The following is a 72089-nucleotide window of genomic DNA, read 5'->3' on the forward strand; positions in this document are numbered from 1 at the left end:
GAAAAGGGAGATGACCCAAATAGATAAAATCATTAATGAAAATGGAGTTATTACAACCAATCCCTCAGAAATACAAACAATTATCAGGGAACACTATTAAAAATTATATGCCAACAAATGGGACAACCTGGAAGAAATGGACAAATTCCTAAACACCCACACACTTCCAAAACTCAATCAGGAGGAAATAGGAAGCTTGAACAGACCCATAATCAGTGAATAAATTGAATCAGTTATCAAAAATCTCCCAACAAATAAGAGTCCAGGACCAGATGGCTTCCCAGGGGAGTTCTACCAGACGTTTAAAGCAGAGATAATACCTATCCTTCTCAAGCTATTCCAAAAAATAGAAAGGGAAGGAAAACTTCTAGACTCACAGTATAACTTTGATTCCTAAACCAGACAGAGACCCAGTAAAAAAAGAGAACTACAGGCCAATATCCCTGATGAATATGGATGCAAAAATTCTCAGTAAGATACTAGCAAATCGAATTCAACAGCATATAAAAAGAATTCTTCACCATGATCAAGTGGAATTCATTCCTGGGCTGCAGGGCTGGTTCAACATTCATAAATGCATCAGCATGATACATCACCTTAATAAAAGAAAAGATAAGAACCATATGATCCTGTCAATCGATGCAGAAAAGGCATTTGACAAAATTTAGCACCCTTTCTTAATAAAAACACTTGAGAAAGTCGGGATAGAAGGAACATACTTGAACATCATAAACGCCATTTATGAAAAGCCCACAGCTAACATCATCCTCAATGGGGAAAAACTGAGAGCTTTTTCCCTGAGATCAGGAACACGACAGGGATGTCCACTCTCACCGCTGTTGTTTAACATAGTGTTGGAAGTTCTAGCATCAGCAATCAGACAACAAAAGGAAATCAAAGGCATCAAAATTGGCAAAGATGAAGTCAAGCTTTCACTTTTTGCAGATGACATGATATTACACATGGAAAATCCGATAGACTCCACCAAAAGTCTGCTAGAACTGATACATGAATTTAGCAAAGTCGCAGGATACAAAATCAATGTACACAAATCAGTTGCATTCTTATACACTAATAATGAAGCAACAGAAAGACAAATAAAGAAATTGATCCCATTCACAATTGCACCAAGAAGCATAAAATACCTACAGATAAATCTAACCAAAGATGTAAAAGATCTGTATGCTGAAAACTATAGAAAGCTTATGAAGGAAATTGAAGACGATATAAAGAAATGGAAAAACATTCCGTGCTCATGGATTGGAAGAATAAATATTGTCAAAATGTCAATACTACCCAAAGCTATCTACACATTCAATGCAATCCCAATCAAAATTGCACCAGCATTCTTCTCGAAACTAGAACAAGAATCTTAAAATTCATATGGAACCACAAAAGGCCCTGAATAGCCAACATAATTTTGAAGAAGACCAAAGCAGGAGGCATCACAATCCCAGACTTTAGCCTCTACTACAAAGCTGTAATCATCAAGACAGCATGGCATTGGCACAAAAACAGACACATAGACCAATGGAATAGAATAGAAACCCCAGAACTAGACCCACAAACATATGGCCAACTAATCTTTGACAAAGCAGGAAAGAATATCCAATGGAAAAAAGACAGTCTCTTTAACAAATGGTGCTGGGAGAACTGGACAGCAACATGCAGAAGATTGAAACTAGACCACTTTCTCACACCATTCACAAAAATAAACTCAAAATTGATAAAGGACCTGAATGTGAGACAGGAAACCATCAAAACCCTAGAGGAGAAAGCAGGAAAAGACCTCTCTGACCTCAGCCACAGCAATTTCTTACTTGACACATCCCCAAAGGCAAGGGAATTAAAAGCAAAAATGAACTGCTGGGACCTTATGAAGATAAAAAGCTCCTGCACAGCAAAGGAAACAACCAACACAACTAAAAGGCAACCAACGGAATGGGAAAAGATATTTGCAAATGACATATTGGACAAAGGGCTAGTATCCAAAATCTATAAAGAGCTCACCAAACTCCACACCTGAAAAACAAATAACCCAGTGAAGAAATGGGCAGAAACATGAATAGACACTTCTTTAAAGAAGACATCAGGATGGCCAACAGGCACATGAAAAGATGCTCAACGTCACTACTCATCAGGGAAATACAAATCAAAACCACACTCAGATATTACCTCACGTCAGTCAGAGTGGCCAAAATGAACAAATCAGGAGACTATAGATGCTGGAGAGGATGTGGAGAAACGGGAACCCTCTTGCACTGTTGGTGGGAATGCAAATTGGTGCAGCCACTTTGGAAACAGTGTGGATGTTCCTCAAAAAATTAAAAATAGACTTACCCTATGACCCAGGAGCAGCACTGCTAGGAATTTTCCCAAGGGATACAGGAGTACTGATGCATAGGGGCACTTGTACCCCAATGTTTATAGCAGCACTCTCAACAATAGCCAAATTATGGAAAGAACCTAAATGTCCATCAACTGATGAATGGATAAAGAAATTGTGGTTTATATACACAATGGACTACTACGTGGCAATGAGAAAGAATGAAATATGGCCCTTTGTAGCAACATGGATGGAACTGGATAGTGTGATGCTAAGTGAAATAAGCCATATAGAGAAAGACAGATACCGTATGTTTTCACTCTTATGTGGATCCTGAGAAACTTAACAGAAACCCATGGGGGAGGAAGGAAAAAAAAAAGAGGTTAGAGTGGGAGAGAGCCAAAGCATAAGAGACTCTTAAAAACTGAGAACAAACTGAGGGTTGATGAGGGGGTGAGAGGGAGGGGAGGGTGGGTGATGGGTATTGAGGAGGGCACCTTTTGGGATGAGCACTGGGTGTTGTATGGAAACCAATATGACAATAAACTTCACATATTGAAAAAAAAAAAAAGGATACCTCCCAACCCCTTAATTCACAACAAACTCAAATCATTTGTGTATCTTGTTGATTTTAGCTTCTTAGTGAAAAAGGAAGAAATGTCAGTCTAGTAAAAACAGCATTTGTTGGGGCACCTAGGTGGCTCAGTCAGTTGGGCATCCAACTCTTGATTTCAGCTCAGGTCATGATCTTGTGGTTCATGAGTTTGAGTCCTGCATCAGACCCTGCACTGATGCGTAGGGCCTGCTTGGGATTCTCTCTCTCTTCCTCTCTCTTTGCCCCTCCCCTGTTCATGCTGTCGGTATCTTTCTCAAAATAAATAAACTTTAAAAGATGCTATTGAAAAAAACAAACAGCACTTGTTTTGGAGATAAACTTGGATTCATATCTCAAGGCTGTCACTCATTCTTGAGCAGTGTGGCATGGAGCATATCACTTCACCAAGCAGACCTCAGTTTTTCATCTATAAGTTGGAGAAAATAAAGTCTTTTAGTACTACTGTATGAATCCCAGTATGCAAAGTGCATATTCTCATGCTGAGTGGACACTCAATAAAATTCATTCATAACCATTATTTCCACACTTACTTCCCTTAAACTTGTGTAGTATTTCACTGTCCCCATCCATCTGTTCATACACATCAACAAATGGTAAATCTTACAGAGTGCAGGTATGAACAGGTTTCTTTTCTGGTTTAATGGTTCCAAATTGCTTACTGAATTAAAGTCCAATTCCTCCCTATTTAAGAATCTTCAGGCTCTAGCTCTGTCCTTCCTCTCCATGCTTTTCCCTTAGTGTCCTAAACAAATACCAGGCAAACTGGACTTTTGTGGTTCTCAAATATACCACGTACTCTTTAACTCAAAGTCCTGCTCACATTATTCCTCCTTTATCAAACTGATATCCCTGGCTGGATATTTTATCCTTTGAGTACTTTATTGGTACTTCTCAGGGTACTCATATTTGGTATAGTATTTCATTATTTGTACATAACTCACCTCCCTTTGAAGAGAGAAACTAGGCTATTGTTCATGTACCTACTCACCACTTTGCTAAATGATCACACACACACACACACACACACACACACACACATTCATACACAGAGTTTTATTTTTTGAAAATGCCAATTAGACTTTTCCAGGAATTATTTTCACTTCCTCAACTTCTGATGAAGGGGTGGGAATAGAATGGGGAGAGCAAGGTGTATACAGAGTACTGATACAGGCATTGCTGACTGAACTTCCATTTGGATTTCTCACAGCAGCGGAAAAAAGGAAGGGGTGAAACAGTCATCCTAGAAATTGACCAGGTAAGACTTTAAGATCTGTTGATCAGTTGCAATCAACCTCTTGGGAAATCCTTTACCAATTTGCTAAGCTTGTCCATATTTATTTTCTTCCCCAGAGCTACTTTCCTAACCTTCCAGTCTCCTCTAAACCACAGAGTAAACAAAAGATTTTAAACCCACCATTGAAAACTTAGGAATATACACACATGTTGTTAGTTATTTTATCTATTAGTTCATATTTGAGAATCTTATTTAAAATGGAATTTCTTTTAACCAAATCCAAGACTAAATTTTTATAGGTCTAAAATTTTTATAGGCAGCACCTAGTATAGTGCTTTGGATATAGTACAAATTCAGTATGTAATGGTTGAAAGAAGAATGAATTTATAGTATACAACTGCAGAACTTAATGTTGGTTAACTGCAGTGGGAAGAATGAGAAAAGGTAGAGTCACAGTGAGTGTGACACGGGGGGCTCAGCTCTCATCAATACTAACTAAATAAATCCTTGGGTGCCTAGTGTATTTAAGGATTTAAGTATCCCCAACTGAGTGCCTTGAGGATAGAGATGATATGTTATTTTGTATTGCTTGGTAACATGCCAAGTCTTAAGATACTTTCTCAAGTGCAAGAGTATCCAGGAATCAGAAATATTAGAAGCTCCACTATTCAAGCAAATTACATATAGTTTGAATTCGTAAAATTTTCAACAAACTCTTCTCAATTTATATTTTATAAGATAAAACTGCTGGCATTAAAATCCAGTTCCAGACCCACTCTTCTATTAAATATTGCAAAAACACAGAATAGTAGAAATGGAAAGATCTTTAGAGATTATCCAGCCTATTTTTTTTAAATGTTTATTTTTGAGAGAGAGACAGAGCGTGAGCAGGTGAAGGTCAGAGAGAGAGGGAGACACAGAATCAGAAGCAGGCTCCAGGCTCTGAGCCCTCAGCACAGATCCCTACCTGGGGCTCAAACCCACCAACAGGGAGATCGTGACCTGAGCCGAGGTCCTCTGGCTTAACCAACTGAGCCACCCAGGCGGCCACAACCTATTTTTAATATCAGGAAAACTGAGGCCCACAAAGAGATCACATTAGCAGCAAAGCTCTCACTAAAAGACACGCAGAGTCCATGTCTCTCTCTGAATGTTTCTACACACACACACACACACACACACACACACTTTTTGCCTTTCTGAAAATACAGAGGTCTTAAAAAGCCAAGGCTTCTGTCAGGCCAGAGGTACTCATTTAAACGTAACAAGTTTTTATTTGGCCCACGGTGTTTAAAACAAAATAAAAGCAGGAATATAGGAGGATGGTGACAGGCAAATGCTCTCGCAGTTTTTGCACCCTGTGGCTCATGTCCTTTCTACAGTTACCTCTATGAAGAGATACTCTGATGTAGTAGAAAGATCACGGGACTTTGAGGACACATGGATCTGGGATGAAATCCCGACTCCACCACTTACTATGTGGCCTTGGTCGGGACACTTCTTTGAACTTTAGTTTCCTCATTAGTCAAATGGAGATAATTCAGTTTGATGGAAGGGTTTGAGAGGAAAGTATGTCTAGCACACAGCTGAAGATCGATAAATATTTGTTAAATAAATGAATAACACAGTCGATGCTCAGTAACAAATGATCATGCGTGATTGGAATCCCTATCTCCTGGGGGCTCCAGACTGAAGGCTCTTGGCCTCCCTGCAAGCTTACAGGCCTCAAGCCCGGCCCTGAGTCTGGCCATTTCTTCCCAGGCTCACTCGGCGCTCGGTCCAGGGCTCGCAGAGAATTTCCTGGTCCTAGTTCTCTGGCCACCTTAGTACTGAGGCGTCGGACCCGTGCTCCGCCTCCTCTCCCGTTCCCTCCCATCAGAGCCAGAGTCGGAAGAGGCGGACGCGGCTCCTCAAACCACAACTCCACTACGGCGGTGCTCCCCCTGCCGTTAGCGTCCAAAGGGATTAAGCATTTCGTTTTTCTCATCTTTTTTTTCTCTCTCGGTTTCTAGTTCTCAGTCTCCCCTCACGGGATCGAGTCCATTTCGTTTGGTGGTTAAAGACCACACGCAGCCTTCTCAAACCCTTCGGCTCAGGACAGTTTAGAAGGCCGCGTTGCCTGGGAAACTGAGAAGGGCGTTGGAAAACGGCCACCCTGCGTCGCGTTTGCGCAGGCGCTAGCGGCCTGGCTTCCATTATCGCGAGAATCGCTTCCCGGAAGTTCCACGTCAGTCAGTCGGCTGGCAGCAGGTCGGTGGGTCTCTCAGGGTCTGCGTCGCCGGTGGCAAGTGCGGGCTCCCGGGCTCTGACCAACGGAGCGATGGTAGGTCCAGACCCTGCAGGAGGGAGCGGGGCCTTTTCGTCTGAGGTCAGCCTTGAGCTGCTGGAGTGCGGGCTGCGGATGCGGCCGCCGCCTCAGGCCTTGCGGGGTCCTGGTTCGGTTTGAGTTCTTTGAGGGAGGCGGCGGCGGTGGGGCCCAGGAATCTGAGGTGGTTTGGAGACGCAGTGCCTGGGCTTTGACAAAACTACCTCATTCTGCCCTTAACACGGCGGCAGCTGACCGTACTCTCATGTTGGGCTTGTTCTTGCTATAATAACGTGTGCTGACCGCACTGACGATCTTAAACAGAAAAGCATTCCCTCTGAAATAGGTAAATAAAACGTATATGGAGTTCAAAGTGGAATTTCGAATGCTTTGGCATCCCACTTTAAGTTTCTAGGGGGCAAAGAAGGGTTAGGATGTTGCTTATAAAACTGGTGTGCTTTTCTGCATTTGCAAGGATAGTGGCTGGTAAGAATGGCAGTCAGGACAGGTAGCACTTTTTTATTGTCATTCTCACCCTCAAAAATACCCTAAAGTACTTTTGTCCAAGAGTGTTCTAATAAGAAGAAAAAAAGTACAATAGTGTGAGGATATGATTTCTGCAAAAAAGTAAGAAAGTCGGTATTCTGTATTTAAACATTATCCTGCACCTCCCCCCACTTTTTACTTGTTTTGGAGCATAGGTTCAGAGATTTTGGAGCTTGAAGAACTTTGGGATTAATAAATCCAAAATCTGTATATTGCGGTAAAAAAAAAAAAGTTTGTAAAAAGCTAATTGAGGCAGAGTTGGGATTACAGCAGAGGTTGAGTCCTTAGGGAAACTGGTGAAAGTTATGGATAATGGGTAGAGAAGCACACAGCGTTGCAAAAAATTCAGTGGGTTCACTAGAGACCACCTCTCCCCTATCCTTATCCATGAACTTCGTTGGGTCCCCAGGTTAAGGGTCCCTGAACAAGATCTCAGGTCTCTTAATGATCCTACTTCATATTGCCAATGATCCGCTCTGGTCTGGGATCTGCTGCGCTTTCAGTAATGGACATTTTCTAACGAAATATCCTTCATTCTTTAATACATTTAAAATGTTTTTAATGAGATACAAATACGAATGTATTTTTTCACTTGTTTACCATAGAGTGTTTACTATGTGCCCATGCAATTTGCTAATCATTTGCCTCCTAAGTCTTTCAACAGCTGGGAGAATGAGTTATAAGAAGTGTTTATGGAGCGGTTATGATAGGCCAGGCACTATTCTAACTGCTTAACACTGAATTTAATTCTCATAACACTAAGACGTAAATAAAAGTATTATCCCCGTTTTACTTAATGTCGAACCTGAGAGAAGTTCTAAGTAAACTTGCCCATTACTGCATATTTGAAATGAGTGGCAGAACTGAAATTTGGGTGCAGCATAATTCCCTAGACCTGGATTATACCATCTGTCCTTAAACCCCATATCCAAATGTAGAAGATGCTGTGGAGATAAAGACATGAGTAAAGCAATGACCCTGCCCTTAAGAAGAATCGACTCTATAAAGCAAAAAGAGATACATATACAAATGTTAAAGGTTAAAATTAACTTCTATAAGATCCCTTAGGAAAGGATAGTTCTGGCTAAGGTAATCCAAAAGATTTTATTGGTGGCAGCAGCATTTAAGATGAGTCCTAAATGGGGACGCCTGGGTGGCTCAGTCAGTTAAGCGTCCAACTTGGGCTCAGGTCATGATCTCACGGTCCGTGAGTTCGAGCCCCGCATCGGGCTCTGTGCTGACAGCTCAGAGCCTGGAGCCTGCTTCGGATTCTGTGTCTCCCCTTCTCATTACCTCTCTCCTGCTCACAGTCTGTCTGTCTGTCTCTCTCTCTCTCAAAAATAAACATTAAAAAAAAAAAAAAGAGTCCCAAATGCATCCAGTTTTTGGAAAATGGAGGCATTTAGAACGAAGGGTACAGTGTGAATATCTTACTCGTGTTTGTATCCTAGAGTGTCTAATACAGTGTCTCATTCAAAGTAGTCACTTAAATGTTGGGAGAAATGTAACAAGAGATTTCATATGTGCTTTTTAAACTGGGATTTGTGAATTAGGGATACTTGGAAGTATTCTAGGGTTGCTTAGTCCCCCGGCCCAACTTTCCATAGCATCACTTTTACTCAGTAATCATTAAACATCCATATGGTAAAATATATACAGTTTGTAAGTGATGGATTTCCTCATTTGCTAGAGGAAAAGTGTGAGATGTGCTGGCTTACGTGAAAGCCCCCACTGTGGTTCCTGGCACACAATAGACATTTCATGTTTGTTCACTCTGAAGAGACCAGCAAAAGGAGTTGAAATTTGTCCTGCAAATTAATGAGGCAAAATTGAGAAAAGGATGAAGTAAAAAGTCCTGCTTCCCTGAATGACCAAGAAGTGTCAGGATGGTGATTTGAAAGTGGAGAGTTTGAGATGGAGAGAAAGGCACACCAGTGGAAACATTTTTTGGTGATTGTAGAGAAGAGCCAAAGAACTCTGATCTTTTAAAGTAAAGAGATCTAGGTTATTGCTAAAAGTGGGAGAGGCGTGTATAGAAGTGATAACAGGGTTGGAGGTAGTAGATGAATAAAAGCCTTGTGAGGCGTTTGCTTTGTTTCAGAAAATTATCTCTGCTGAAAATATCTAGTGATCTTCATTTTGTGTTGAAAAGTAACCTTAAATTTCTGTTCCATTCATGATCATTCTGGAAGATTACAGAAATAAAGATTCCGCAGTAACTCAACTTGCCAAATAAACTTTTCGGTTGTGTTTAAAACCTGTCGAAGGGGAAACATTTTAAATCAGTCTTCCCCAATCTGCGTCCAAGAGAGAATTAAGACTAAATCCAAAGGTATCACTGTTTATAATGAATTAACTTTTTTTCTAGAATGGTAAGTATTCTTGGGAGAATTGAGAAAATACTTTATTCACATCATTTTCTTGTCTGTGGTGTAGATGAATCCAGGTTGAAAGAAGCTGTTTTAAACTATTAGCATTTTCTGACTCAAGAGTATTTTAATTTTTGTTTAAAATTGTTCTAATTAGAATTAGGTTCTTGTATTAGATTACTAAGTAATGCATCAGTTAGGTTCCTAATTAAGTACGTTAGGTTCCTATAACTTTAAATCCATTAAAATGTTATAAATATTCCCATTTGCCTCCAAAGGCCTTCATGGACATGGATATAACCCATATTGATCACACATCCCATTCATCCAGTATTTACTAATACTGTTGCCAAAATACTTTTGTCTGAAGAAATCAATTTTTTTATTGAGGTATAATGGAAATAATGTTATGTTAATTCCATGTGTACAATATAATGACTTAGCATATGTATATATTGTGAAATGGTCACAACAGTAAGTCTAGTTAACATCCATCGCTATACGTGGTTAGAGTAATTTTTTTTTGTGATAACTTTTAAGGTCTAAGCAACTTTCATATATACAACACAGTATTATTAACTAGTCACTGTGTTGTACATTATATCCCCAGGACTTAATTATTTTATTACTGGAAGTTTGTACCCTTTGACCTCCTCCATCCATTGTGCCCATCCCCACCCCTTGCTTCTGGCAACCACCGATCTGTTCTCTGAATGTATGAGCTTGAGCTGTTTAGTGTGTGTGTGTGTTTATTTATTTTTTTTAAGATTCTACATACAAGTGAGGTCATATAGTGTTTGTCTTTTTCCAACTTATTTGACTTAGCATAATACTATCAAGGTCCATCCATGTTGTCACAAACGGCAAGGTTTCATTCTTTTTTTATGGCTGAATAATATTCCTGTGTGTGTATACAATGGAATATTATATATAAATATATGTAATATGTATTATGTACATATATACAATGGAATATTATATGTATAGTATGCATATATTACATGTTTTCTTTATCCATTCATCCATCAGTGGACACTTATACATTGTTTTGATGTCATGGCTATTGTAAATAATGCTACAGTGAACATGGGGGTGTATATATCTTTCCAAGTTGGTGCTTTCCTTGTTCTTTGGATAAATACCCAGAAGTGGAATTGCTAGGTCATACATATGGTAGTTCTGTTTTTAATTCTGGCAGAGGTGGGGGGGTGGGGGGGGGAGCCTCCACACTGTTTTCCAATAGTGGCTTCACCAATTTACATTCTAGCCAACAGTGCACAAGGGTTCTCTTTTCTTCACATCCTCACTGACACTTGTTATTTCTTGTCGTTTTGATAATAGCCCTTCTAATGGGTGTAAGGTGCTATCTCATTATGGTTTTGACTTGTGATGATTAGTGACATTGAACATTTTTCATGTACCTATTGGTCATCTGTAGTCTTCTTTGGAAAAATGTCCATTCAGAACCTCTGCCTATTTTTAACTAGATGATTATTTTTATTATTTTTTATTTTTTTGTTCTTGAGTTGTATGGGTTCTTTACATATTTTGAATATTGATCCCTTATCTAGATATATGATTTGCAGGTATTTTCTCCCATTCAGTAGGTTGTCTTTTCATTGATGAAATGAAATGAAATGAAATTCATTGCTGATGTTTCCTTTGCTGTGCAGCGTTTTATTTGATGTAGACCCACTTGTTAATTTTTGCTTTTGTTGCCTTTATTTTTGGTGTCAGATCCAAAAAAATCATCAAGACCAGTGTCAAGGAGCTTGCTGCCTGTGTTTTCTTCTAGTTTTATGGCTTCAGGTTTTACATTCAAGTCTTTAATCCATTTTGAGTCAATTTTTGTAAAATTAACTATGGTGTAAGATAGTGGTCCAGTTTTATTCTTTTGCATATGGCTGTCCAGTTTGCCAAACATTTATTGAAGAGACCATCCTTTTCCCATTGTATATTCTTGGCTTCTTTTTGGCAGGCTAATTGACCATATATGCATGAATTTATTTCTGGGTTCTCTGTTCTGTTCCATTGATCTATGTGTTTTTATGCCAGTATCATACTGTTTTGATTGATATAGTTTAGGATTACTAAAACTTCATGAATAACACTTTAGAATATTTTCGAATAGGACACTCATGACATGGACACAACATTGTGATTTAGTGGATATGCTATGTATGCTTACTTAGATACTCTGTAAACCAAGGGTTCTCAAAATGTGATCTGCAGTCTCCTAGGAGTCCCCCATTCTTTTTCAGGAGGTTCACAAATTAAAACTGTTTCCCTTATAGTAAGACACTATTGGCCTTTTTCACTATGTTGATAATTTGCACTGTTGGTGTAAAAGTAATAGAAGATAAAACTGAACTGGTATAGTGTCACCAAATTGTACTGTTAGTATATTCTTCATTACCACAGAATTTTTTTTTTTTTTTGTAAGTTAAAAGTCAGTGTCCTTAATAAGGGGTGCCTGGGTGGCTCAGTTGGTTAAGTGTCTAACTCTTGATTTCAGCTCAGGCATGATCTCATGGTTCATGAGATCGAGCCCCACATCAGGTTTCAGTTTTCATATTGCAACTAACCTTTAAGAAACTACCACTTGTCAAGTTTTAACGTGTATGAAAGAAGAATATTCATAGCTGTTTGAAAAAAGTTATTTAAATATTTCTCTTTTTCCATCTACATATCTTCATGAGACTATTTTATATACATCAACCAGAACAACATATTGAAGGCCAAAGCGAATATGAGAAACCAACTTTCTCCTATTAAGATAGAATGTAAAGAGTTTTGCAAAAATGTGAAACACTACCACTCTTCTCACTAAATTTATTTGGAATATATAGTTGTTTTTCATAAAAATATGTTAAGTTAACATGTAATGACTTTATTTTTGTTATTTGAAAATGAATTAATAAGTATTTTTAAGTTGTTTCAATTTTAATATTTCACATGGTATCAATATATATAAACTTCATAAACAAAAGCTTTTTAGTAAATTTTTTTAGAGTGTACAAGATTCCCGAAGCCAACAAGTTTGACAACAACTACTGTAAATTAAAAATAACTTAAGTACTCATATGTTTTTATGAGTGAAGAAGTAGGTGCTTTAGACTTGAAACTGTGCCTACAGTTTAGCAAAGTAAAAACTGAATTGTTTTATAGGCCTATTAATGCGTGTTAATGTAGTGTTTCAGTTGAGATCTCAAATATGTTTTATTTGGCATAGCAATTTAATGTTTTAATGTTTTGTGGGTTTTTGATGTTTCTCCTTAGCCTCTACGACTTGATATAAAGAGAAAGCTAACTGCTCGATCAGATCGAGTTAAGAGTGTGGATTTGCATCCTACAGAGCCATGGATGTTGGCAAGTCTTTACAATGGCAGTGTGTGCGTGTGGAATCATGAAACACAGGTAGGAATTTTTAAGGACTTTTTAGAAATAGTGTGTTAGACAGTGATTATAATGAAAGAGAAGAAATAGAATCCACTAGCTATATGCAGACTGCTTTCTCAAATAGATTGATACAAAGTATTTTCAGTAAAGCAGAACTAACATTTATGGGGTAATAGCTTGTGGGATAAAACGTTTGGGTCTTGTCATACACAATATTTAAATGTTAAATTCTGACGTAGGTAGTATTAACTTTTCTTTGAAATTAAGGAAATTGCCACCAATATAAGGTCACTTGCTCTAGATAAAGTATTTAATAGTACTTAATTTTCTATTCACTGAATATTCTAATGTTCCTAAGAATGGGATTTTTAATTTTATTTATTTTTCCCAAGTACTCAATATAATTATTTGCAGATAACTTTCAATCTGCCATATGAATTATAGAGTATGTCAGAGAAGTATTTATAGTCAGCTTTTGATTACACATATTAAAATATGCATTATACGGATTGTCTGCCTTACATGCTTGTTTTGCTCTTTTTCGTCTGAGTAAATAATTAACCTTCAAATTGGTTTGTCTCGTTTTCCTTTTTGTTGACCATTCTTAATCTTTTTCCTTCAAAATACAGAACATATAGTCAGCAATATTCCATACACTTCTGTGTCTACTTATACAATAATTACCTTCAACATCCACGTTTAAGTTCTTAATACCCGACAAACCTCACATTGAATAATTTAAGATGGCAAAAATAGGCTTAGGAAATCAAGGCCAGGAATAAACGTAAAAACACCGTTAGAGTCTTATGTCACTAATGACACAGAATGACTGCACACTAAACCAAAACCCCATCAGTGACAATTTATACACATTAACACTTTGTTCTCTGCTTTATGCTACTGCTGATAACTTTGTTTGACACCTAGGAAGCGCTCAATAATTACTTTTTGAGCTAATGAATAATGAACATTCCATTTATCCCTATTTCACTGTATCAGGAATTCTCACCTCTGCAATTTCACATCTTCATCTTGTGAATCCATTTGTATTAATGGAGATAATATGCATGCTAATTGCTTTTTTTTTGATATACTCCTGCATTCACACGTTTAAAATCTTTGTGATTTTATGCTAAACAGATATGTTGGTGCCTCCCCGAGCCCTCACTGCGCTTCCTAATTCTTCCTGGGGATCCCTTGTCTCTGCTCCATTTAGCCATTTCTCAGCTGTCATTTCACTGTAGTATGTTTTAAATCCCAGGTGTACTTCCCTTACCCTTCTCTAGGTTTTCCTGTAACGTAACTCTGCTTTATCTTTACCCACTTTGCCTCATGTTTCTCTTTTGTGCCCTCCTGTGCCCTCTGGCAGGGCCGCTTGCTTCCACTTTCATAATTTACCTCATTGGTAACTTGTCTAATTTCCTTCTTTCCTTCAAGAATGGCGGTTCTGAGGTGGACAGGGATTATCCTAGTCTTATTTCCTACTGGTACTCCAAGTGCATATCTGACAGATTTATAGTAGATACTCAGTAAGTCTTTGTTGAATGGTTTGCCTCTTTTGGTTCTCCCTGCTTTTTCCCCTCTATCACCAACAGAAGCTACTTGGCACTCATGTATATTGAGAGCAAAATTCTTGAAAGAGGCAAAAAGTTTTTGGAAGTATATTCAAATGTACTTGAATTTCAAATACGTCTTTGAGGTGGTGAGTCCAATGATTAAAAAAATCAGTATGTTGGAATTTGAAGCCATCCTGCCAATTAAGTGGTGTGGGCAAGCCTTTTAACCATGTTAAGGCTCAGTTTAATTATCTAAAATGAAGATGATATTGTTGCCTTCCCTATATCACAGGAGTATCAAAAGGATTAAATCCAATTAGATAAAATTGTGTGTGAGACCTGTAAGGTACCATACAAGTATTAATCATTATTTTCCTGACTTACATTGAGTGTTTGTTGAGTGTATAGCCTTTCCTCCTGTTTAGACTGTTTAGGTTCTAGAATGTGGAGACCATCTCTTGTGTTATTTGTATCAGTCATAGCACTTAACATGGACCTGTACCATGACTGTTCTGCAGCTGCTTTATGTGTACGGCTCAGCAGATCCCTGGATTTATTGACTACTCATAAGCTTTCGTGGATTTGTCCGTCATCTTAGAGATTGCATGTTCTTTCTGCTCTCAGTGTCTTTATTGTAATCAACTGACAGTGGCTGTACAGGTTGGAGCTTCCCCATTTAATGTCTTTGTGTGAAGAATCTTTGAGGTCTGTCTCTATTCTTTTTTTTTTTTTTGTAACTTAGTTTTTGTTTGTTTGCTTGTTTTAGTATAGTTGACATACGATGTTACATTAGTTTCAGGTTTACTAGCTTCTGTTCTTTTTATTTAGTGCACATGGTTCATCAGTTAGTAAGATTGTACTTTTTTCCATTACTCTCTGGTACACAAAAAGATACTGCAAAATGATAGCTTGATTTTCAGAATTTTAAAAAATAAGGCATCAAAGTAGGAGGACAAAAAGATGCATTTATCCCTGTTCTTTCTAGGAGGGGTCTCCTAGTTATCTACTTTTATCCTGTGTATATTATTCCATTCTGAACAACTTGAAGAGATATCTAAATCACTGTGTAAAGCATAACTTCACTAAAGACAGGTAAACAGCATTTGTATGGAAACATATTGCTGAGATGTACAAAACAACTGCATCTTTTTTAGGAGTTTATTTTGTGAGTTGACGGGTTTAATTTTAAAAAGAAAACTAAGCAGGGGTGTTGGGTGGCTTAGTCGGTTAAGCTTCCGAATCTTGGTTTCTGCTCAGGTTATGATCTCACAGTTCGTGAGTTCAGGCCCTGCATCGGGCTCCATGCTGACAGTGCAGAACCTGCTTGGGATTCTCTCTCTCTGGCCCACCCCTGTTTGTGGTGTCTTTCTTTCTCTAAATAAATAAGTAAGCTTTAATAAATAAACAAACTAAGCCAATTCATTCAACAAATAGTTGTTATACACTGGTTGTTTGCCAGCCACTGATCTAAGCTCTGGAAATACAGTGGTGAAAAGATTCCTGCCCTCAGGGAGCTTAGTAGGAAAGATTGACATTAAACACATAATTATGAAGGTGCTGTGTTTTGAAAAGGGAGTGTAAGGATCTGTGGGTAGGTTTTCAGGAGGAGGAAAGGTAAGGCTGGGAGTAGCCAAAGGTGAGGCTAGAGAGAAAAGAAAGGGTAGGCTGGAGCACAGAGGATCTGGAATTTCATCTTGTGGACATTTGCTCTCTTTTATCCTTTGTAAGTATTTTAGTTTTGAAACTGTTAAAGAAGAGAAGATTGGTCTGTGTTTTTCATTTGATTGTTGAACTTTTGTATTTTAGCCTGAAAATATTTTTAAATTAGAAGTGATCTAAATAAATAGATGTTTTAAATATAACAATAGATTCTTCAGTTATTTTCTCATAACTCAAAGTGTATGTGTTTTCATTAATTTTAAAGACATTGGTGAAAACATTTGAAGTATGTGATCTTCCTGTTCGAGCTGCAAAGTTTGTTGCAAGAAAGAATTGGGTTGTGACAGGAGCGGTAAGTAATTCTGTGAATCTCTAATCCCTTCGGTTCAATTTCTGAACTGGTCAGTGATAATGTGCATGATTTAATTCTTGATTTTTTAATTAGTGTAATGTTTTGAAGCTTGGACTTTAATCCTTGAGCCTATAATCCACTTTTCTTGTGCAGTTGACTTCGTAACAGTAGTAATGACTTCTAGATTTTCATTTCCAGGATGATATGCAGATCAGAGTGTTCAATTACAACACTCTGGAGAGGGTTCATATGTTTGAAGCACACTCGGACTACATTCGCTGTATTGCTGTTCATCCAACCCAGCCTTTCATTCTCACTAGCAGCGGTAAGAAGTGACTTCTTTTGGTTACGTGCATCTCTTTGAGTCATTCATTTTCATTCAGCGAGACGTGCAATTCTTTCACTGCCATTACAAGTAGAGTTCTAATTCTAAGCAGCCTTTAAACTATTTAAATCCATTAGCGTGCTATCAATGCTGCTTGCTTTTGTATTTAATGAAATATCAACTCTGCTTAGGATTTGTATAGCACTTGTTCCAGTTCCTGTCAGGGAAGGCCTACAGGTCTAGATGATTAAACATCTGAACAGAAAGCTAATTTACATGCTGGTAAGTGAGTTTTTGCTGGATTGCCATATACCCTACTCAGGTTATACTTGGGCTACTTTGCTCGCTGGTATTCCATCTAAAACAGTGGACTCTTTGGAGGGCAATTAAGACAAGTTGCATTGAATTGGTAATGGTTCTTTGAAACATTTTTAAGTTAAAATTGAGAGAAGTAATTCAAAGCTTTTTTTAGCCATTCATATAAGAGGAATGCTTATTCCCTAGTCACCGACCTCGTTATTCAGTCATATTTAGATTCTAATCAAACTTCTGTTACTCTTTTGTCATTCTGTAAAGCCCACTGAGGCTTTCTTAAATTTTCTCATGAAACTTTTGTATTTGCCATTAGTAATTTCTGTATCTTATCTCCGCTCTTGTGTAGAGAGTTGAGTTTATTCTTAGGATAAATAAGGATTTTGAATAATGTATTCAGTTCTGATTCTTTAAGTCATGGAATGTATGATTTCTCTTAGATTTGCTGCCTTAAAAAGCACAAAGACTGCCTCTTAGTTCTGACTGAAAGAAATATAAATTGCAACTAACTTGAGACTTTCTTTTGGTCTAGATGACATGCTTATTAAGCTCTGGGACTGGGATAAAAAATGGTCCTGCTCACAAGTGTTTGAAGGACACACCCATTATGTTATGCAGATTGTGATTAATCCCAAAGATAACAACCAGTTTGCCAGTGCATCTTTGGACAGGACCATCAAGGTAGGGTGTCCACTATTTGTATCAGTTATGGTGGTAAAATACAGTTGTTTAGGTATTTTACTCCTGGCTGCCCAGAAAGTTATTCCTGATTATAAGTTTCTCTCAAAAGCTTGTATTGAAGTCAAAATAGGATCTCTCACTTTGATCCAGAAGGACATATTCTGTTTAGAAGAATATTGTAGCAACTTGGCGCTCTTTTTTTTTTTTAATATGAAATTTATTGTCAAATTGGTTTCCATACAACATCCAGTGCTCATCCCAACAGGTGCCCTCCTCAGTACCCATCACCCACCCACCCCCCATCAACCCTCAGTTTATTCTCAGTTTTTAAGAGTCTCTTATGGTTTGGCTCCCTCCCTCTCTAACTGCAACTTGGTGCTCTTAATGGAAGGAGTGTTTTTCCATATCAAAGCAGTATACTGAAAGACTTTTAAACCACCTAAACCACTGCAAACCCAGAATAAGAAAAATGCCAGAATCTTCTGTTCCCTCTCCTTTTAGTGTATTTCCTCTATTTCCTGTTTCCTTTTAGTGTATTCATTGTTGACCTCTGCTGATTGTTAATCTATTTTACATTTAAATTTCATCTGCCTCCATTCTCTTTTTCTTATTCCACTTCTCCATACTGCTGCCAATTATCTTTCTATAACATGGGTTTCATCTTTCAGTTCCCAGTCTGAGAGTAAAGTTCCAATACCTTAGTGTGGACTACAAGGGTTTCCAAGACTAGCCACAGCTAATATGATGAGACATCTCCTATAACCCTGGTCTATCCACCATTCTCTAGAGATGCCATGAATGTTCACATAACCATATTCAGCTATTACCTCTGCTTGTGACACTCTCTATTCTCCCTTTTGATTTTTTTTTTCCCCTCTAGAGAACTACTTATCTTTCAAGGCTTAGCACAATTATTTACTCTGAGAAGCTCTTTTCAGACACCCATTTCATCTCCAGACAGAGGCAGTCCTGCTCAGTCCCTTCCTTCCATTCCTTTTGTCTCCATTATGGCCTTCATTTTGAATGATAACTGATGTGTGTATGGAAATCTGTATCCCCCCGAAATGTTGATGTTTGGGGCAGGAACTATGTGTCACCTCCACTCCCTCAAACAGATACTCAGTAGCAAGCAACACAGTACCTTGCTTGTACTAGATGCTTAATACAAGATGCAAGAGTGCAGCCATACTCCTTTTTCCATTATGATTTTTAAAATGCCTCTACATGCATAGATTTCAAATTATATATTGCATTAACTTTTGCTTACATGTGTATACTTAGGTCTGTATAACATTTTTGTTAGTTTTCCTTTAACTTATAGACAATGATACATGTTATTTGTGTGATAATTATTAAATGATACCTCTCTGAATATCTTAGCATTTTGGCCGTTATTTTTTTCCTTTTGCTGGGTTGTCCTTGCTTTTGACATAAGTTGGAAACTTTGAATTGGTTTCAGACTTGCGTCACTAAATTAGGTATATCATGAAAACATAAATTGTCTTATCTTTGGCTCTAGTAAAGTGTGTTTGATCCAGTCAATGGTAAACATTTGTTTACACATCTTTACCCTCCCCTCCCATGTAGGAGGCACTCAGGAAATATTTGTAAAGGTAAAGCTCAATACTAGTGCTCTAGTAATGTTTGACTACTTTTACAACTTAAAATTTTTTAGTTAAGTGGTAATTTTCTTTTTAATAGACCTTCTTAAATTCACTTTCATGATCTTTATGTTAAAATTCTCATAAAATCATTTCTTACCCTTAAAGTATTACTCTTCACACTATAGCCTATGGACCATTGGGGTTTCTATTAAAAATCTAGATTTCTGGGGAATCTCTAGGGATAAAGAAAAATCTCTAGGGATGAAGCCTGGCAATTGGAATTTTCAGAGAATGCCATAGTTATTCTACCCCCTAGAAATTCAAGTAAAGTAAGAAACAACAGAAACAAATGGGTGAAAAAAATGTACATTCTTTAGTTTCCCTCCCCTGTGCTTTGGTGTTTTATATAACGTCAGAAGTGTGGTGGATCTGCCTTGTGAAATGCGAGTCACCATATTGAATGTCAGATGCTTTTGTTCTCTAAAGGTGTGGCAGCTGGGGTCTTCCTCCCCAAACTTCACTCTGGAGGGACATGAGAAAGGCGTGAATTGCATTGATTACTACAGTGGTGGCGACAAACCATACCTCATTTCAGGCGCAGATGACCGTCTTGTTAAAATATGGGACTATCAGGTACAGTTTTTTCATAACTTTACTTTGCCATATGTTAGACATGGATTTCGTTGTTTCTTACAGGACAGTTAAAACTTGGGTTATTGAACTCCATTCATAGCACAAAATAACTTCAGGCTTCAGTATTTACACCTAAACAGTGATCCCAGAGTTCTCCATAAAAATGAAAACAAATGCCTGTCAAGGTTTTAAAAATAAAATGCCATCATGTTTATTTTTCATTTAAAAGTAGAAATTAGAAATTTAAACATTTGATTAAAATGAATTATTACATTTCTGATATCCTCACTGGTAAACTTTTGTTTATAATTGGAAACTAGCAGATTAATAATATCATGACACAGCCATGCTATAGCCATTTTGCCACATAGACTTTGCAAACCTAGTTATGATTTCTTGTTACTATGCTTTTTATCTCTAAGAGACAGATTCAGTTTCTGTTTTTTGTTTCTCACATCAAAATGTCCATAAACAGTTAATAAAATGAAGCCTAGAAAATCAGTGTTACTTAGAACCTTATTCAGATTTGTGCTTAAGTACAGAAATAAAAATATGAAAGACATTACCTTAGGAATTTGGTGAGAAAATATTCAAATGAAAACCAGATCTTTTGAGGTGTGTGTGTTTTCTTCTTTAAATAGGATGGTTGCAATTACATTTCCCTGTACTATCAAAGAGTTAGAGAAAGTATGCACACAACAAGATAATTGTGTTTCAAAACTCTCTGTGTCAAATACTATTTAGATTGTCATTACTACTATCATTTATAATGTATGTGCACTGGAAAAATTAAAGATAAGTTACTTACTTTTCACACACAAAAAATGTTTTCTGTGTCTTGCTGTCTTTTGATTACAGAATAAAACTTGTGTGCAGACACTGGAGGGACATGCCCAAAATGTATCTTGTGCCAGTTTTCATCCTGAGTTGCCAATCATCATCACAGGTTCAGAAGACGGTAAGTTAGAAATGTATGTTTATTCCTGTGCTTTTAATTACAAAGTAGATATTTAAGCCAGGTAGTGCCCGGCATTGTAATTAGATTTGCTGTTTTTATTAGAATAGAATATTTGAGTTATAAAATGAAGGGACATTGTTATTGTCATCGTCGTCATCATCCTAATGTGTTTTGACTCTATTATTTAAATAAGAGGACACCCAGAAGTCCTAGCGAAAAACTGAAAAAGCCTGTCAATGCTTTGGAGTCTACAAACTTGGGGTGAGATTCAGGCACTGCCACTTCATGGATGTGTGGTTTGGGCAGATTATGAAATGGGAACAGACATATCCACCTCACAGGATTATAGTGAACATAAAAGATCATGTGTATCAAGCATCTGCAGGTACATAGTAGGCACTGTGCCCGGGAAATACATTATTTCACACGGAAAATCCTATTTCTTACCTGTAATTTTCTGTTTATTTGTTACTTGATAAAATCACCTACAGACTGTAGATCAAAACTTTACGCTGCCAGGAAGCTAATAAAAAGGACTTCGCTGTGGCTGGTTCATCTGACCTAATCCATCGTTAGATGTTCAAATTAAAAGGGAGTATTCACATTGTTCTTTTTAGGAACCGTGCGTATTTGGCATTCAAGCACGTATCGCCTTGAGAGCACATTAAATTATGGAATGGAGAGGGTGTGGTGCGTGGCCAGTTTAAGAGGGTCCAACAATGTCGCTCTGGGCTATGACGAAGGGAGCATCATTGTTAAGGTAATCTCTAATTATACTGTCTCTGAATAAATGAACATAGTGGAAGCAGTTTTCCTTGTATTTTTGTACAGTCATCTTCCAAGTCACCAGTTTTATTAAACTGGCTCTTCTTTCATTAAGCAAGCACAAGAGATTAAACACTGGAGGTTTAAAGTGAAAGGATGGAGGGGTGCCTGGGCGTATCAGTTGGTTGGGTGTCCGACTTCGGCCCAGGTCAGGATCTCGCAGTTTGTGGGTTGGAGCCCCGCGTCGGGCTCTGTGCTGACAGCTCAGAGCCTGGAGCCTGTTTCGGATTCTGTGTCTCCCTCTTTCTCTGCCCTTCCACTTCTCATGCTCTGTCTCTCTCTCTCTCTCTCTCTCTCTCTCTCTCTCTCAAAAATAAATAAACATTAAAAAAATTAAAAAAAAATAAAGTGAAAGGATGGAGCCCTCTGTTAAACAAAAATAGAAAGTGTTTATTTTGTGGTTTTGTTTTCTTTTTATTGCTACGAGCCATTTGTTAATTCTTCTAGCTTGGTCGGGAGGAACCTGCCATGTCCATGGATGCCAATGGAAAGATAATTTGGGCCAAGCATTCAGAAGTCCAGCAGGCCAACCTAAAAGCAATGGGAGATGCTGAAATTAAAGATGGAGAAAGACTGCCACTGGCAGTAAAGGATATGGGCAGTTGTGAAATATACCCTCAGACCATTCAGCACAATCCTAATGGGCGGTAAGTCAACCACAATCTCTCTCTGAGCTTCTGTGTTGTTAGATATGTGGGTTTGCAAATCCACAGTATATGCTGCTCTTCCTCTAGGGTGGGCATTCCTCATGAGCTTTTGCCCTGGCCTCACAATCCTCAGCATGGCCACAGGCAACCCTACCAGTTGATTAAGTTGGCATGCAAGGGGAAAGCATATTTGCCTTCCTGGCTTTGTCCCACCATGCAATTTTGAACAGTTAAATAGTTTTGTATTTACTCATTTTATTTTTATTTATTTATTTTTTTAATTTTTTTTTTTAACGTTTATTTATTTTTGAGACAGAGAGAGACAGAGCATGAACAGGGGAGGGTCACAGAGAGAGGGAGACACAGAATCTGAAACAGACTCCAGGCTCTGAGCTGTCGGCACAGAGCCCGACACGGGGCTCGAACCCACGGACCATGAGATCATGACCTGAGCCGAAGTCGGACGCTTAACCGACCGAGCCACCCAGGCGCCCCTGTATTTACTCATTTTAAATGTGTTGGGTTTGTGTCCTTGTGCTTCTCTGAGGGCAGGTAACATGTACTTAGGTGCTCTAAATACTTACTGACTTAAGAAGAAAAGCAGACTCTGAAGTTTGTGTCCGTTGAAACAATTTGGGTTGGGATGAGCACTGGGTGTTGTATGTAAGCCAATTTGACAATAAATTATATTAGAAAAAAAGAAACAATTTGGGGACTGGTAATAATTCTGCTTCTTAGCTATAATTTGAACCATCAGTTTCGTTTCTTAAGATTTAGAAAGCACCCAACGTCTTGTTAAGAGAGGAGTTTCAAGCATGAGTTTTAATTAAGCCTGTGGTTCTTTAAAAGTCACTTACAATAGATCTGGGCATCTTATAATTCTGTGCTGAGTATTGAAAAAGACAAATTATGTAAACCAGGTATGCTGCCTCATTCAGTAAATGGCATCCACAGTTATTTCTAATGTAATTTTCTTAGGAAGATTAAGAATGCATTATAAATATCACAAAGCTTTTTCTTCCTGTAAGTTTTGCATTTCAGCATTGGCAATCTGGTAGCAGCCAATACAGCCAATACAACTTTAAATAGAGTTGTTTTATATCTGTGGAGAAAATGTTACTCGACTGTGCAACATCCTGTTTTTACTGATTATTTAAATGTTAAAATACTCTATTTTGATAAACTTAACAGTCATTAAAAATGAGTATTTTTATTCATTTGAGTGATGTGCTTTAAAAATAAGATAGTCTTGCAACAAATAGTGCCTCCTAATGGTGTAAATGTAATGAGCAAAGTTCTAGACAACTTGGTGCTCAACAAGTATCCGTTGTATTATTAGAATCCTCCCCCTGTGCATCGGCAGCCATTCTTGTCTTCCTGCCTCAAGTCTCCTTTGCTTATAAGAGAAGGCCACTGCAGTAAGATTTTCAGCAAGTGCCCATGTTCATGATATGTTTTGGGATTTGTTGATAAAATATTTATGTCTAGCTCTGTATTTGAAGAAATGTATAACTTCAGAAGATATTAGATTCAATTATAAAAGTCAACTGAAGGGGCGACTGGGTGGCTCAGTCGGTTAAGCGGCTGACTTCAGCTCAGGTCATGATCTCCCAGTCCATGAGTTCGAGCCCCGCGTCAGGCTCTGTGCTGACAGCTCAGAGCCTGGAGCCTGTTTCAGATTCTGTGTCTCCCTCTCTCTGGCCCTCCCCCATTCATGCTCTGTCTCTCTCTGTCTCAAAAATAAATAAACGTTAAAAAAAAAATTTAAAAAAAGTCAACCGAAGTAGCATTTGTCATCAGAAATATTTTATTACGCAGAGGAATCAGTGTTTCATAACTTCCACGTGTCATTGATCCTACTCTCTCTCTCTGGCTTCCATAATTTCCAGGTTTGTCGTGGTGTGTGGTGATGGCGAGTACATCATCTATACAGCAATGGCCCTGAGAAACAAGAGCTTTGGATCTGCCCAGGAGTTTGCATGGGCCCATGATTCTTCAGAGTAAGTTTTGGCTTGTGCTGTCCGCTGGCCCTGACTGCAGATGGGTCATCTGTGTGCGGCTGTATGAATCATGTTCCCAGGGCTCGGTGTTGGCTGTGCTTCTCCCTTTCAAGAACAGTTCTCACCAGAGCTGTCTTTGCCCTTTCTGTGTTCAGTATGCAGCAGGTTCACTCAGACTGATCCACTAATCCCATTAAACTGGGGGCCCAGCACCCATTTCCTTGATGGAGCCTGCATTTGGGCCTGGTGCTTATGGGCTCAAGACGAGGTAGGCTTTCCCTATGAGCTGATGTCCTGAGCTGCTGCAGGATCCTGAGCTCGTTGGGAGAGACTACAGTGTGATGTCATCTTGATGCTAACTTCATTGAATCTTTTTTAAAACATATTTTCTGTGATGTTACCCACCCCCTATTTTTAAAACAAATTCTGTTTGAATTTAGAGTGTTCATAAAATATTCTTATTAAAAACAGGAAAAATCATTTAACTCTGAATTATCATATTAGATACTGGTTATTTATAATTTCTTATAATTATTCTAGATACTGGTTACTGAGTGGTTCTTTTTTGATTCCTTTTTGTGCTCATAATAAACACCAGGACTTCCCCCCAACCCCCCTACCTGACCACACAACTGACGTACATCTTCATAGTTATCTTAGTTTTGTTTCCTCCATATTTTTTTATTGCCCCTGCCCTCAACAGAGTAACCTGAGCCTCAGTGTTGCATGTAAGATGCATGTTTTTAAATTTTTTAACAAAAGATACACTGAGAGTAGGAATTTGTTTTGATCTTTTCATAAATTTCCTAAATACACTCATATATACACAGTTCCATTTCTAAATGTATTTTGTTATCATCCTAAACAAAATTATAGTTCATGAATTCTTACCTCTCTCACCATACCTCTCTGTTTTGATAGTTCACTTTCTTTTTTTAGCTTTATCCAGCTAAGGTCCTATTCAGCATCTTTCCTATCTTGATAGGAACACTCATCAGATCACTTCCTTAAATACTCTTGAATGTCCAGCAACAGCCACAGTCCCCCTTTTTCAAGACGCCTGAATATACACAGTGTTGTAAGTTGTTGCCAAATGTGGCTAACTTCTTGAGCCACTTAACAAAAGTTTTTATTTTTTAAGTTGCCTTTATTGAAGTATAATTTATACAGAATTAAATGTACTATTTTAAGTGAACATTTCAGTGACTTTAGGCAAATGTATACAATCTATAACCGCCAGCACAAAGACAGAGAACATTTCTACCATCCCCAGAAAATCCTCGTTTTCCCTTAATAGTTCCCTGGCCCCAGTCACTGATTTGCTTTTTCTCACCATGTGGATTAGATTTGTCTTTAGAGTTTCATATACATGAAACTCCAATATCCAGTCTATATGTCTGGCTTCTTCTGTTCACAGTATTTTTGGGATTCGTCCATGTTGTTGCATGAGTCAGTAATTGGTCGCCTTTTTTGCAGAGCAGTGTTCCATTGCATGAATGTACCACAGTTGGTTTAATCACTCATCTACTGAGGGATGTTGGGTCTTTCTCAGTTTTTAAAATAGCTTGTAAACCCTAATAATTTGTGTAACAGACAGTGTGAAACTCATAAGTCATTACTCAAGTATACCTGAAGATATTTCTGACATTCGATGGAAGTATGGTTTGGTATATAACATGCTGTGTTTGCCTTCCTTTTCCCCCCAGATATGCAATAAGAGAGAGCAACAGTGTTGTAAAGATATTTAAGAACTTTAAGGAAAAAAAATCCTTTAAACCAGATTTTGGAGCAGAAAGTGAGTGCTATTTATAAATGATAGATTTTTAGAAGCTTTGCAATGGCTCAGAAACATCTACCCAAAAATCTTTTGTCTTTTCAGGTATCTATGGAGGCTTCTTATTGGGAGTCAGATCTGTAAACGGCTTAGCTTTCTATGACTGGGACAATACAGAACTCATACGCAGAATTGAAATTCAGCCCAAACATGTGAGTTTTCCCTTCACTGTCACTTTTAGAATGTGTAACTTTGTGAGAAGCTCTGAGTCCCTGAGGCAAAGAAATGTCCTTGTACCCAGCTGTCCTGGTTCCATTGTGTTGGACACAGTGTCATTTACTTCAAGATTACTTAGAAAATCAGACTTGCAGTATTTGAATGAGGTGGTAGATGTTGGGTATTTTGAAAAGCAGGAAAACTTATACAAATGCCAAGTGCTATTCATATTTGAAATGGCGTTTGACAGAGTATGAAAAGCCTGCTTTGAAGACAAGAAGTCAGAGAGGTCTTGACTTGGAAAGATCCAGGATCAGATCAGAAAGCCTTTTCATAGTTTCCCTGATGCTGTTTAAACTTTAGGTAAATGTCTCCAGTGACAAAGTTTTCTACCTTATGGAACTACCTGCTTCTTTGACAGCTTTCATTGTCACAAAATTCTTTGGAGACAAATCCATCTCTCTTGGGTCCTGGTTCTATCTTTTATAGCATGCATTCTCAGTGAGCACTAGTACCCCAACGGCAAAAATTGCTTCTTGAGGATGAAGAAAATTTTATCTATAAAGCATAGATATTCACATGAATTTATATGTTATGCAAGTATATATATTATATGTGTGTATATACAGTATGCATATATATGTTATATAATTTTATATATAACACGTATTATATAATTGTATATGTATAATATATATAGTATCTATGGATTTAAAATTTTGTAGGTGAGGGTGATTAGGAGAAAAATGTCTAAAAACATTCCTGGGTGGGTGGATGTGGGTGATAATGGGAAAAAAAAAGGCTGAGAAACACTGTTCTAGAGCAATAGTGAATAGGCTGCTGCTCCTAAATTACATTATATCCACTGTTCACTGACAGTTTCCTTCCTGTCTCCCTTTAGTCTTTCCATTTCTAGACCAAATAGCCCAGCCCACCCTCTAAATGCATATACATACACATGTGTATGTATATATATGTGTGTTCGTGTATCTGTGTACGTATGTATATACCCACTATGCACTACATAAAATTGTTCAATGCGTACTTACTGTCCTAAGACGAATCTTGTAAGAAACAAAGTGTATGCAGTTTGTCATACCACTCGGAAATCCGAAACCATTTGTCTGTTCTGTTTGTCATGTTGTAGATTTTCTGGTCTGACTCTGGAGAGCTGGTCTGTATTGCCACCGAGGAGTCATTTTTTATCCTTAAGTATCTGTCGGAGAAAGTCTTGGCTGCACAGGAAACACATGAAGGAGTTACAGAAGATGGCATTGAAGATGCCTTTGAGGTGACTGCATCAGCACAACTTTACCTTCATTCTTAAATGATTTATATGCGTGTAACCTAACTTCACTGATTTTAACATTCTGTTAAGTTAGGTTTGAGGAAAGTAAACATTTAAGGAAGTCTGGTGAAATGTGAAGATGAAAGCCTTGGCTCAAAGATCAGAGTTTGAAAGTATATATGTTTAAAAGATATTTATTTGCACTTTGATTTTAGGGAATCTTCAGATGACTTTGATATCTTTCAGTAAGGAAATTAGGTGTTTATTGGTCTTAAGACATTTTACCCAGTGATTTAAATGAGCTCTCAAGTGGTAAAGATAAATCACCTATCGTGGAGATGTTCCTGGAAGATTTTATGAAATACTTCCTATTCCAGTTTCATGTATATAAGAAATTTAGATCAACAGCTTTGATGCAGCAGTGAGATTTTATATTATAAATACTCATCCAGGAATCTGTTTTTAAATGAAAAAAAAAGATAGAAATTCCAGGGAAGTATTTTCTTTCTTGAAGTAGGATTTTACTTTGCATTTCTTAATCTCCCTTATCACCGCCAATCATATTCAGTTTTTGTAACAGGATTTCTAATGCTGAATAAGGTAATAATAGACTCTTCTCTCTGCAGGTTCTTGGTGAGATTCAGGAAATTGTGAAAACAGGGCTGTGGGTAGGCGATTGCTTCATTTACACGAGTTCTGTGAACAGATTAAATTATTATGTTGGAGGAGAAATAGTCACCATTGCCCACTTGGATAGGTAACTGAGAATTGCTTTGCTTGTGTCTTAAGCATCCTAAATTTAAAATTACGCTTTTCTTTTCTTTCTTTTTTTTTTTTAAATGAAACTTATTGCTGGCCTGTAGCAGTGATGGGCCTGATTTTTCAGTGTTAGAGTTTTAATAGATGGGCTGTTGTTGATCAAAATTGCATCAAAGTGGAAAGATTTTGAGCAAGAGGTAGTGTGTGTGTGTGTGTGTGTGTGTGTGTGTGTGTGTGTGTGTGTGTATGTTTACCTACTAATTTGGGCCTACTCCTAAATTAGTTTCTGTTTCTATTACAGAACAATGTATCTTCTGGGCTATATTCCTAAGGACAACAGGCTTTATCTGGGGGATAAAGAACTGAACATCGTTAGCTACTCTCTCTTGGTTTCAGTGCTGGAATACCAGACAGCTGTCATGAGAAGGGATTTTAGCATGGCTGATAAAGTTCTTCCTACCATTCCAAAAGAACAGAGGACCAGAGTTGCACACTTTCTGGAAAAGCAGGTAAAAGGATTTTGTTTTGTCTTTTTGCTTGTTTTCTTTTGTGGGTTTTTTTCTTTAAACCAGTAATTTAAAAGAATGTTAATGTGGATTTGAAAATACTATTTCTTTATTGCCACGGATTTCCTTATGGCAGTGGAATTTCTCCTATAAACTTAAGTCACTTATTATATGCTTCCTTGTCCTTTCTTAATGCCCTTAGTACCTTCTTTAATTGTTGGAAATGATTATCAGTCTTCTCTTTCTGTAGACTTCTTTTCCATTCTATCAATATTTTCATTTCTGCCCTGCATTTTCTCTCTCTATCCTAGCAGGCTTTTCTTTTTCTTTTCTTTCTTTTTTTAATTGTAAAATATACATAACATAAAATTTAGCATTGGTGGTAGGTTTTTTTCTTAATGGAGTGTTTTTAAGTCAAAGTTGTGCACAAAGTATAAAGTTCTTCAAGGCTCAAGGAAAAAAAGCAGCACTTCCTTCCCTCTATCATATCTGCTTCCTAAAGGAAGTGCAAGTTTAATTATTTTGGTTGATTCTCTTGGAATTTATTTCTACATCTCTAGATAATGTATGCTGTTACTGAGCTTTAGGCATTTCTTGTGACTTAACACTCTGTAGAAGATGAGGGTTTACCTTTCTCTCTCCTGCTACTTATACAACATACATGCCATTTTTCTGTCCTCCTCCCACTATAGTTGGATGATTTTGATTACATCAGTTTTCAGTGTTTACATTTTTAGAGCTATGTAAACACTGCTCACAGCTGAACCATTTAGTATAGTGTAGCTTTCCCTTCCTGCAATTGTTTTCCCTGGAGTTGTCTTTTTTCCTTTGCTTATTTTTCTGTGTACTTAGAGTTAATTCTCACTAGATTCTGGTGGTTCTCCAGATTTCCTTGAAATCTCCTATCATCATGGATATCCCCTCACCATCAGGTTGGGCCTTCCTTTTGCCTCTCAGTTGGATCCATTGTTTCCTGTATCCCCTATCTTCTTTGCTGGTTTAATCCCTTATCTGGCTGGAGCATGTCCTTCAGTAGTTTTCTGAGAGAAGGATTATTATTGGAAGTAAAGTTTTTTGTGACCTTGATTATCCGAAACTGCCATTGTTCTCCTCTAAAACCTATTTGACTATTTAACTAGATACAGAATTCTAGGCTGGAGGCAATTCTCTCTCAAAATTTTGAAGGCATTTGTTCCATTGCCTTCTAGCTTCTAGTTATTATTGAAGTGTTACTGCTTTATATTACTGATCTTGGTACCTGATCTGTTTTTTCTTTCTGGAAGCTTTTTGGACCTTGTCCCTATTGTTCTGAAATATTATGATGGTGGGCCTTGGTAGAGGTCAATTATGAACAAATTCATTTTTTTGGGTATTAGACAAGCTTATTTAATTGGACACTCATTTCTGAGAGATTTTCTTGATTCATTTCTCTGATGATGTCCTTCCTTAGCTTTCTGTATTCTTTGTGGAACTGTTAGTGAAATGTTGGGCCACCTACACTAGTCTCATTTTGTTATTATTGTACTTTTAAAATCTTATTCTTGTGTATGGATAAAAGTTTATTTCTCTCAGGGTCTGAATGATAGGTTTTGTTGTTGTTTTGAGGTTTTCTTTTATTCCTTCATGGTATGCTTCCTTCAGGTTGCTGTTATTGGTTCATTTTGATCTGTGCCTTTCCTGTTAGAGATTTTCTTCACGCATCCGATGATCCTTGGGCCCTCATTTAAGAGGAGAGGTCTAAGAAGCAGATAAAAGGCCTGAATTTGTGAGAGGTCTTGTTCGATACAGACTTCACACTATGGATGTGGCTGGGCCATTTGATTAGGGATGCTCAAGGTCCATATGTTCATCTTGTGAATTTAATGAACACTGAACATTGCACCAGGTACTGTTCTAGCTGACATATAGCTCGCAGGTTGTTGATATTTTAGTAAGTGTTACCCCTTAGGCTGGTTAGGGTTTACAGCCCAAGGGGTAAGATTGAGCTTAAATCACCATCATTCTGGATGCAAAGTAGAAAACAGGTTGGTGTCTCAGCATCTGGTATTTCATTTAGTCTCAATCTCTATTCTCATAATTTCCTATTTTCCTCTTGAAAGATGTATAAGATATCCCTCAGACTGGAAACCCTCTAGTTTATCCTCTTCGAGGAATAAACTTGCTGTCTTCTGTGTGTGTCCAGAGGTTGGGGGAGGAGAGGAGTGGGGACCTGGGGTATCTTGTTTCTTACCTGCTTGCTACAGAGACTTTCAGGCAGTTTTGTTTATTTTAGCATTGCCTTCCATGAGATGCCACTGGGGATCCTGATGTGTGAATGAAGTTGTTTCTATGCTGTCCTCACTCCTGATTTAGGATTAGTTTTCTTTAGTGTTTTAACTGTTTAAATTCCTCTGCCAGTTTTCTAGCTTCCAAAATTTTGTTACAGAGGTCTCCTCTGTCTTTCTGTATCCTAAGGAATTTATGCCCTAGGGGCACCTGGGTGGCTCAGTTGGGTTGTTTCCAATTTTTAATTTCAGCTCAGGTCATGATCTCATGGTTCCTCAGATCAAGCCCCATGTAGGGCTCTGCACTGACAGCGCTGAGCCTGTTTGGGATTCTGTCTCTGCCCCTCTCCCACTCTCTCTCTAAATAAATACTTTTTAAAAAAGAATTTGTTTCATAAAAAAAGAATCCTTTTAGTGTCATTTCAGTGGGGATTTGGGGGAAAACAAAAGTTGATTTAGTCCACCTAATTTCATCTGCTTTGCTTATGTCTGATGAGTTCCATAGATCTTACATACTCTGTTCTTGGATTTTTATTATTTATACCAGTTGCTAGGAAAGAAAAGGAGTATGCAGATTATTCAGAATGCCTTGTTTACATTGTTCAGATGGATGAACGAGAGGAGGGACAGCTTGGATAGTCTGGGAAGTTAAAACATTTTAAACACAGTGATACAGCCATCTTGAAGATCCAGCCGGAACTTGGAAAGCTGCCCAGTTCCTCCCTCTTAACCCCCCTGTAACTGAGCATCGTTCCTCATTCCAGTGAAGTCTCTTCAAGTCTGAGCTTTGTCCAACACACCGCATCCATAGAGCTGAAAAACTTGCCCACAGTGTAGACTCCCATCAGTACTCTTAGAGGAGAAGCTAATTTGGTAATTATAGTAGTTGGTTTTAAAGCCTGTTTTTATGACACAGTGGAAAATGGAAGACAGTTTTAGATTTCCTGCCCTCTGGAACGCTGGCTGATAAATAAAGTGGATGTAAGACCAATAGTAAAGTCCTAGGTAAGGATACCTGATTGGCATTAGGACCTGGAAACAAATGTTTGCCAAATGACCTAGATTACGAAAAACTGAAAGGAAGACTTTTACATTTGACTTGCTTTTCTTTGAGGGACTGGACTAGATGACTCTAAGCCTAGCTTAGTGAGTAGATTATGAACAGCTAGGTCTACACCACTGTGCCTTTCTTTTTTTGAAATGGTTCTTGTTCAGTCAAGTTTCCAAAATCTTGTTCTTGACAGCTGTTTACTTTTGAATTTCTGATTTTACCAGTTTTACAGGAGTTTATCTAGCTAACATCAGTCAACTTTCACTGCTTAGAAAACAGCGTTGTGGGACTGAAATCTCTCTGCTGGGTTGGTTCTTACCAATTAATTTAATGACTCCTTAATTTTTCTGTCTTCTCATTAAAGAGTATTCTATTTCTTTTGTTTAGGCCGTGGGGTTTCTATGTCAGCAGGGTATTCTTAGTTCAAGACGGAGTGGATCAATGATGATTTGCTGTGTGTGCACTGTAAATCTACACAGTCTGCCCACACATTGTTACATCTATTCTCTGTTTAGGGCTTCAAGCAACAAGCTCTTACAGTATCCACAGATCCTGAGCATCGCTTTGAACTTGCTCTTCAGCTTGGAGAACTAAAAATTGCATACCAATTAGCAGTAGAAGCAGAGGTATGTACTAAGTCATGATTTTTCATAACTAATGCAAAAGTTAGTAGGTACTTAATGTGTGTTTAGTGTAAGTTCTCTTCATTAAAGTTTTCCGAAATGCACATTAGGGACACTCTTTGGTGACGTTAGTGCCTCTCTTTGATCTTTTAAAAAATGCATTTTGTTAGTCTTTAAATTAAATGGATTTTACTGCAGATATTCTTAGCATTCTGATTTAAGAAGTGTTTTGGGGGCACCTGGGTGGCTTAGTTGGTTGAGCGTCTGACTTCAGCTCAGGTCATGATCTTGTGGTTCCTCAGTTTGAGCCCCATGTCAGCACAGAGCCTGCTTACGATCCTATCTCCCCCCACCCCACCCCTTCTCTGCCCCTCCCCCACTTGTGCTCTCTCAAAAATAAACATTCAAAAAAAAAAAGAAGAAAAAATGTTTTCATAGCTTATAGGAGATCTGTTTTGCAAAAGATGTAAGATACTAGATATTATAGTCTGGGAACTCTAGGAGTGCAGACAAAGCACTAATTTGCCAGTATCCCAAATTAGTGAGAAAGTTGTTGGTTTTAAAGAAAGATTTTAATATTTTGACACAATTTAATGACATTTTAATGAACTGTTACATATCGAGGGGCCCCCAACCATGGTTTACATGTAGTATTTATTGGTAAATTCATTTCAAATGTGCTAAATAAATTTCAGCTATGTTAAGATAATCTAAATGTGTAGTATTTTGATTTCTGAGAAGCTACAAATGACAGATAATATTACTGTTAAATATTTAAGGATGTATGAAATAATTTTATTCTTTCAAAAAATGGTATGAAATCATTCATTAAAATAATTACAATCTAATTACCTTAAAATTCCAATTAGATAGTATTACTTTTAGTCTTACTGGGTAATTACAAAATAAAAATAACATGGGTTTGATGATTATTCATGCATCATTAAAATTGATTTGTGTTTGAATTTTGTATATGCGAATAACTTGTTTTCTCATTACACATTTTGTCACTACATTCTTATTTTGATTGATAGAACCAATTTAACAAGCACAGCTCAGTATATGTGTAAAATATCTCCCATTACCAGCACAATAATACTCAGGTTAACAGAAGAATATTGATGTTGAAAACTCAAATGTTTATTTCCATAGATGTGTTTACTTGGAAACTCTTTCTTACAGTCAGAGCAGAAGTGGAAACAACTTGCTGAACTTGCCATTAGTAAATGTCAGTTTGGCCTCGCCCAGGAGTGCCTGCACCATGCACAGGATTATGGGGGTCTGTTGCTCTTGGCCACTGCCTCTGGAAATGCTAGTATGGTGAATAAACTAGCAGAGGGTGCGGAGAGAGACGGCAAGAATAATGTGGCATTCATGAGCTACTTTTTACAGGGCAAGTAAGTATCAAATCAAGGTCTAAAAGGTGAGTGTAGTAATTTAAAGCACTGATTTCCGCACTCGCCAACTTTGAGGGTGGTTGAGAGAGGAACGAACCCTGGAAAGAGACAGATGGATGCCTGGCCTAGACCCTGGCTAGTAGGGGCAGTTGGAGCACAGTCCTACCTTGGTGGCACTGGCCTTCAGCAAGGGATGTTCTTACCAATTTGGTCGAAATGTCTGAGCAAAATGAGCTGTTCAAGGAGGTTTGGACTGAGAGAAACATGAAAGCCGTTTCTCAAAAGCCCTGCCTGAGCCATTTTATTTTCCCATGGCAGGAGGCTGTTGTGATGCTCCCATAGTACTCAAAAGGCAAATAATTTTGCCCAAATTGGGTAATTCTGACCTGTCCATGGCAAGAATAAAGGGGTTTAGGATGCCAGTTACTTCTAGATTTGAGTCCCAACTGTAAAGCATAAAAATGTCATATACTTCTGAAAGTTAGCAGTCAGTGCAGACCAGATCATCTCAACATTAGCTGACCATATTATGAAGTAAAACACGAAGTATTCATTAACCTTGCCCTGCATACATTTAAACCTCATGCTTCATTATAGAAACCTTGTGCACCCCAATGTGTATTTATAATGTGTTTGTAAATTTGCATATGTGTAGGAATAGGTCCATAATTCAAAAACCCAAAAATATCCTGAAAGTTTTTTATAACTTACTTGATAGCAAAACCTGACCTAAACTCCGAAATGCTATTATTAGTTGCTCTTATGCCACTTGTTTTTATCATATTTAGTATTCATGTGTTCCTGCAAAATATTGTTTATGACTTTTATTTGATGCTGAGGGTGGTAGGTAATGTGTGTGGTGTATGTACTGCTACCTTTCTAATATCCAAAAACCTGTGTTTTGTTTTTTTGAAAAACATACGACTTCTAAAACACATTATCCACTTTATCAAACTTTGAAAAAGAAACCAAATAGACACTAGGACATTGCCCTGCTGGACATCACTACATTGCTGTGCACAGCCCACACTCGAGACACCGCCCTCGATGTTCCCACTTGTGAAATCGAGTTTCTGCTCCCATATCCCCTGAAAGCTCTTAAAATGTGCTTGCTTATAAGCTGCCTTAGCTGGTCTTGAAAAGCCCCCTTAGGTTCTTCTTAGGAATTGTTAAAATAGGTTATTAGGAGATTGAAAATGGTCACCAACTGCCCTACCTCTCACACTCTTGGAGTCCATTGATTATGTAACACACTGGTGCTGACCAGTTAATGGCTCAGTGACAGAAATGAGGAGTATGTGTGGAAGCTGGGGAGGAAGTGCTGACTTTGCAACACTACATCTACACTTCGTTGTTTATTCTTGATAATTAGTGCCTCTCCTTTTTAATCTTTAGGCTTGATGCTTGCCTGGAACTCCTGATTAGAACTGGCCGACTGCCAGAAGCTGCCTTCCTGGCCCGGACTTACTTACCTAGTCAGGTTTCAAGGTACAGACTTTTAATTTTAGGAACAAATGGTTCAGATAAAAACTAGAGCATACTTAACTCACTTTCCCTTTGGTTTCATGATACCTACAACAGGGTGGTAAAACTCTGGAGAGAAAATCTTTCAAAAGTCAATCAGAAAGCAGCAGAATCCCTTGCTGATCCAACAGAGTACGAAAACCTTTTTCCTGGATTAAAAGAAGCCTTTGTTGTGGAAGAATGGGTGAAGGAAACACATGCTGATCTGTGGCCGGCCAAGCAGTACCCACTTGTCACGGTGAGTTGCCAGGGAGCCAGGCCTCATTTATAATTTATATACATTATTGGTGGATTGAGAGCTAATATCTGGGATTTAGGCCAAGTCCATAGATGAATTAGGACTTCAGATTACACTGCTTTATTCATCATTGCTTTATTCTGATAGCCAAATGAAGAAAGAAATGTTATGGAAGAGGCAAAAGGCTTTCAGCCCTCAAGATCTGCAGCTCAGCAGGTCAGTAGAATATCTTAATCAGATAATCTGGTTAAGATTTGTTCATTTTAAGTACCATGTCCCACTTCCTAATCCTGAACAGCCTTTCCTTGGGGGAAAATTACCTGAATAAATTCCTTCATCTTTCTATTCTCTCCACTTGGGCTTTCAGGAACTTAATGGGAAACCTGCTTCTCCTACTCCAGTTATTGTGACCTCCCACACAGCCAACAAAGAAGAAAAGGTAGGACATTATACCCAAACTTCCCATGGGAACCCCAGGCTCACTCCTCCCTCCTCATGAATGGCCACAGGATGTGCAGGCCTCTGCATTTCAATGACATAATCACTTTCAGAGCAGGGGCTTTGAAATGAGAAAATGCCCCTCTTGACTATTGCTTTGGTTCTCTTTTGATCAGGAATCCGATAACTTTTCAAAAAGTTACCTACCAATAACTCTTTTCTTTGCAGAGTTTACTCGAACTAGAAGTAGATCTGGATAATTTGGAATTAGAAGATATTGACACCACAGACATCAACCTGGATGAAGATATTTTGGATGACTAAGTGTAATGTTTCCCGTGAACCTTGCTACACAGGCCATTATTAAGGACAGGTGTTGACTGCCACCGTGACCACAGTTCTTTGGACTCTAAGAAACTCCTGAGATTTTTTTTATATGGAAAGGCTGTAGCCCACTGGGAGCACAGTGCTCTCCTCATTCTAGGAGTTTATGTGCCGCATCTAAATCACTGCTTCCTGTTAAGTAAAACAGATGTGGGCTTTGATTTTTTTTTTTCATACTGTCACTAGATCACATCTCATAAAATCTTTTGAATTAATGAAAATACTCAAAAGTTTCCTTTCTAAATAATGAAGATAAGCTTCTAGTTTTAGAAGGCTGAACCAAAACTACACCTCACCTAGGGATCAGCCCACATTCTCTTAACCCTTTTTTCTTGATCTCATCCTCCTAACCCTGCCCTAACTTTTTAATACTTGGATTATTATGTCCTGATTTTTGTCTAGTAGCTACCTGCTTCTAGAATCAGGATCTGAAACCCAGAAACCTCATTAAGCTGGGCTCTGTTTAAACTACCTAGTTGGTAATACAGAAAGAAGTACCTTTTTGTTGTTTTATACTGCACCATCCACTCTGGTGAGAGAAATTCATAACCAGGCACTCAGATATACTTCAGTTATCCCCCTGTGGCCTAGGAAAATGAGTGGAGTAACAAGATTTTCTTTGTATTTTTGTTAGAGGCACTGTTAAAAAACAATTTTATTGGTAACTCCCATCTGTAGTTTTCATTTTGACATTTTTAAACATTCAGCTCAACATTAACAGAAAGCTAGTTATAATTTAAGTAAAATGAAATTTATTTACAAAAATATTTTCAGGAAGCTGCAGAATGGCTAATGAATGCTTCTTGATAAGCTTGTAGTGTTAATTCTATATATGCTCCCTTCTGGGCTTCTGTTTTTGCAAAGACCTGTTTAAATTTAAAAAAAGAAACTCTTAAGCAATAGAACATGTACTATTTATAGTTTTCCATTTCTGCATTAGCAAAGTCCCAGTTTAAAAAGTCTTCCAAGTTTCACAATTTTTTTTTCTGATTATAAAATAAGCATACTACATGGACCAAAAAATAACATCCAATACAGTTCAAGCCACAGTAATTCTAAATACCAGAAGAATTCTAACATGGTTGCCATGTCTCTTAGCCTGTTTTCAGAAAAAAATTAAAACCTGACATTGTACCCCCTGCTAGGTCAAAATGAAAATCATTCAATTTCAAAAAAAATCACTTTATTTTCCCCAAAAGCATTTTGCTTTACCTGACCAATCACAGAAAACCAAAATTAGTACCATAGTTTCTCTCTACTCCTCCTAGGGGGTCCATCACTGGTCACTTTTATCCTTAGAACTGCTTTGCGGTGTGGGTAAAATAATGTTGGGAGAGAAGCCAGATCCACAAAACCATGTCTAATTCTGAGCATTAGAAGTGATGAAAATTATACAGTGACAGAGAACTCTGTGTAAGGCCATGGTTGGGAGAGGGAGGCAGCTCCAAAGTGCTAATGCAACTAAGACTTAGTAATAATACAGGCACCACCCTCTCCCCTTCTGGACAGGATTGTGACCGCCCTGAAGGACGGGAAGGTACACTGGGAACACGTGCTACCTGCTCCACACTGCCCTGCTCGTCACTTGATCCCCTCAAAGAACAAGGGGGCAGCTGCCCTAGTATCTGAACTACTTGGGACTTGAGCGTGCAGCTCCTCCATTCCCATCCCATCTGTTTCTGTTATCCAGGCTGAAGAAATATGGGGCTCTGGTCACTGTTTCAAGATCACAAATGTTTAGTTACTATTAAATATGACCCACTTTAGAATTCTTCCCATCTCAATTAGCACCACACAACAGCCGGGTGAAAAAAGTCCCTTTACCTTAATTAAATGTACTCCCTCAGCAGCCTGCTCCTTGGCCTCCTGAGCTGACGGGCCATCTGGATGGAGCATGTGATACAGCTGGACCAAGCTGGTGGCATCATCCAGTCTAGGGTGAAAGGAATTACTGCTGTCAGTGGGTTTTCTTCATTTGCTTCACGGTTCTATAAAAATGTGTGCCAACTTAAAACTAAATTACACTTCAAACTTTCCTCGGGCCAGACATTTTTTAAGCCTTCAGGTTTTATACTTTCAAAGGCATTTTCAGAATACGGGCCAATTTAGGCTTTACTTCTACTCTGAGGTAGGCAGGCCGGGAATCAGTACAGGGAGTGCCCAATTTATGAAAGTGAATATATTCTAAGTGTGACTATATTCCTTTTGGAAACGGAGCATTACTTCTCATAGAAACAGCATTCTTAATGGTAGATGGCCGCCAGGCCAGCCCACTTCACCAGCAGCTAATAATGTCCTGTTCCTCAAAGGGCAGGAATACTACCTTCCTCCCACATAAGCTGGAGGCTGGTGGTCAGGGGATGCTCAAAGCCACTTGCCTTTAAGTTCATTAGCAGTGAACTTATTGGCAGCTAACAAATTTTCATTAAGACTCTGAATTAGTGGGAAAATGCCTTTACAAGAGGCCTCCTAGGAGTCCAAGGAAAGACTCCCAGGCTACCTTTCTATTCATAAGAACCCACTAGTTAAAAATTAGCATCCTAGTGAAGCCAATCTGAAATTGTGCACCTGAGTCAGAAGGAACGTCAGGTTCTACTTTTGCAATCTAGAATTCAGTCTTCTGGTTTGTACTTACCTTTTTAGAAACCTATAGACAACTTCTATCAGCAAAAAAACCTCTTTAGCCTTCCCCAAACCAGTCACTGTCTTCTCACATAGTCAACACTTGCCCACCATTTGTTACCTCAAAGCTGAGGAGGTAACAACCTTTCTAAAATGCTTATGCTTTTGAGGTTATGCTGTGCACACTAGTGAGGTACTGGCTTCCAGTTGGGGGTAGAGGGATAAAGACAACCTAATTCAGTATTTCTCCCAGCCATCTCATTAATTTTCTCTGCTTTACATCCGAGCTGGTGGATAAAGAGTGGAGTGATCGTGAGAGTAAAGAATTTCTCAAGCCATGGTGACCTTAGAGAAATGCTCTAGGCTTATCCCAAGGCCCATCCACTCCAAGGCCATCCTCTGGGAGAAATGAGAAATCAGAGCTGTTCATATAGTAAAACTTTCCAGGGAAAAAAATTCAAACATGTTCATTACAAATGTATTGCTTGTTATAATCTAACAAAGTCCAATAAACATGGCAACAAAATTCCCCAAATAAAAAATAAAATTCCCTTTAGAGCTTAAGCATGTGGTCCTGTTAGGAGCTTAAATGGGTTTCTATATATATTTAGATTCCATTTAGGGCTTTATTACATTCATGCTAAAGTATAATGCCTGCATCTTATTAAACAAGTTAGCTTAACACCTAGCCATATTTGAAAATAAGAGGAAATAAGTTTCCATGTTCAAACAGATTTTAAAAGAATCTCAACCACAAACCAACAGTGGGACTTAAGTCTGAAATAAATATGAGCCGAATCCCAGTTCTGCCTTGTGTTTCATTCAGTGAGGATGTGCACCCTCTACTGTCTGGTCTGAGATTTGCAGCACGTTGTCCAGGTCATAAACCACACAGGAATGGTTTTACTTAATGTGGAGCAGGAAAGATTACTCAAAACTCCCTCCCAGTATACAAATAAACTGCTTCAAATGTAAAGCTTAAATACGGTAATGAGTATTACTATAATATATATTACTACATTTTGATAAAGAACTTTGACTTTCAGTTACATGTTAATTTTTTACGAAAATGTTACATGTCTTTAAAATAAAAAAATTTCAGAATGATTCCATCTTAAAAACCTTATAAGAAAATTTGTTCACAGGAGATGTCACTGCCAACCGGCCCCCTGCTTATGTGGGATGAGGTTATGTGTCTGCCCTCTGAACTGGGTTACAACACACTTGCTAGTAAAGTAGGCTGGCCTGAAGTCATCAACCATTAGGAATGCTGCTTCTATGAGAAATAGTGCTCTGGTTCCAAATATGGGCTGTATTTCTTAAAGAATGCCTGTGGCACCTTCTAGTTCCAAATGCTTTAGGAACTTTATGTGAAGGACTTAGATGAGATTACATGGAGGATACTCTGAGTCAAAGCTCCTCATAGTCTGAAGGTGGCAGTAATCCCTATAACCCTCTTGTAGCTCAGACTTTTGAGTCAGTCAAGGACTGCCTACTGACCTTACTACAACCATGCTGGTTTCTTTTCCTTGTCATCTTGGCATTTCTAATCCAACTGATAATCAAAAACAACAGTTTCATCACAAGCTGTAAAGTACAGTTTCAGCTAGAACCTGGGAGCACACCAGTTAAAATACATGCATGTTAAAATACAACAGATATTCCAGGGGCGCCTGGGTGGCTCAGTCGGTTAAGCATCTGACTTCAGCTCAGGTCACGATCTCACAGTTCGCAGGTTTGAGCCCTGCATCAGGCTCTGTGCTGACAGCTCAGAACCTGGAGCCTGCTTCAGAGTCTGTGTCTCCCTCTCTCTCTGTCCCTCCCCTGCTCGTGCTCTCAAAAACAAACATTAAAAAGAAAAATACAACAGATATTCCTTGTTTCATGCAACTTTGGAAAACTAATTTTTTCAACATCTTAAAAGTCTTGCAAAAGCAAGGGACATTAAAAACAGTATTTTCATAAATTAAATGATGACTTTTACTGAAAAGCTCCAGTCCCACCAGAAGACAAGCACCTGTCAGAGTTTATGTCTTTACATTTCCTATTTAATCCCTTTTTGAGTCTCTGGAAAGTTCACTGATCCCCAGGAACTCTGGTGAGGCCCAAGATAAGTCAGTATCCAAGGTATATAATACAGATGCACTACCACGTATCTTTCAAAGAATCTAGCCTTGTTTAAACAACACAAAAGCAGGGGCGCCTAGGGGGCTCAGTTGGTTAAGCGTCTGACTTTGACTCAGGTCATGATCTCATAGTCTGTGAGTTTGAGCCCCGTGTCAGACTCTGGGCTGACAGTCTGGAGCCTAGTGCCTGCTTTGGATTCTGTGTCTCCCCGCACCGCTCCCCCCCCCGCCCCCCTGCCCTGTGTCTCCCACTGTTGTGCTCTGTCTCTCAAAAATAAACATTAAAACAAAAACAAGAACAAAAACCACCAAAGCAAAGACTTGAGAAAACTGGGTTGTGCTGGAAGAACAAACCCATAAACAAATGAGGTAAATGAAAGGTATTTATTATTGGACAATACACTGTCATCAATGGGGAAAAATAGCTTAAATACAGATTTACTATAATAGTTGTGAGAATTTCTTTTACTTACTAAGATTGTACTTACAAATCTCTCTGAATCTGGTCAATCAGTAAACCATCAATCTTTTTCTTATTTACGAAATACCAAGCCATTCCACCGAAGTGTCTTGTTGAGCGTAAAAGGTCGTACTTTCCATGTTTATCTATATCTTCATAAGTCTGATGATGAATCTATCCACACAAAATGTAATTTTTCAGAAACATGCAAATAAAAAGTGAGGATTACTGGATGCACATTTACTAACATGAGCATTGCCCAAAAGGTATCAGTAAACCAGGTCTACTGATACCCGCCTCCACTATCATTAACCAATAGGTATGGTTTAGACTGGCCCTCCACTGTGGAAGTGTGTGTGGCAGCCGGGAACAAGTTTGCCACACATTTACAGTCAGATCAATTACTTTTCAGCAGCCAAGCACTACTCTCGAAGCACCTACTACATATACTGGAGACCACTAGAAATAATAGACCACCATTATCTTGGTCACTAGGGGAAAAGAAAAGAAATCAAGAATGTTTTTTCACTCCTCCCTTTTTCTCCTATCCCATCAACTGCTCCATTCTTACTAACTAATGTTCCTTCAGTTCTTCCAGATTCATCTTGCATATGATAAATAGGGCATTTCTGTGTTCAAAAGGCTTTCAAAGGCCTTCTGACTAAAGTCCAGATTCTTGAGTCTAGCCTCTGAGGTCAAGTACGGCCCCATTTACTTTTCTAGCTTCATCTTGAACACCTCCCATACACACTGCATGTACAAGCAAACCAGATGACTAGCCATTTGCAAGCACACTGTTTCCTACCTGTTTTTCACACTGTTCCCCCTCCCTGCCTGAAACACCTCTTCTCACTTAACTTCACCATGTTCCCTGCCCTTCTAGAACCCTGGTCAAGACCCCTATGAAGTCTTTCCTGAGAGCACTTTGTAATCTTCTCTTAGCACCTAACATCTTAAACCCAAGGTGATAATTATCTGCATACTTATCTAGCACCCTTCTCCACAGTCAATGCCAGACTGCAGCTCTGACAGAGCACACCCGATCTTAGTTCATGTCCTCGCCTATATTACCCACCACACTATCTCACACATGGAAGGCACTACGTGATTACTTACTGAAATGTAAGACACGCGACATTTTGGCAAATTTTAGCAAATGACTCTGTTCCTGTGTGATAAAATGAAAAGAGAACAGGCTTTGCCTATTCAAGTTTGGGTCCTAAACTACCACCTACTAACTGTGCAACTTCCAGCAAGGTACCCAACTCTCCAAACTTAAATTCTCTCATCTGTAAGGGCTGCTGTAAGGATAAAACATCTGGTATACTTCAGGTACTCCATAAATGTTCAGGTATTTCTCTTTCCCTTGAATAAATCTTACTCATAACCATACTTAAGTCCATACTTTAGAAACTATAAAATATACTCACTTTGATATATTCAGCAGAATCTGGCTCAAACTGGGCAACACAGAGATTGAGGACATCAACATGCCGGTCCTGGCTGTACATGGTCTAAAACCACACAGCACAGATGGAATTAGATGAGATAAACATGAAAGCTCAACACCCGTCCTGATGCCATGACAGATGTACTCATCCGCATCTGTGCCCAGTAAGAGGTAGGCAGAGATAATACAGGCTCCACAACTCACACCCACATTCAAATCCCAGCTAAGCCAATTGCAAGACTGATAACAGTGGTGGAGTCACCATTAGAAACACGTATCTGTCAGGAGTGCTGATTCGAAGGGGCACATGCACCCCAATGTCTGTAACAACACTATCAACAATAGCCAAATTATGGAAGAGCCCGAATGTCCACCGACTGATGAATGGATAAAGAAAACGTGGTATACATACAATGGAATATTACTCAGTGATCAGAAAGAATGAAGTCCTGCCATTTGCAACAATGTGGGTGGAACTTGAGTGCATTATGCTAAGTGAAATAAATCAGAGAAAGACAAGTACGTGATTTCAATTCACATGTGGAATTTAAGAAACAAAACAGATGAACATTAGGGAAGGGAAGCAAAAATAATATAAAAACAGAGAGGGAGACAAACCATAAGGGACTCTTACATACAGAGAACAAACTGAGGGTTGATGGAGGGATGATGGGTGGGAGGATATGCTAAAAAGGTGAGAGGCATTAGGAGAACACTTGCTGGGATGAGCACTGGGTGTTATATGTAAGTTGATGAATCACTAAATTCTATTCCTGAAACCAATACTACACTATATGTTAACGAACTTGGATTTAAATTAGAAAACACACACACACACACACACACACACACACACACACACACAAAACCCTGCGTATCTGTGCTTATCAAAGCAGAATGCTCTACAGCAGCAGAGCCAATGTTCAACCAAGAAACCATCACCACTGACTCTACGAAAGCACAGTCACCTTACCTTAAGATTTTCTTCCTTGAAAATTACTGGTGTCAAAACCCTACGACCTTCTTTTGGGAAATAAACTTGTATCATCCTGTCCCGTTCTTCCCAAGAGGCTTTCCGTAGCGTGCCACTTGGTTCTCTGACAACAATGAAACGCTCCTGAAATAGAAAACATAATCAAGAATGAGTTTCTGAAGACTTATTTTTAGTTCCAGTGTTCCATTAAGCACCATTATATGAATAATTTGCAATCAAAATATAAAATGCAACTGGGAGACATAAAATGCAATGGTCTATGATTTCAATGATAATGTTAAACCTCGAAGACTTGGCAAGATTTGATACTTCCTTCACTAATCACTGCTCTGCCTCTGACAATCAGAAATCTAAAATGAACGTATTTACTAAGTGCCAACCATGGTCCTAAAGTGAGCTCAATACATAAAACGATTCAACTAAAAAAAACTGATCAGAGATTCATCTAAATCCATTTCAGAGGAAAGAAGTACTATGAGACCTTTCAAACTGTTTCATTTCCCCATTCCAAAGTCTCACTGAAACAGACTTTATTTACTTTGTGATCTACTTCTAAAGTCCCTGGGATAAAAGGAACAAACCCAAGAATGTGGAGTCTTAATTCCTCACCTGTGTAATTCCTTATAGTGACAGGAGACATAAATGTGTCAGAGAGACTGTCTCCCTGCTTCCGGCCTCTTCACTTTTCCAACTACCAAATCCCAGGCCATGAGATGGCTTCCCTCTGAATTCCACCCACTGTGTGTGCCACTCAGTGGGCAATTTATCATGTGCAAGATTCCTGACACTGCTCAGATACTGTTAGAAAACTTAAAATGGGCAGGAGCTATGGATTATAATTCTTCACAATACCCGGTGACTTACAAAGAACTTTGCAGTTCGCAGATACTTGATATACATCTGATTAATGTTTAAATTAACTGACTTTCACCTTTTCAGAGATGTGAGAGTCTCTGAATGTGTTTTGAGGATAATAAAAACTTTCATCAAGTACTGCAAACAGAAAAAAATAGCAGATGCCTAAATAACACAATTATTTCTCAAAAGGACTAAGGTAATTTGAATTCTAAGTTCCTCTCTCAAGTTATAAAATGGTCCCATAAACAGCCTTCAAAGCACTGCAAACGTATAATAAAGCAGCCCAAAGCAAAAATTTTAATTAAAATGAAACTCTGAGATCCTTGTTCATCAGGTCAGGCATACAGGCAGTTGATGTACACAGATATGGACACTGCTCGAATCATGTCTTCTAACCATAATCATATATGATAAAAAGAGTAACATGGTGTGGCCTTTCCCCCAACCATAGCGTTACATAGTACTCTAGTGCATTTTTTGGGCTAAATTATAAATCGCTCTTGTTTCACTCTTAATTGAAAAGGCTCAAACACAGTTCCCTTTTGGAACTGGTCATCAAGGGAAGAGGAGCTAGAGAATAAAAACCACAATAGAAGAAGCAGTGGTATCTGAGAATTATCTGGGGAAACCTGTCACTCTTGCTGCAAATTCTGAAGAGCGAATATCCTTTGGGCAGTCTGGGTTTTTCTGGCATCCTCAAGAATTTACAGGAAAGAAAAACGTTTCAGCTTAGGAAGTCAGTCTAACTTGGGCAGAAAGAATCCCCTTCTGCCACTGCCTTGAAGATTTCTGCCTATTTGTGGCTTAGGGGTGGGTTTCTGTCTGTAAACCCCTCGTTCTGTCTCAGCACACCTTTCTCTGCAGTCAATCTGGAATATACTGTGTCCATAATCTGTAGGGAAATGGTAACATGATGATGTGGGACTGGTCTGCATTTCTCTTCTTCCTTATGCTGGGCTGGATCTTCCGGAAGGGTCTCACCCAGTCACAGGAGTTCTGGTTTGGAAGATTCAGAGACAGCTGGGTCACAGTGATGTCGACCCTCGTTCCTCAGGTCCAACCGCACATATTTCAAATAAAGATCATTTTGCAGTTAGATATATACTCACCCGGTGTGGTATGCTATACGATATATCAGTAAACACATATTTGGCTGTTTCCGTTCCTTCCAAAATTTTATCTTCAGCTAACACGTCATTTATTGGCGCTCGTTCTTCCAGAACCGGTGGCATTTTTAATCGTACTTTAGCTGCCTCAACTGCCTTTCTTGTAGCCTAATGAAATAACACATTTCTTAAGGAAAGCTACAACGTTACAGACAAGAAGGATCATCTGACAAAAGCAGATACTGATATAAAATGCCAAGGACTGCGAAGAGAAGAAGCTGTAGCCACGATCCAGTGAGTGAATAGGCCCCTGCACCCTGGCTTTTGCCTCTCCGCTGTGGCTGAGAGCACCACCTACAGACTCAACCCTCGACACAGCAAAAGATCCTCGGAGACCGAGCTGGGCCACAAAAGCTGCTTAAAATTAAAGAAAGGATTTCATTTATTGTGTACATACTATGTACCACATATTGTTTACATACTCTGAAAATATTTGGCTCATTTAATGCCCACAACTACCTTATGAGCTAGCTGACACTGTTATTCCATGGAAGAGAAAATAAAGGCACACAAATGTTAAGTAAATTGCTAAGAAGTTGCAACACTGGGACTTGAACCCTGGCAACTCAACTCCAAATCCCACGCTCTTAACCAGTGACCACAGTGCTCCATGCCACACAGTTAGCAATGATTACCTCTGAGAAGTTCAAAGGGGACCTTTTACTCATGTGATATACTATTGGATATCTGAATGTTTTGCTCTGACTGTAATGGGCAATAATGCTTCACATATTCACACATGAAAGCATTTTCCACAAAGCACTCAATACGCATGACTCCAGGAGGACCCTGGTAGCTTACAGTAGGATGTGCTTCAGCAGGATCTCATAATCCCACGAAAGCATCAGCTTCAAAGCAGCTCACAGCGGAGGCTTCTAAGGAAAGAAGCTGAAGCAGGCAGGACAAAGAAAAGACACTCGAGCAGGTTTGGGAGCAGAGGAGGAGCTCTGCTTGGACACGCAGGCCTGACCCATGTGCCCCCATCTGCCTAATTTCAGCCATGCTCCCTGCTCCTATCTCCCTGCCTGATCCCATTTCTCTTCTCAGTCTGTGCCTGGAACTCCCATCATGAGCATCTATTGGAAGAGCAGCTCTCAGCATCCAGGGGGCCTCTGGAAATCTAATTTAACCCTTGAAAGAAAAGTATCCTGCCCATATGTCTGCATTCACGTACTTCTTCCAACTGTGCCTGGGTCATCAGCTTATAGGTTGGTGGCTTCAGTTCTTGTACAGCTGGTTTAAAAATCTTCTGCAGATTCAAGCCTGTCATCTTGATGAGTATGTTTTGGACTTCCTCATCCATAAATGTAGGTTTCTTGATCTCTGAGCTACCAGATTCTGTTAAAATGGATTGTAGTAAATAAGAAGATGGTAAAAATGACAAGCCAACGAGACCTCAAAACAGAAAAGTTAACAATAGAAATGATGAACAAAATGTCTACCTCAGTATGCATAATGTTAATCCCTATGAAATCCATTCATCCATTCCTTGATAAAATTTACTGACCACTTACAATGATTAAGAATACTGGAAAAAGACACTCAATCTAGTGGAAAAGCAACATAAAAAACTAATTAATCTGGGGCACCTGGCTGGCTCAGTCAGTAGAGCATGCAACTCTTGATCTCGGAGTTGTGAGTTCGATCCCCATGTTGCATGTGGAGATTACTTTAAAGTAAAATTTTTAAACTAAGTAATGTAATAATGTTAATCATAATAACTTACAGAGTTGTCTCCTATACGTCAGGCATTACACATATTTTCAGGAATGTTTACAACAACCCACAAAACAGGTATTGATATCTCAATTTTATAAATGAGGACACTGGAGCCTCCTTAAAGACAACTAGCTATTAAGTGACAGAGTCAGGATTTAAACCAAAGTTTGTTTCTAGAGCCTAGATCAGCTCTAGTCTCTGAGGGTGGCCCCCAGTGCAAGTGCCATATACATACTCTTGGAGCAGAGAGGGACACGGCAGGGTCAAAGAAGGCTTCCCAAGGGCCTGAACAGCACAGAATAAAGGGAGAGAAATTCCAAGCTAAGGGGCTGCAACTAGGAAACACAGGCTTGGATTACAACGTGGGACTGAAAAGGCCAAGCGGGTGTCATGGAAGAGGCTTGGACAGGAGAGGAGACCAGATATCATCTCTGCCTTAAGCAGTTTGCCTATCCATTTGCCTAACTTCCCCTGTTCCATTTCCATTAGGAAAAAAAAAAGAAAGAAAAAAAAAAGAGAGGAAATAAGTACCATTCCTTCCCAGCCACCTCTTCCTCTGCTAGTCCTGTAAATGCTGATTCCCCTAAAAATCCTTCTCTTCTCCCTTCCTATATTCTCCCTGAATGATATCCTAGCAATATAACTTTAATTACTTCTTTTTTTTTTCAAGTTTTTTATATTTATTTTTGAGAGAGAGAGAGAGCATGAGTTGGGGAGAGGCAGAGAGAGAGGGAGACACAGAATCTGAAGCAGGCCCCAGGCTCTGAGCTGTCAGCACAGAGCCCGATGCGAGGCTCAAACTCACAGACCGTGAGATCATGACCTGAGCTGAAGTTAGATGCTCAACCAACTGAGCCACCCAGGCGCTCCAACTTTAATTACTTCTATATGCTGGTGACTCTAAAATCTGAATCTTCAGTTAAGATCATCCTCCAACCACCTAACCCATGGACATCTCACTTGCACTCCAGTACTGCCAAAGCAGAACCCATCAACTTTCTCCCGTCTTAAACCTGCTTTTCCTATTGCTCCTTATCTTAGCAGCATCCATAGGTCATGTGGGCCTGAAATCTCACAGTCATTCCTGACTTCTTTACTCTCCACATCTAGCCAAAGAGCAGTAGTAACAGCAACAGCAATAACAAATAACATTTGTTAGGTGCTTACTATATACCAGTACTTACTGAGCTAAAAATGTTACGTATTCAGCACATTTAATCTTCACAACCCCAGCAATACCATAATTATCCCCATTTTACAAAAAAAGCACACTAACACAGAACATACTGCCTGTTATACCTCATAAATCTCTCTAATCCTCCATTTCCCACTGCCACTACTCTGATCAAGGCCATCCTCATCTCTTGCCTTTGCTTCCTAACCAGTCTCCCTGACTCCAAGAATGACTCAGACTCCATTCTGACACCACTGTAGACCATTGTTCACAGAACAACCAGTGTAATCTCATAAAAACGCAGTCAAAACAACAGGAAAGATTAACGAAACTAAGAGCTGGTTATTTGAAAAGGTAGGAAAATTCACAAACCTTTAGCTACACTAAGCAAGGAAAAAAAAGAAAGGACCCAAATCAACAAAATTATAAATGAAAAAGGAGACACTACAACTCATACTACAGAAATACAAAGGATACTAAAAGGCTAATGTGAACAATTACATGGCAAAAAACTGGACAACCTAGAAGAAATGGAAAAATTCTTAAAAACATATGCCCCACCAAGACTGAGGAAGAAAGAGAAAATCTGAACACACCAATTACTACTAAGGAGGTTCAATCAGCAATAATAAATGTCCCAACAAAGAAAAGGCCAGTACCAGATGGCATCACAAGTGAATTTTACCAAACATTCAAAGAAGAATTACTGCCAATCCCTCTTAAACTCCTCCAAAAAACTGAATAGGAGGGAACACTCCCAAACTCATTTTACGAAGCCAGCACTATCCTGATACCAAAGCCAGACTCTACAGCAATACCACCCTGAACACACCCAATCTGGTCTGATATCAAAGCTAGAAAAGGACTCTACCAAAAACTACAGGCCAATATTCCTGATAACTATTGATGTAAAATTTCTCAATAAAATACTTGCAAACCAAATTCAGCAGCACATTAAAAAGATCATTCACCATGATTAAGTGGAATTTATCCCTGGGATGCAAGGATGGTTTGACATACACAAATCAATGCGACATCACGCTAACAGAATGACAGAAAAATCATATAATCGTTTCAACAGATGCAGAAAAAGCATTTGACAAATTTCAACATTGGTTCATGATAAAAGCTCTTAACAAATTAGGTAGGGAAGGAACATACCTTAACATAATAAAGGCTATATATATGCTAAACCCACAGTTACCATGAAAGACTGAAAGCCTTTCCTCTAAGTTCAGGAATAAGACAAGGATGTCTCCTATTCAACATAATGCTTCAAGTCCTAGACAATCAATTAGGCAAGAAAAAGAAAAGGTTCTCACAATTGGAAAAGAACAAGTAAAACTGTATCCAATTGCAGACAATAGGATTTTGTATGTAGAAAATCCTAAAAACTCCACCAAAAAAAAAAAAACCAAAAACTATTAGATCTAATCAGCAAATTCAGTAAAGTTGCAGGATACAAAATTAACATTTAAAAATCAGTAGCATTTCTATACTAACAGCAAGTTATGTGAAAAAGAAAGAAAGCAATCCCATCACAACAGTATCAAAAACAATAAAATACTTAGGAATAAATTTAGCCAAGGAGGCGAAAGATCTCTGTATTGAAAACTAAAACACAATGATGAAAGAAATCAAAGAGGAGGAATGCAGGGAAGATGGTGGACTGGCAGGATCCTGAGCTCACCTCACCCCAAGGATGCACAGAGGCAACAACTACATGTATGGCAACTAACCCTGAAAATGACCTGAAGCCTGGCAGAACAGATCTCCCACAGCTGGTTGTAGAAATAAGGCCACATCAAAAAGGGTAGGATGGGTGGAAACACAGTCAGTAATCAAACCCCTGGGTCAACTAACCAAAAACAAGAAGGATATCACAAGCACAGAGGAGCAAGAAGATCAGACTCCCAGACTGGACTCCTTCCCAGACCCACACTGGGAAAAGGAGTCCCCACAAGGTCTGGCTTTGAAAATGAGTGGTGCTGATTTTAAACTCTGAGACAGCCAGAGGTTAAAAAACCTGAGACCCAGCATGCTAAGTAACTCACTGCAGACACAGCACAAAAGCAGCAGTTGGAAAAGCACCTGGGGCATATGTGAAAGATATGTATGGACGAAGCTGAGGACGTGTGCCAGAAAGACAGGAATCTTCAGGAAACTTCCCTGGGAACAAAGTGATGGTGGTGCCATTTTTCTTGCCCTCCCCAAGCCTAGACGGCCAGACTCTTGACAGAGCCTGTTCTAACACACTCTTCATCTACCTTGCTACCAGCATGTGCCTTGCCTCAGTGTTGCCCCGTGGACCTGTCCCACCCAACCCACCTGCCTTGGTAGGCACCCCTCCAAAGCAATTCCTGCCAAGGGGAGTGGGGGAGATAGTCCCACACACCAGCATGTGTTCAATTCCTGCCAGCCAGGCCTCTTACTGCCTGCATGGGGAACAAACCCTGCCCCCTTCAGCTGTCGCAACGACTAACTGGAAACAACCAGGCTACCTACCAGCAAGCCCATGGCAGCCGCAGCCAGGCCTTTCAACAGGACAGTACACTGCCCACTGTGCCTGCAGCAAATGAAGCAGGACATGGAGCCCACTGAGCTAAAGGCCAGCCCAACCCATCAGGATGCCCACAGAAATTGTGGCCTAGCCACAAAATGAGGACACACACAGTCCACACAGGGGACACCCCTGGAGCATGTGGTCTGGTGACAAGAAGGGATTGTGCTACAGGGCACCACAGGACCTCTTCTACACAAGGACACTACTTTAGAGATCAGGAGACATATCTACCTGATATACAGAAACAGATACAGAGAGTGAGAAAAAAATGAGGAGACTGAAGAATATGTCCACAAGGAAAGAACAAGACAAAAATTACAGAAAAAGAACTAAACAAAATAGAGATAAGGAATATGCCTAATAAAAAGATCAAAGTAACAATTATAAAGATACTCAACTAGACTTGAGAGAGAGGAATAGATGAATTCACAACTTCAACAAAGAGATAGAAAATATAAAAAATAATCAATGAGAGTTGAAGAATACAATAACTGAAAGAACAAATACACGAGAGGGAATCAACAGCAGATTACAGAATGCAGAAAAATGGATCAGTGATCTGGAAGACAGTGTAATGGAAAACAACCAACCTAAATAGCAAAAAGAAAAAAATAACAAAAAGTAAGAATAGGTTAAAGGACCTCTATAACATCATGAAGCACAGTAACATAGTACTATAGGGATCTCAGAAGAAAAAGAGAGAAAGGGGCAGAAAACTTATTTAAAGAAGTAATCACTGAAAATCTCCCTAATCTGGGAACACATTCAGGTTCAGAAAACACAAAAATTCCCAAACATGATGAACCGAAAAAAGTCCACACCATGACATATAATTAAAATGACAGAACTTGCAATAAAGAGAGAATATTAAAAGCAGCAAGAGCAAACAATAACACACAAGGGAACTCCCATAATGCTATCACCTAATTTTTCAGCAAATAATCTGAAGGTCAGAAAGGAATGGCAGGACATATTCAAAGTGCTGAAAGGAAAAAATTTACAACCAAGAATGCTCTACCCAGCAAAATTATCTATCACTCAGAATTGGAGAGATCAAGAGTTACCCAGATGAACAAAAATTAAAGTTCATCACCACTAAATCATCTTTACAAGAAGTGTTAAAGAGAATCCTTTAAGTGGTTAAAAAAAAAAGACAATAACTACAATTCAGAAAATTGTGAAAGGAAAAAATTTCACTGGTAAGAGCAAACATATAGTAAAGTAGGACATTAATCACTTATAAAGCCACTATGGAAGTTAAAACACAAAAGCAGTAAAATCACCTATATCTACAAAAATTAAAAGAAATATTAGGGATATACAAAATAAAAAGATGTAAAATATGACATCATACATATATAAAACATGGAGGAAAAATGTAAAACATAGTACTTTCAGAATGTGTTCAAACTTAAGCAACCATCACCTTAATAATAGGGACTGCTATACATATATGATGTTATATATACACCCCTGGTAACCACAAATCAAGAACCTGTAATATACACACACAAAAAAAAAGGGGGGAAAAAGCGAAACATGACAGTAAAGAAAGCCACAAAACAACAAGAAAGCAAAAGAAGAAGGGAACAGAGAAGAGCTAAAAAAAAAAAAACCACCAGAAAACAATTACTAAAATGGCAATAAGTACAATACCTATCAATAATTACTTTACATGTAAATGGAGGTAAATGCTCCAAACAAAAGATACAGGGTGCAGATGGATTAAAAAAAAAAAAGACCCATCTATGCGCTGCCTACAAGAGACTCACTGCAGAACTCAAGATACACAGAGACTGAAAGTGAAATGATGGGAAAAGATATTCCATGCAAATGGAAGAAAAAAAAATAGTAATATTTACATCAGACAAAATAGACTTCAAAACTAAGACTGTAGCAAGAAACAAGGAATTACATAATGATAAAGGGATCACTCCAATAAGAAGATATAATAATTGTAAATATCTATGCACCCAACATTGAGGCACTTAAATACATAAAGTAAATATTAATAGACATACAGAGAGAAACTAAGAATAATAAAATAATAGCAAGGCACTTTAACACCACTTTTACATCAATGGATGGAACACCCAGTAAGAAAATCAGTAAGAAAACAATGTTCTTGAATGACACTTTAGACCAGATGAACTTAGCACATGTATACATAATATTCTATCCAAAAACAACAGAATACACATTATTTTCAAGAGCACATGGTACATTCTCCAGGTTAGATCACATGTTAAGACTACAAAACAAGTCTCAATAAATTTAAGACTGAATCATATCGTGCACCTTTCCCAACCATAACAGTATAAAACTAGAAATCAACTAAAAGAAAAAAAATGAAAAAAAAACAAAACAAAAAAACACGAACACATGGAGGCTAAGCAACATGCTCCTGAACAACCAATGGGTCAACAAAGAAATCAAAAAGAAAGATATGGAGACAAATGAAAATGGTAACACAACAGCCGCAAATCTTTGGAGCACAACAAAAGCAGTCCTAAGACGGGAATTTATAGGAATACAGTCCTACCAAAGAAACAAGAAAAATATCAAATAAACAATCTAACTTCTACCTGAAGGAAACTAGAAAAAGAACAAGGCCAACATTAGAAGGAATAAAATAAAAAAATTTAGAGCAGAAATAAATGAAACAGAATAAAAAATAGAAAAGACCACTGAAACCAAGAGCTGGTTCACTGAAAAGATAAGCAAAATTGATACACTTATAGCTAGACTCATCAAGAAAAATAAAAAGGACCCAAATCAGAATTAAAAGAGAAGTAACAACCAGCACCACAATACAAAGGATTATAAGAGACTACTACGAAAAATTATATGACAACCTAGTAGAAATGGGTAAGTTTCCAGAAGTATAACAATCTTCCAAAACTGAAGCAGGAAAAAATAGAAAATGTGAACAGACCCCTTACAAGTGATAAAGTTAAGCCACAATTTAAAAACAACAAAGTCCAGACCAGATGGATTCATAGGTGAATTCCACCCAACTTGTAAAGAAGAGTTAGTACCCATTCTCCTCAAACTATTCCAAAATAATAGGGGCACCTGGGTGGCTCAGTGGGTTAAGCATCCGACTTGATCTCAGCTCAGATCTTGATTTTAGGGTCATGAGTTCAAGCCCTACATTAGGCTCTACACTACATATATAACCTACTTTAAGGGAAAAAAAAAGTAGAAGAGGAAAGAAAGCTTCCAAATACATTCTGTGAGGTCAGCACTACCCTAATACCAAAACCAGAAAGAAAAGAAATACAACCACAGGCCAATATCCCTGGTGAACCCACATTTATGTCGTCAATTAATCTACCACAAAGGAGGCAAGAATATACAATTGAGAAAAAAACAGTCTCTTCCATAAATGATACTGGGAAAACTGGATATCTACATGCAAAAGAATGAAAGTTGAGTCACTTTCTTACACCATACACAAAAATAAACTAAAAATGGATTAAAGGCATAACTCCTATAAAAAAAAAAAAAAAAAGAAAGAGGGGCGCCTGGGTGGCTCAGTCGGTTGAGCGTCCGACTTCAGCTCAGGTCATGATCTCGTGGTTTGTGAGTTCCAGCCCCGCGTCAGGCTCCGTGCTGACAGTTCAGAGCCTGGAGCCTGCTTTGGATTCTGTGTCTACCTCTCTATCTCTCTGCCCCTCCCCCTGCTCATACTCTGTCTCTCTCTCTCTCTCTCTCTCTCTCTCTCAAAAATGAATAAACTTAAAAAAAATTAAAAAAAAAAAAAAAGAAAGGCAGTAATTCCTCTGACATCAGCCATGGCAACATTTGTCTAGATAGAACTCTTCAGGAAAGGGAAACAAAAGCAAACAAACTACTGGAACTTCATCAAAATAAAAAGCTTTTGCACAGCAAAGAAAACCACCAACAAATGAAAAGGCAGCCTACTAAATGGGAGAATGCAAATGATAAATCAGATAAGGGATTAATATCCAAAATATATAAAGAAGGTAATACAACTCAACACCAAAAAAGCAAATAATCTGATTAAAAATGGGCCAAAGACCTGAACAGACATCTTTCCAAAAAAGACATACAGATAGCCAACAGACACTTGAGAAGATGCTCAATATCCCTAATCATCAGGGAAATGCCAATCAAAACCACATTGAGATAATACCTTACACCTGTCATAATGACTAGACTCAAAAAGACAAGCAACAAATGTTGGCAAGGATGCGAAGGAAAAGGAACTCTAGCGCAATGCTGATGGGAATGTAAACTGGTGCAGCCACTGTGAAAACAAGTATGGAGGTTCCTGAAAAAACTAAAAATAGAAATACCATATGACCCAGTTAATTCCACTATACTGGTTATTTATCAAAAAAAGCCAAAACACTAATTTGAAAAGATATATGTGCCCCTATGTTCAAAGCAGCATTATTTACAACAGCTACAATATGGAGACAACTAAGTATCCATCAATGGATAATAAAGTTGTGGGGTGTGTGTGTATGTGTGTGTGTATGTGTGTGTGTGTGTGTGCATGCACACGCGTGTAAAAGAATATTATTTGACCACAAAAAAGGAGGAAATCATGCCACTGGGGACAACATGGATGGATTGTGAAGGCATTATGCCAAGTGAAGTAAGTCGAGCAGAGAAAGACAAATACTGTATGATCTCAACTACATGTGGAATCTTAAAACAAACAAAAACTCACAGAAAAAGAGATCGGGGGTGCCTGGGTGGCTAGGTCAGTTAAGCGTCTGACCCTTGATTTCAGCTCAGGTCATGATCTCATGATTTGTGGGACCAAGACCCACATCTGGCTCTGCGCTGACAGCACAGAGCCTGCTTGAGATTCTCTCCCACTCATGAGTTGTCTCTCTCTCTCTCTCAAAATAAATATTTAAAAGGAAAAAAGAAAATGAGATCAGACTTGTGGTCTTATGGTTACCAGATGAAGGGGTAGGAGGAGGGGGAATTGGAAGAAGGTGGTCAAAGGAAAGAAACTTCTAGCCAAAAGATAAATAAGAATTAGGGATGCAATGTACAGCATGATAAAAACTGTTAACACTGCTGAAAAGCATGTATGAAGGTTGTTAAGAAAGTAAATCCTAAGAGTTCTTACCACAGGGGAAAAAATGTTTTTTGCTTTTCTTTGTATCTACAGGGGAGAAAATATGTAAACTAATCTTGCTGTAGTAATAATTCATGACATATGAATTTCACAACATATTATCACTGTGTTGTACACCTTAAACTTATACAATGCTGTATATTAATTGTATCTCAATAAAACAAAAAAATTTTAAATATGATCAAGATCATGCATGCTTGAAACTCACCAATGACTTCCAATATCATTTAGAAAAAAAAAACTAAGGCAGTCTGCTTTCTCACTGCATCCCCCACTAAACAACATGCTCCCCCAAAGGCCAGAACCCTGTCTTATACTCATCTCTAACACCCAGGTCACTTAAAGCACCTGGCAGACAATATGTGCTCAGCACTATTCTCTCAGACCGTCTCACCCATTCCCCCAGCTTGAGTTACCACTTTCACCAGATGTTTCTCACTTCAGATATGACTGCGTATTAGATACCTACACTAGAATTTCAAAAGCACCTCAAATTTAACGTGTGCAAACAGACGTTTAGTTCTGCCTTCCTTCCAAGCTCATCTCATTTACTCCTGCCTCTTCTTCCCTCACCTCCCTACCTGTTCCTACAATTTCTCTGTCTTGGTATAAATGGGGTTATTCTCCACTCAACTGTGCAAACCAGAAACCTGAGAAGCAACACTGATTTCTCCTTTTAAACTTAGAGCCAAAGCCATAACCAACCCTTATCAATCCTACCTAAAACATGGGTTTCCAAACTACCTGTATTTCAGTCTCATTTCTGGACTTTTGCTTATGCTGTTTCCTCTGCCTGAAATGCTTCCTGTTTTCTCCCCATGGCGTGGTTAGCCAGGTCTCAGCGTTCGTCATCATCTCCAGGAACTCTTCCCTGCCCCTTTCAACCTAGTTTGAGCGCTACTCTTATGTGCGATCCCCTATCCACAGCCTGGGTCACACTACACTGCCACCTCCCCCTTGGGCCACGAGTTCCCTCAAAGTTTAGTTGGCCGTTTCCCCAAACGTAGCTGTGCTTTGCAAGGAACCGAACTCAGGCACTGTTAGTTAAGCGAGTGAAGAATTACAAAGGTGGGCGATAACAGACCCTTCAGGTACAAGGTACAGAAGGAAGCCGGCTGGGTCTAAGGGAGCACTGCTAGAGGAGCCGGAGACTGGGATGAGGGGGTGGGGCCCGCGTGGTTCTCGCCAGCCAGAAGGACGCTCTGGGTCTCCCAGGAAAACGCGCCAGCGGACATCTGACAGGTCACTTACCCGCCTCAGAGGCAAGCCGACGGCATGGCAACCCCGCCCCGCAGGGCCTGGGCAGCGGCTGGAGCAGGGTGCCGAGATGGAGCCGAGTTCGGGCCGGGAAAGAGACCCGCTCGGTGTTCCGAGAACCTGTCAGCAGGCCCCACAGCAACACAGACGATCTGAGGGTCGCCATGATTATCCGGGGCCATCTGCGCCGGAAGTGGCTGTGAGACATTTCGGGTCTCGCGCGCTTCGCGCGGCATTCTGGGAAATGTAGTCTGGTTGCGGGAGGTGGGAGGCAAGGCTGCGCAGCTTTACGATTTTCTTGTAACCCGCTTCTTACCACGTAGAAAATGTTCGTGTCCTGTGTATGCATACAGCCAAAGGTAAAACGTACAACATCTGCCTTATATATTTTTTCCTGGACCTTTCCTTCGGTTTCCATGGCTCTAACCGATTTCCATTGTCTGCCCAAACCTTTTCTCCCTGCCCCAGGTTTAAATCCAACTGCTTATTCGACTTATCCATTCCAGCTTATCACAGACCCTCCCACATGCCAAATATAACCGATTGCCACCACCAACTTCATCCATACCAACTCATACACTTCATTCTGTCTCAGAACCTTACCTCTTTACTTCATAGCCCTTTTCTCAGTTTGTGATTATTTTGTTCATTTATTTGCTTATTTTTCTCATCCCATGAAGACAATCACTCTACGTATGTCACCTAACCTGGTATGTCTATGCCCAGCAAACATGTGTTGAATAAATGACTGAATGAATGATTAAGTGATCCTGTTATTTTCTTACCAGCTGTCCAGGATGTGTAGGTCTCTCTCTTCCCTGTAGTTTGGCACTTGTGCTAAGAACTCATCCCAAGGCCTGGCCAAAGGAGGATGTTAACACTTGTTTGAGTTAGTTGGACAGGTAGACTCATCTTCTAACCTTAACCTCTTTTCCACCATGGCACATTTAGATCTGTTTCTGAACAGATTCCCTGATTGGGTGGGGGAGGATAGAGCTCTAGGCTGCATTCAGGGATGGCTGCTGCCCTATGCTTCCCAACACTTCTGCTCACACCTACATCATAGCAGGTAGCAAGTGTCAGGGAGTGGTAGTGAAATGCATGCAAGTGTCTCCCAGCCTGTGCCCTTTCTCTAAGAATAGACCACCTACTTCATTCCCATAGGCACTGCTGAGAGGATAGGCCTCACTAGTTATGTTTTTGTATATCACTCCCCTGAATAATACTGTTTGGACAATGAGTGGACACCTAATGCAGGAGGAATGAATCCATTGGCTGCTGTATTAGTTTCTTGTAGAGATGGCTGACTATGTGGTTTGAGAAAAAGAGAGATGAGGAAAGGTGCTGTCTTGGCCAGAGACCCTCCCATGTTCCTTTCATTAATCTCCTTTATTCGGGCCACACTAAGTTTTACTGACAAGTATTAACCAAGTTTCCTAGTTCTAGCTGTAACTGTGGACAGTCGCCCACGTCATTCAGAGTCTCAGTTCCTCACCTACCAAATGGCTATAATGAGAGCACTTACCTTGCAGACTTTGAGGATAAAGGACTTTCAGGATTTGACATCTGGCATTTCATAAATGGGGTGGGTGCAAGACAGCTGGGTGGCAGCAAGTTGGGGCCTGTCTGAAGATCTTCAGAGGGAACACTTATCAGTGAAGGCTATCTGGTTATAAGAAACAAATATTTCCTGTCTAAAACAGAGATGGAAGTGTTGGGAAAGATGTTGACTATCTCACAGAGTGAAAGGGAAAGGTGAATAGAAAAGCCGCAGGAAGGCCTTGAAGGATGGAAGCTCCAGGGTTCCCAGAGGCAGGAACTCAACAGAAATCTCTCCAGGAGGCTGCTGTCAGAATGCCTTGGTTCCAACTACTTGCTTTCCATCAAAGCCGAGTTCCTGGTGAGAGAAACTGACTGGCCTAGGTGAGGTCCTATTCACCCCCTGGGAAATGGGGAGGGCTGGCCCTCTGACAGTCCTAAGACACCCTAGAAGCACCCAGTGGTAGGATTCATCAGGTCAAATCTGGGATCACCAGCTCTGTGAAGCAAGAGTGGGTATTATTTGTAAAACAAAAGTATAGTGACATTTCAATTACTCAACTGCCAGTGATTTTACAGGGTCTGAATTTTCATTATTTTCCTAAAGGGACTGGGATTTTGCCCTGGGATTTTAGAATTCTTCAAGATGATGATCTGGGGGCAGAATACTGGAAGAGGGATGTAGAGAGATGGAAAGAGGAAGGACAGGGCCTGAGAAGGAAAAGTGACAGTGTGGAAAATCGAAGAGCCCTTGCAATCTCCAGCAAACCCTTGAAACTTCCACAGGTCTTCAAAACAACATCTTCCCGAAGGACCACATCTGCCCCATTTGGGTCTTCACCCAGAGTGTATTTTCCCTGCCCCCGTTCAGGTCCCAACTCCCAACATGTTCCCACAGACACAAATTCCATGGTCAAAGCCCCTTTGTGCACTGAGAAGAGATGGGTAATAAGGCAAGAAGTGAAATGAGGAGGGACAAGTAATGATGGGAGGCTCCCAAGGAAGCTGCAGAGAATGAGGCCCTAAATGGGGAAACTGGCCACTGATGGGAAGCAATCTTTGTACCAGGAGGCAAGAAGTTTAAGGTGAGTCGAGTGTGGATAGGTCTTGAGGAAGGAATCAGAGGGCCTTCCTGCCTCTCTGCCTCTGTTCTCCAGGCAACAGAAAGCAAAGCCATTGGTTGAGAAAAAATGTGGTTGTGTTGGTAGCTGCAGGAGCAAGAAGTTTGATGGTGCTCCTGGGGGCTGTACATCTGGCTGTGATGCCAGAACCTGAAGGAACAGCAGTCCACCAAGTGGTGGAGCAGTCACAGCAGTGCAAGAGAAGAGGAACCAGGATCTAGAAGCCTGGAAGTTATTCCTGATTGTTCTAAAGGAATATGGAAATAATGTGTGCCTGGAAGCCTGTGAAAATCTGTACCTGAGCAGAAACATCCTGAGCAATGGTGAGAATGTTGAAAGATGTGACAAAGCACAGCCATCATCCCTTCATTCGGAGGACACTGTTTTCTCATCAGTCCTGCTGGTCTTCCTGGCAAAGTGGTGAGGCAGACAGGACAGGCACCAATATGACCATCTTCTATACATATAAGCTGAGGCTCCAAAGTTGGGCTTGCCCAAGGCCTTCCAATTTATTCAAAGCAAACACAAGGTACACTCTAGGGTCCCTGGCAGCTATTATGGTGGAAAAGTTGTTTCACGTGTGTTTCCTGGGGTAAGGAAAAACAGTGAGACTTCCAGGGATGATACAGACTCTCTTCTGAGTCCAGAAGGTGGCCCAAAAGAGAGCAAGCAGGAAGACCGTCTTCCACCCTGAAATAGTGGGAGTGAATGAGTCACTTCCTCCAACCCTGGAGTTATCAGTTTATCTCCAAATTTCCACACGGCACTCTGTCTCCTTGCTTCTGACAGCACCCGCTCAACTATAATTCTACCCAAAAGTGAATTCTACCCAAGACAGAAAATGATCGCCAGAGGCCAAGGCTACATCTGTCTGTGATAACAGGCAGACCCTCTGTCCTACAGCACAGTGACATAAATGTCAAAGCACTTAGGCTGGCTCCTTCCTGCCATCCCAGATGCCCTCGCAATGACGGAGGCCCAGAGTAATCACCCCATGTCATGGCCATCATGGATATGATCTATAATAGCTGACACTTGGCTCCCTTGCTCCCCAGAGCTGGCTGCTGTCAGGTTTGGTATGTGGAACATTTTGTCAGAGGGACATGCTGGCCTGGGTTGAAAGTAATTCCCATCAGCTCAGAACCGGGTGGTCTGTCACAAGATTATTTTTCAGTTCGATCTGGACTCCGGAAGTCCTTTGGACGGAGAGCTGGTATTTTCAAAGGTTAATAAGCCTGTCAGAAATTTCTTTCATGAGAAAATGTGATGCATCTGATTTCCCTGACTTGCATGCAGTTCCCAGATCAGGGGTCTGAGCATAATTTCACTTTGGGCTCAGAACTTCAGTGTCCTGAAGATTCCTGGGGCCTGAACTGGGAGAAGCTGGCAGTGGGTTGCAGTGGTTGGAAGCCAGAGCCAAAAGAGCAGAATATAGATTCTTAGGGTGCCCTAAGTGTGTGTGCCTATGTGTATGTGTATGTGCAAATGTGTGTGTTTGGCTGTGTCATGCAAACGTGTATATGTGTGTCTTCTGGGGACATAGATGCATGCATACGTGTGTGCACATGCATGGGTGATCATTTTGTGTGCACGTTCAAATACACATGAATATGCATGTATGTCCATGTGTGCAAGTACATACGTATATATGCAAAGTGAGTGTATGTGTGTGTTTATGTGGTCTCTTCTGTGTACAGGTGAACATGCATGTGTTCACATGTGTCTACTGGCCTGGGAATGGGAGCAGATTCATGGTAAGAGCTTTGGGGCCAGACAGATGTAGGTTAAAATTCGAGCTCCACAACTTATTAGCTGTATGAGCCCTTGTTACTCATCATCTTCATTTCCTGCTAAGATGACGTGACAGCAGCTTCCACATAGGACAAGAGCAAAAGTTAACAGGCATGAAGCACACAGTCAGTGCCCATCAGATGACAGACAGCATCATTACTATTACTATTACCACCAGCATCTTTCTGGTCTCATCTCATCTTGTTCCATGGCTACGCAGCATTCCTTCTGTCTCCAAAATTTCCCTATGCCCCTCAGGAATCCCTTTATTCCACTCAGCCTGCACAACTTCCTTCCCCCAGGCCACCACTGCTTTCCTCCCTCACAGAATAGCTTGCATTTTCTGGAGTTTTATAAAAAAAAGCATCCTAAGTATGTGCTCTTTTTCCATCTGGCTTCTTTAATTCAGCATGATGATTTTAAGGTTCACCCATGTTTCCTGTGTATCAATAATTGTTCCTTTTCATTAATGAATAATATTCCATTATGTGGGTGTACCACAATTTGTTAGGCATTCATCTGCTGAGGGGCTTTTGGGTTGTTTCCATTCTTTGGCCCTATTAGAAATAAAACTGTTAATATTTGTGTACAAGTCTTTGGACATGTGTTTTCATTAATCTTAGGAAAATATCTAGGAGTGGGATGGCTGAATCATGTGATTAGGTGCATCAAATTTTTCAAGAAACTCCCAAACTATCTTCTAAAGTCATTGTACCATTTTGCATCTCCTCCAGCGGTGTGTATGAGAATTTGGTTTCCTCAACATCCTCACCAACACTTGATGTGGTTAGTTTCTTTCCCATTCTAATACATGTGGGATCTCATTTTGGATTTTTTTTTTTAGGTTTATTTATTTTGAGAAGGAACATATGCACGCACATGAGCAGGAGAGGGGCAGAAAGAGGAAGAGAGAGAATACCAATCAGGCTCCATGCTGTCAGCACAGAGCCCAATGTGGGGTTTGATCCCACAAACTGTGAGATCATGACCTGAACTTAGAGCAAGAGTCAGACATTTAACCGACTGAGCCACCCAGAAACCCCAAGTTTTTAGTTTTCATTGACCTAATGACTAATGATGTTGAGCATCTTTTCATGTCATGTTTGCCATTCATGGATCTTCTTTGGAGAGCTGTCTACTCAACTCTTTTGCCTGTTTTTAAAGTGGGCTGTTTGTTTTCTTATTGAATTTCAGGAGTTCTTATATGTCCTGGATACAAGACCTATATTAAAAATACATTTGCAAACATTTTCTCCCTGTTTGTGACTTGCCTTTGTATTCTTTTAACAACATATTTAAGAGAGAAGTTTTTAATTTTGATGAGGGTCAGTTTATCAACATGTTCTTTCATGGGTCAGGCTTTGTCTACCCAAGGTAACAAAAATTTTTCTTATGTTCTTTTCTGGGAGGTTCATAGTTTTACATTTCGCACTTAGGTGAATGGTACATTTTGAATTAATTTTTTGATATCATGTGAGGTATGGATTTAAGCATTGTTTCAGAATCATCTGCTGAAAAGACTGTCTTTTCTGCACTGAATTGCCTTTGCACCTTTTAAAAACATCAGTTGTCCATATATGTGTGGATGTACTTTTGATGTCTCCATTCTATTCCACTGACCTATTTTTATATGTTTATGCAATACTACACTGGTTTATTACTGTGGTTTTTTTAATAATAAATCTTGAAATTAGATAGTGTTAGCTCTCAATTTTGTTCTCCTTTCCTTTTTTTCAAAGTTGTTTTGGCTATTTTATGTCCTTTACATTTCCATATAAATTTTAGAATCTAGTTTTCTGTTTCTACAAAAATTCTGCAGGAATTTTGACTGAGATTATATCAAATCTCAGGTCAAATCTAAGATCTCAGATCAAATCAAATCTATTCTCTCCATATAAATTGATTTCTAAAGAAGTGACATCGTAACAATACTGAATCTTCTGACCCATAAATGACACTTATCTCTTCATTTATTTAGGTCCTCTTTAGTTTCTCTAAGCAATGTGTGGTAGCTTTCAGGGTAAAGATGTATCTTTTGTCAGATTTATCCCTGAGTGTTTCATATTTTTGATGCTACTGTAAATGTTACTTTAATTTCAATTTATGATTGTTACTAATTTAGAGGTACAATTGGTTTTTGTTTATTGATCTTGTATCCTCAAACTTGCAAAACCTACTTTCTAGTTCTTGTTTGTAGATTTTATATTTTACATAAACAATAACATCTGTGAATAAAGAGAGTTTTAAATTCTTCAGTCTGGATGACTTCTTTTTTTTCTTTTTCTTGCCTAATCACACTTACCAGAACCTCCAGTACAATGTTGGAGATCAGTGGCTCAAACAGATATCTTTGTCTTGTTCCTGATCTTAGAGGAGAAGCATTCAGTCTTTCACATTAAGTGTAGTGCTGATTGTAAGTTTTTCACAGATGTCCTTTGTAAGGTTGCAGAAATTAATTTTATTCCTAGTTTGCTGAGAGCTTCTCTCAGGAATGGATGTTTGAATTTCATCAAATGCTTTTTTAGAACCTCTTGAGATAATCACAGGGTTTTACTTTTATAGTTTGTTAATATACAATATATATTATATAGAATAAATATATAATTACATAATTATATATATTAATTATAATTATATATGATATAATATATAATTACACTGATTGCTTTTCATACATTAAACCAACCCCACATTCCTGGAATAAACCCTATTTAATACGGATGTATCTTTTTTTAATATAGACTGTTGGACTGATTTAATAACATTTTTAGAATTTTTTCTCTATTTTCATGAAGGATTTGGTCTGTAGTTACTTGTTCTTGTAGTCTTTGTCTGATTTTGGCATCAGGGTATTGCTGACTGCATAGAATGAGTTGGGGAATTTTTCATCCTCTTCAATTTCCCAAAAGAGTTTGTGTAGAACTGGTATTGTTTCTTCTGTAAATGTTTGGAAGAATTCACCTGTCAAGCCATCTGTGCCTTGAGTTTTCACTGTGGGAAGCTTTTTAACTGACGTTCAATTTCCTTAGTAGATACAGGGCTACTCAGATTACCTTTTTTATTTTTTTAAGTGAGCTTTCATAGCTTGTATCTTTCAAGGAACTTGTCCATTTCATCTAAGTTGTCAAGTTTATTGGCATAACATTGTTTATAGTATGAACTAACTAGGCTTTTAAATCTGTTGATTCTGTAAATATATCATGTCTCTTTTTCCTGATATTAATAATTTGTATATTCTCCTCTTTCTAATGAGTCTAGCTAGAGGCTTATCAATTTTATTGATCATCTCAAAGAATGTTTTTTTTAATATTTTTCTGTTCTTTTATTTTCTATTGATTTCTGTTTATTTGATCCTTATTATTTATTCCCCTTATTCTACTTATTTTTCTAGTTTCTTAAGGTGGAAGCTGAGATTATTGTTTGGAGATTTTCTCCATTATAGGTGTTTCATGCTACAAATTTCCCCTTAAGAATTGATTTAGCAACATTCCACAAATTTTTATGTGTGTTTTCATTTTCATTCAGATCAAGATACTTTAAAATTTTCTTTGTTATTCCTTCCTTTAACCTGTGGGTTAGTTTCTCCACATTTGATGATTTTCCAGTTATCTTTCTGTTATTCATCTCTAATCTAATTCCACTGTAGTCAGAGAATATATTTTTGTATGAATTGAAGCTTCTTAAATTTATTGAGACTTGTATTGTGGCCCAAAGTATGCTCTACCTTGGTAAATGCTCAGTGTGCACTTGGCTATCTTCCTGTTTTTGATTTCTAGTTTAATTCCACTGTGATCTGAAGACACTGTATGATTTCTGTTCTTTTAAATTTGCTAAGGTGTGTTTTATGACCCAAAACAGGGCCGACCTTGGTCAGTGTTCCATGTGAGCTTGAGGAAAATGTATATCCTGCTGTTGTAGGATAAAATCGTTGACAGATGTCAATGATATCCAGTTGACTGATGGTGCTATTGAATTCAACTATGTCCTTACTGATTTTCTGCCTGATAAATCTGTCCATTTCTGGTAGAGGGCTGCTGAATTCTTCAACTATAATAGTGGATTCCTCTGGTCCTCCTTGGAGTTCCATGAGTTTTTGCCTCACATATTTATAGTCTCATGTTAGATACACACACATAAGGATTGTTATGTCTTCCTGGAGAATCAACACCTTTCTAATTGTGTAATGCCCTCTTTATCCCTGGTAACAGCCCCTGCTCTGTCTGAATGTAGCTACTCGCTTTGCTTCAATTAGTGATAGCATGGTATATTTTTTTCCATCCATTTACTTTCAGAATATATGTGTCTTCCTATGCCCAGAGATTCAGCCATGTATAGACTACTAATGAGCCTACCCATCAAAGGCATTTGTCATTTCTGCTGATATCAAATTTTTACATCTTTTGTTTATCTGAAAAAAAATCTTTTTTTTTTTTTTTTTATTTTATTTATTTTTGGGACAGAGAGAGACAGAGCATGAACGGGGGAGGGGCAGAGAGAGAGGGAGACACAGAATCGGAAACAGGCTCCAGGCTCCGAGCCATCATCAGCCCAGAGCCTGATGCGGGGCTCAAACTCACGGACCGCGAGATCATGACCTGGCTGAAGTCGGACGCTTAACCGACTGCGCCACCCAGGCGCCCCTATCTGAAAAAAATCTTTATTTCACCTTCATTTTTGGAAAGATATTTTTTTTGCTAGGTATAAAACCCTAAACTGTCAATTTTTTCTTTCAGCACTTTGAAGACTGGGTCCAGTGTATTCTTGATTACATTTATGATGGGAAATCTGCTATACTCATTTTTTTTTTTTTGTTCCTCTGCATATAATGTCTTTTTTCCTGTGGCAGCTAAGATTTTTCTCATTATCTTAGGTTCTGAATATTTTGATTATGATGTGCCTTGATGTAGTTTTATTCACATTTCTTGAGCTTTCGATCTGTTGAGACTCTTGTATCAGTAGGTGTATAGTTTTCAGTGAATGTGGAAAATTTTTGTCCATTACTTCTACAAAAGTTTTTATGTCTATTCCCTTCCCCACCCTCCACTCTCCTTCACAGACTCCAATTATATATATGAAGCCACTTAAAGTTGTCCCTCAGTTTACTGATCCTCTATCCTTTTTCAAAAAAAAAAAACACCTGTTTTCTATGTCTGTTTCATTCTGAATAATTTCTATTGCTAGGGCTTCAAGTTCACTAATCTTTTCTTCTGCTGAGTCTAATCTGCTATTAATCTAGTCTGGTATACTTCTAATCTCAGACATTGTAATCTTCATCTACAGAAGTTTGACTTAGACGTTTTCTTGTATTTTCTATGTCTCTACTTAGCTTTTTTAATAGATAAAATACAGTCATAATCACTGTTAACGTCCTTTTCTGCTAATTCTAATACTTGTGTCAGTTCTGGGTCAGTTCAGATTGACTATTCTTGTTCTTAACAATATTTTCATGCTTCTTTTTATGCCTGTTAATATTTGATTGCCACAGTTTGTGAATTTTACTCTGCTGGGGGGCTGAATATTTTAGTATTCCTATACATATTCTTGTACCTTGGTCTGGGATTCAGTTAGGTGAACTGAAAACACCAATCTTTTTACATATTCTTTAAAAAAAATTTTTTTAGAGAGAGAGGGCATGAGTGGGGAAGAAGGGCAGAGGGAGAGAGAGAAAGAATCCTAAACAAGCTCCATGCTCAGCACAGAGCCCAACATGGGGCTTAATCCTATGACCCTGGGATCATGACCTGAGCCAAAATCAAAAGTCAAACACTCAACTGACTGAGTCACCCAGGGGCCCCTGGATGTTCTTTTGTGATTTGTTAGGTAGGTCTAGGGCAGTGCTCCACATAGAGCTAATAATTTCACATTATTCAGACAACACCTTTCAAATATTCTACCCAATTCCCCATAATTTATGAATTTTTCTTGCTGGTGGGAACAGTCACTATTTCCAGCCTTTGGGGTATGCTGTCCACTGCTCTCTATTCCTTTTAGATGTTCCCCCACTTCAGCTTCAGTTAGTATCTTCATACTCATGCCCTGACCAACACTCTGCTGAGTGCTTGAAGGGAACCCTTTGTGGATCTTCAGAGTTCCATGTGCAGCTCTCTGCTTCTTTAGTATATATTTGGCAAACTCTAGCCACCGTGGTCTCCCTGGGCTCTTAGCTCCATCTCCTGAACTCAGGGAGTTTTCTGAGCTCTGGCTGGGTTCTCCTTCTCTCTATAGCCTAGAAAACTTCTCAAGTCATTAAGATGTGAAAATTGTAGGACTCGCCTCATTTGTTTCCCATGACAGGGACACTGCCCTTCATTGCCTGGTGTCTGGTATTTTGAAAACCATCATTTTGTATATTTTCTTGCTTTTTTGTTTCAAGTACATCTAGTCCTTGTTCCTCTCTCTTGGAAGGAAGTGGAGATCCTCCTCAATGGAGTCCGAAGGGCACAAACACCTATATGATACCACTAGGGAGTAATTCAAGACTGTAGAACATGAATTTTCTGAACCCAGACTGTAAAGGGGCATTTTTCTTCTGATTTAAAAACTAAAATTCATGAAGACTCACAAAGGAACACAAATTATGAGGCAACTTAAAGCAAGCAACAAAATCCCAGGAAACTGGAAATGTCACTGAGGACCTAGGACAGAGGGCCCCATGGCTGGAGGATTTCCTATAGTGCATATCCAGTATGGGCTGGAGGTTGTGAGGCATGCTGCAGAGAGGGGAGCCCCCAGACTAATGCTGTCGTAGTATTCCAGTCCTGCCTTCAGAGTGCTTATGAAGATTGTGGTCAAATACTTGTAAATTTACTTGGTTATTATCTATTTTACCTTCCAGACTACGGGCTCTGTGAGGGCAGAGCCTTTCACCACTATATCTTCAGTACTCATCAGAGTGTCTGACACACAATAGGAGCTCAATAAATATCCATTAAATATATGAATGAATAAGCACATGAACAACAAGCAGAACTATAAGAGAAGGGTCCAGACCTCCAGGTGAAGATGAGAAGAGCCCACCCTAACTGGAGTCAGAGAATGGCAGTGACAGTGACCTTGATGGCAGATAGGGGCCAGGATTCACGTTGGACTCCTGCAATGACAGTGACAGGGTTCATTATATGTTTGTGGAATACATGATGCTGATGATGGTGACAATAATGATGCCCATTTTTATTTAAGCCATGAAGAGAAAATGAACCTGAATTTGGTAGAAAACTTATTAATGTTTTATGGGAGATTTTTCTGGTTGCAAAATTTTTTCTTCCACCAAAGCAGAGGCTGTTTTAAGACAATGATGATAAAAGGAAGAGTTCCTCCAAGGGGGGTGGGGGGGCACCTGGGTGGCTCAGTCGGTTAAGCAGCCAACTCCAGCTCAGGTCATGACTTCACGGTTTGTGAGTTTGAGCCCCACATCCGGCTCTGTGCTGACAGCTCAGAGCCTGGGGTCTGCTTCAGATTCTGTCTCCCTCTCTCTGCCCCTCTCCAGCTCATGCTCTGTCTCTCTCTCTCTCAAAAATAAATAAACATTAAAAAAAATAGGGGCGCCTGGGTGGTTCAGTCGGTTGAGCGCCTGACTTCAGCTCAGGTCATACTCTCATGGTCTGTGAGTTCAAGCCCCGCGTTGGGTTCTGTGCTGACAGCTCAGAGCCTGGAGCCTGCTTCGGATTCTGTGTCTCCTTCTCTCTCTGCCCATCCCACACTTGTGCTCTGTCTCTATCTCTCAAAAATAAATAAATGTAAAAAAATAAAATTAAAAAAATTAATAGTTCCCCCAGGGAAGCAGGTACCTAAGGGCTTTAGGTTGTGAATCCCAGTTCTGTTTTGTACAGCAGGGTGAATTTGTATGCATTACTCTACTTCTCCAAGAATCAGTCCCTCTTCTGTAAAATGGGATTGATAATCCCTGCCTTTCAGTGTTGTTGTGGGGTTTAGTGAGAATACTCAAAAATTAACAAGCAGCCTCAGGCACAGAGCAGGTACTCAGTAAGTTAAACCACTTTTCTCAGGCATTTTATATTTGCCCGCAAAATGACTTGATGGGAGAAGACAAAGAGGATCACCCAGGAGGCAAGGGGGACACAGGTGGTCGTGGGTTAAGGGCACTGGAGAGGGACAGGAGGAGCCACTGCTGGAAGCAGCTCTGACTTGTCCCAGCAAGGAATCAAGTTCTTCTAGGGCCGCTCACTCTGAGCCCCGTCCCTTTCTCCTGCCAGGCAGAGTTGGTGGGAGGATTAACAAGGTGATCTGGCCGCATAATGGGCAAAAGCACCTGGCCCAAGTTCTGGCTTAGGAGGTGCTCTAGGTCCCTGTCCTGGGCCCCACTCCACATGAGGGCACATGTATTCTCCCTGAATGCCACTGGGTGGCGCTGTGGGACCGCCGTCAGAACCCAGACCCTGGTGTATCTCGTCCTCTGAGGCGGCTCAGCCCTGGGGGTGCCTTTTCATGCTACCGCAGTCCCCTCTACATTCGCATCTTTGGAAGGACACAGAGTGTCCTCCCCTTTCACACAGCCTTTTGGCTACTTCTCCACCCGTCCTGAGGACAGAGAAAACCTCAACTCTCCCTCCTCCAGCCAAAGAGGCAGGGGATCTCCCAGAATACAGGGGTGGTAGGGAGCAGACAGCAGACAATAGAAGTCAAGAAACTGACCTTGCTGCAAAGACCTCGCTTGCTTTTCTAAAAGGGTCTGACAGCCAGAGAGCCAAGTCCCCCTCCCATCTGGCACTTAAGAACCCCACTTGTGTCCAGGGGCCTTTGCTGTGGAATTTTCAATGTGGGTAGAAGAGAGCGTGAGTCAGGAAACGTCAGACCCAGAAAACAAGTTCAGCTTCCACGAACAGGGTGATTTAGAATCAGAGTCGGCATGTACCTTCTCTGAGGCTTATCTGCAAAGGGGAGCGAGTGATCCCTGCTTTGTAGGGTTGCCATGAGGAATACATGAGTGTATCCTGTGAAAGTGCTTTGTCTGTTGGAAAGTTCTAGGCACCTGTGAGATGTGATTATCACAAGAAGATAACAAACTTGGACAGCCTTGAGACACGTACAAAATGGCTGGTGTGGGCAGGGCCAGGGACGCTAGAGGAGGGTGGAAGGGAGAAATGGACCTTGAGCCAGGCCAACAGGATTAAGGGTGGAGGGGGAGTGGGTTCACAGAAGTACAGGGACTGGAAAATGTGGGTTGTGCGGGGCCTGGGGCACAGGCTGGAAGGAGAGGACAGGGGCAGAGGTGGAGACTTAAGTGCCTGACTACTGAATCTGAACCCAGTACCCCAGCTATCAGGGAATTTTTACCTACAAGGGACAGTGCTTGGAGAG

At 39.4% G+C, this 72089-nt stretch overlaps 2 protein-coding genes across 3 annotated transcripts; one reads left to right on the forward strand and one right to left on the reverse strand.

Moving 5' to 3' along the window:
* Positions 1-6377: 6377 nt before the first annotated feature.
* COPB2 (coat protein complex I subunit beta 2) lies at positions 6378-37039 on the forward strand. Its single transcript, XM_060638785.3, has 22 exons — positions 6378-6499; positions 12676-12813; positions 16276-16362; positions 16561-16687; positions 17532-17680; positions 19771-19917; positions 20776-20875; positions 21493-21635; positions 22148-22347; positions 24237-24347; positions 26054-26142; positions 26227-26333; positions 27485-27628; positions 28252-28382; positions 28686-28893; positions 32721-32831; positions 34011-34225; positions 35621-35713; positions 35807-35987; positions 36135-36203; positions 36355-36426; positions 36654-37039. Exons 1-22 carry the CDS (start codon positions 6497-6499, stop codon positions 36747-36749), a joined length of 2721 nt encoding a protein of 906 aa, XP_060494768.1. The 5' UTR covers positions 6378-6496; the 3' UTR covers positions 36750-37039.
* A 407-nt stretch (positions 37040-37446) lies between these two features.
* Positions 37447-58522, reverse strand: MRPS22 (mitochondrial ribosomal protein S22). 2 transcript variants are annotated; one of them, XM_060638786.3, is made up of 8 exons: positions 58315-58522; positions 47660-47823; positions 46429-46593; positions 44441-44584; positions 43448-43531; positions 42046-42191; positions 38634-38742; positions 37447-37675 (listed from the first exon to the last, which is right to left on the reverse strand). In XM_060638786.3, exons 1-8 carry the CDS (start codon positions 58484-58486, stop codon positions 37580-37582), a joined length of 1080 nt encoding a protein of 359 aa, XP_060494769.1. In that variant the 5' UTR covers positions 58487-58522; the 3' UTR covers positions 37447-37579. The 2 variants fall into 2 exon arrangements, with proteins under 2 accessions (XP_060494769.1, XP_060494771.1); XM_060638788.3 differs by lacking the exon at positions 58315-58522 and adding an exon at positions 47928-48004.
* Positions 58523-72089: the final 13567 nt, after the last annotated feature.

Source organism: Panthera onca, chromosome C2 (assembly GCF_046562875.1).
Source record: "Panthera onca isolate mPanOnc1 chromosome C2, mPanOnc1 haplotype 2, whole genome shotgun sequence".
NCBI classification, from domain to species: domain Eukaryota; kingdom Metazoa; phylum Chordata; class Mammalia; order Carnivora; family Felidae; genus Panthera; species Panthera onca.

What these genes read in the sequence shown, in the direction of transcription:
- COPB2 (XM_060638785.3), top strand. An exon ending in AAGGGAGCATCATTGTTAAG is followed by an intron (nt 21,636 to 22,147) that starts GTAATCTCTAAT and finishes TAATTCTTCTAG; the next exon opens with CTTGGTCGGGAGGAACCTGC. An exon ending in CAGCCAACAAAGAAGAAAAG is followed by an intron (nt 36,427 to 36,653) that starts GTAGGACATTAT and finishes TTTTCTTTGCAG; the next exon opens with AGTTTACTCGAACTAGAAGT.
- MRPS22 (XM_060638786.3), bottom strand. Translation starts at nt 58,486, where the DNA reads ATGGCGACCCTCAGATCGTCTGTGTTGCTGTGGGGCCTGCTGACAGGT. An exon ending in TCGGCTTGCCTCTGAGGCGG is followed by an intron (nt 47,824 to 58,314) that starts GTAAGTGACCTG and finishes CCATTTTAACAG; the next exon opens with AATCTGGTAGCTCAGAGATC. An exon ending in AGGGAGTACATTTAATTAAG is followed by an intron (nt 37,676 to 38,633) that starts GTAAAGGGACTT and finishes AAATTTAAACAG; the next exon opens with GTCTTTGCAAAAACAGAAGC.